This window comes from Cannabis sativa, chromosome 7, assembly GCF_029168945.1.
Source record: "Cannabis sativa cultivar Pink pepper isolate KNU-18-1 chromosome 7, ASM2916894v1, whole genome shotgun sequence".
NCBI classification, from domain to species: Eukaryota; Viridiplantae; Streptophyta; class Magnoliopsida; order Rosales; family Cannabaceae; genus Cannabis; species Cannabis sativa.
Genome location: NC_083607.1, coordinates 46,068,332 through 46,133,893, shown reverse-complemented (window position 1 = coordinate 46,133,893; position 65,562 = coordinate 46,068,332). Strand labels below are relative to the sequence as shown.

Below are 65,562 nucleotides of genomic sequence, written 5' to 3'. Positions count from 1 at the left end.
TTATATCTTATCTTATTTTAAATTTAAAAATAAGATATTTATAATCATGTAATTTTTAAATGATATAAGATATTTTGCTAATTTTTTAAATTTTGTTATTTTATTTATTTAAATTACATTTAAAATTTGAAAAAGATATATATTTATCTTTTTTAATTTTTATTTAATTTTTATTTATAAAATAACATTTAAAATTTAAAAGTAGTTAGCAAATTTTGAAATGATATTTAGGTTGGTTGAAACCTAATTTTTCAAAATTGTAGGTTTAATTTTAAATTTAAATTATTTTTAAACTTTCGAATTTTTGAAATTTTTTTTAAAATTTTCGAAAATTATTTTATTTAATTAATTATTTTCGAAATTAATAATTTAATTTAAAATTAAATAAATCCTACATCCAACTATCCAGCTAACCTTGTTGCAGGAGTATGTGTTTTAGCTTGTTTGTAAGTTTTCAAAACCTATTATTACTTGATTGCAAATAGCCATGGTTACTTTTTGCCAGATCTAATGATCTGATGGCTCCCTTGGTCAAGTTAATAATTTGCAACATGATAGGACCCATCCAAAGTGTGCCTATGTGAGCCTATGTGTTTAATTTTATTATAGATGCATATAGGTTGTTGTTGCTAAAATAAATTATCATAGTTCTTGATAGAATTTATTTAGGCCCATTTAGTTATTGGGCTTATTCAATTAATAACAGTTGTTCTTATTAAGGTTAAATTCCTCTCTTTTGGGCCTTGTGTGAGAGTTGGGAGCCATAGTAGTGGGTACGACATACTGAACCCAGCACCCCCTCACATGAACTACCCCAATTGTGAAGGCCCATTTGCCTGATTTGAATAACCGTACTAGGTTAATTAAACTAGTTTAACCTAATAAAATTGATTAGCAACATAATTAATTTCATTTATTTTGAAATTAATTTAAGAAAATTATAGTTTAAAGAATTCTTTATTCTAAGCTAAACTATATGTATTTTCTTGTATTTAATTAAATATAGAATTATAACCATCTAGATTCTTTCTGGAACTTAATTTAAATTTTTCATTAAATATTCTTATTTAAGTTGATATTTAGTTATCTACAACTAACCAACTTAAATCTGAATATCTTTTGAATTTCAAATTTCAAAATTAAGTTGAGGAATTTTAGGCATTGGTTATTAAGATTCTTTAGATATTTTTTTAAGTTAATATCTTTTCGAATATTAACTTAAAATGGAATATTTTCAAATTAAGTGGTTACAACTTAATTTTTGATATTTAATTAAATTTAAATTTGAAAAATATTTAAGTTCTAGATTTTTTCTAATACAACTTAAATTAGATATTTTTTTCAAATTTTGTGGAAAAGATACTTAGTCAAATAAGATATTTTCTAGATAGTTATTTCTAGACTACTTATTATTTCTAATATTAAATAGGAAAATATTATACATTGTGAAATTAATTATTTATATAATTAATTTTGGTACAATTTATTTTAAGTATATTTTTCCTAGTATTAAACTAGAAATTAATAATTAAGCCTTCTCTACACTTAATTATTTATTTCTTGAATTTAATACATTTAATTAATTTGAAAATTAAATATCTAAGTTGATTTTTATCATCATACTTAAATATTTCTTTTTCATGACATTTAATTAAATAAAAAATTATTTTTAGTTGAAATTTATTTTTTCAACTAAATTTAAATAATTTTCAAAATATATTTTTTCTTTATTTTATTAATCAATTTTCGAAATTGCATTTCTTAAATGCTAGAATTTCGAATTTTATCTTGAAAAATAGATTAAGTTGTAAATTAATTATTTATTTTAATTAATTCTTGGATCAACTTAAATCAATAATTTTTTCATTTATTGATTAATTTAAAATAAATTGAATTAAAGTATATTATTAGAAATTGAATTAATTAGTCAAAGGAAAATCTAGATAGATGATATTTTTGCTTGAAGTATTTTTCTAGTGTATTTAATTAAATAGAAAATTAATATTTAAGTTTATTTTCATCATCATACTTAAATATTTGAAAATTTTCTTATATATTTAATTAAATAGAAAAATTATATTTTTTGTTGTAAATTAATTTTATTAATTAATTTTGGGCCAACATTAAATTAGAATAATTTTTTCAGGATTTATTTTTTATTTTAACATGCAATTTCGAAAATTGTATTCTTAAATACTTTAATTTTTCGAAATGCAATATATATTTATAGAAAATCAATTTGAGTTGTAAATTAATTTAAATTAATTTTGTAACAACTTAAATTGAATATTTTTCTAAATATTTATTGGAAATTATTACTAAGATGGAAATAATTCATGTTATTTTTATATATATCTAAGTAAAATTTATAAATATTAAATTAAAATTTATATTTAGAATTTTTCATTCTAAATTGGAAATTTTAATTAAATAAATATATATTTAAAATAAATAGAATAAATAAAGAGAATCAAAGAAAATACAACTCCTTTTAAATAATGAGCTTTTAATCAAAAGACATTCGATCTCCATTGTGGGTTTTACACCGCGTTTGTTTTAGTGAGTAATCCTCCCTAATGGAGGAACGTTCATTAGCAATTTCGCACCGTTTAACCTCGCATGATAAGTAGTTTGTAAGTGTTTTGTATGGTATGGATCACCCTAATGGTGGCGACCATACTTGACTTGCAAATTATGAAACAATGGTGGAAGCTCATAAGATAGAATTGCCTTGACTCTCGCCTAAACGGGACAACGCTGAATTCCAATCTTGATCGAATAAAAGGTTGCTAGAATGTTTAACATTTTAGACGAGCTGACAACTCTATTCAATAAATGGTAGCTTTGACTCTCGCCTAAACGGGACACTGATATCAGTTTGTTGAAAACCTTGGAAATTATTTAGGATTGTAAGCTTTAGTATTTTCACTTGTCATTCCTACTTGCTATATGTTTATAATTTCTGAATTGTGTATGAATTTATATTGAACCATGTTATTTTCTGTTATTAAGTTGTAGTTTAATTTCGAATCTTCATTGTTGGTCTAACTTGGCTTGTTTATCTAATGAGATAAATCCCTAGTGGATTTTCACCATTAGACATTCGTAATAGTGTTAGATCTCGAAAGATAAATATTGTATATGCGACATCTAGCTGTTCATCAATTGATGACACCTTAGACTAGTATTTTTACGATATGAAACAAGAAGATTGTATAAATAAGATTACTTTGACTTTCGCTAATCGAAGCATCGTTGGATTCTTATTTTAAACGAAATTATCCTAATTCCTCTTAGCTTATTCATTGTGAATTAGCTCAATAACATATCATTCGATGAATGGTCTATAAATCATTTCATGTCATTTTATATGACGCATATGATTATAATCCCAAAATTCTATTCCCAATTGATATAAATCCTCAATCTTAGAAATCTCCTACTTGTATGGGCAAATCAGACTTAGAGTTTGTATTAGTAGTGGTGGTCCAAGAAAGAATTACTCATTATATTTGGTTGAATTTAAGTCTTTGACTTTAATTTTAGAATCCAAACAGAAATTTTCTTATATTTCTAATTCCAGATACTATACAGTTACACTTTCTCAAGTGTTTAATATCCATCTTTTATTTATGGATTCAAACTGTATGGAATATGAGTTAGGTATTCTGTGACCAGGATCCACTTGCACTATTCTTAGAATTCTTTTATAAACCTATGTCATCAAAAGACACTACCACATTTTTTTTAATCTATGGCATTTGTATCTTGTTCATAGTGGATTTGACAAGATCGATCTCTGCAAAGAGTTAATATGCCTACATCCACTGAAAGTAGTTCATCTCATTCGCAGATGAATGTACATTCAGGGGTGGATATGAGTTTTTCGTTGTATTCTTATAACGATAACTCTAGATTATACCTTTTAGCAAGAAATTTGAAATGTTTAAATATTTCATTAATTTCTAGCAATGGTTAAAACCATTAAGGTAAGTGGTTAAAGATCTTGCGAACTGATAGGGGTGGAGAAATAGTTAGTAGATATGCAGTTCAAAGATCATTAAATTGATTTTTGAATTATATCCAAACTTACCTCCCTAGAAATTTCGAGTTGCATATTGATGATTAGTTACTAGTCGTTGCCTAAATCCTTCTATGGTAATACAATTTCAGAATGATGTAATGGTTGGGTACTTAATGTAAATCATTACTAGATTCATGGATGACCTAATCAAAATCTTAAGAAAAGCTAGAACTGTTAACCATGGTTTGTTAGCTATTCTAAGTGATTAGGGGTGGACCATCCCATTGTCAATAGATAAGAAAGTGTTTGTTCAAACAAATACTACTTTTCTAAGATAATGACTAAGTCTGAAAACAAGTAGCAAATAAAGGAGATATTTAATTCTTGATTCCAAAAGTGTTCTATCATCTTATTTAACATATGATGATCCCACTGCCTCTGTTGTCTTGTCACAACCGAAGAGATCAATACCATTTAGTTTTCTTCGACATAATTCACGGTACCTTGTCGTAGTGGGAGAGTTTCTAGGAACTCACCTTCTTATGACTTGGGAGACACTAGTGATTAAAATCCATTGTGAGTTTAAACAAGTAATGGATTGTCAAGATAAGAAACTAAGATGAAAGCCAAAAGAACTATGGTTTAATCCAGTCACATGGAATAACCTAAAGTTTTCTATTACAAGGACATAAAAGGAAATTTTCGTTTATAAGTCCATTCAATGGACTTAACAAAACTTCCTGTTCTAGTATTATAGGTTTGAGTTTATCTAAACATGTGGCTTGTGGTATACCTGGTAATTACTTACTCTAATGCAAGCAACTTACTTTAGTAAGATGCTGAAGCATTTTCTTTCTAATGGCAATCTATAGAAGCTTCAGAACTTCTTAGGTATAGATTTTATTTATCTAAGGAAAAGTCTTAACTATTCCAGAAAAGATAAAGCCATGAAAGAATTTCTTATATCAACAGTGAGAGGTCCTAGATATGCTTTTGTATGCCTTAGACCAGACACCTGCTGTTGAGTGGGAGTAATGAGTAGGTATCAGATTAATCCAGGAGAAGAACATTGGAAGACAATCAAGTAAATCTTAAGATTAAGAAGAGGAACTATATGTTAGTCTATAAGGGTGTGTTTAAAACTCTTAGATTACACCATATCAGATTTTCGAAATTTGCCTATGTGCTAGTAAATATTTCTGATAAGATGGTGGTTACTCTGGGGGTGGAATAGTGATTTTGGAGAAGTGTAAAAACCTATCTGAAGTCTCTAGGTCTACCAGAGAGAGACTGAATGTTAAAGTTGCAGGAAAGGTACTTATTCAGTCTAAGGAAAGCTCTATACATTTTTGGCATCATTCCAAATTGCCTTAAACTACTAGTGTTAATTTCCTGACTAACCAAAAGTAGTTGCCAAAGGTATAGAATCCAGTATCCCAAGAGAGTAGACATATAGAGAGGAATTTCACATTATCAATGATTTTGTGATTAAAGGAAGAGTAATAGTGGAGAAAAGGTTGTGCTTAATTCAACCTTTCAGATCCTATTACGAGGAGTTTACTACTACTACACTTGATTTGTATATCAAGGTGTTGAGATTATTTGAAACACACTTTTTGTTTTATATTAGTGCAAGTGGGAGATTGTTGGGTTTTATGCCCTAAATAAAACTCATTTCAATATAATCAGATTTACTTATTAATATAGATCAGAAATAACATTTAATGTTGCATGGTTCACATGATTTATTTCATGATTATATGTACATAACGTATGGATTCATCTGAAACCCTTTTCACATACTTGATCCTGTTTATTGTGCCGTCAACACATTGGAAAGTAAACATGACTATGTGAATAAAGTTTCCTAGATTTATCAGACACAGGGTTTTACTGATATGATAATCTACAACAAGAGTTTACTTGTATTTGGAGAAATACTATGTTCTTTCAAGAACATTGGTTTAAGTAAAGCTCAGGTTGGATGCATGGAGTATGCATCGGAAGGGACCGATATTGAACTTTGATTTAGATTTATTAAACTTACCGTAAAATCTATTCAAGTCAATATCGCCTAGTTGATCCTAGATCAAATGATCTTAATCCTGTTGTGATTAGGCTCAATCTTGAAAGGCTATTCGTGTTCTTTGATTTGTTAGTTAAGCCTACTTTTAGGTGAGGGTGATACGTACATTTTGGGAACACGGTAGTGCAATTGAGTGGGAGCGCTATCATAAACATGGAATCTATAGCTTCTATCTGGCGAATAGTAAGCAAAGGATGATCTCCTTCGAGCTTGACCAAACGAAAATAAATGGTGGAGATCTCATTTCACATAAGCGGAAATATCATTTATACGGGGTCAAGTGTTTTAAGGATAAAATACATAATAGGGTGTTACGGTAATTTAATCCCTTTACTGTGTAGATCATTCATATAGAGGATAATTGATCAAATTAGGATTATAACAATGGATAACTAATGATGTGTCTATATGGTGGAACATATAGAGCATTCTATATACTGAGAGTGCAATTCTAAGTTCTATGCGTGGATTCAACGAAGAATTAATAAGTTAGTGAATTTTAGTGCTAAATTCTTGATCTACTTATTGGAAGCTCGGTTATATAGACCCATGGTCCCCCCCACTAGTTGAGATAATATTGCTTGTAAGACTCATGTAATTGGTTTTGATTAATCAATTATAATTCACAAGTTAGACTATGTCTATTTGTGAATTTTTCACTAAGTAAGGGCGAAATTGTAAAGAAAGAGTTTTAGGGGCATATTTGTTAATTATGATACTTTGTATGGTTCAATTAATAAATATGATAAATGACAATATTATTTAATAATTATTTATAGTTATTAAATAGTTAGAATTGGCATTTAAATGGTTGAATTAGGAAATTGGCATTTTTGAGAAAATCAGATACAAAAGGTGTTAAAATTGCAAAATTGCAAAAAGTAAGGCCCAATCCACTAAGTGTATGGCCAGCCACCTATGTAGGTATTTTAAGTTGATTTTTTCATTATTTTAATGCCATATAATTCAAATCTAACCCTAGTGGAATGCTAAAAATAGATAGTGAAGGCTTCAGGAAAAACACTTCTTCTGATTCAGAAAAACTGAGCATCTCTCTCCCCCTATCTTTAGCTACCACTTCTTCTTTCTCTTCCTTTGAATTTCGAACTACCTTAGTGTATGAGTAGTGCCCACACACATCAAGTGATACCTCAATCATAGTGAGGAAGATCGTGAAGAAAGATCATCAGCAAAGGAGTTTCAGCATCAAAGATTCAGAGAAAGAGATCCAGGTTCAGATATTGATAATGCTCTGCTACAGAAAGGAATCAAGGGCTAGATATCTGAACGGAAGGAGTCATATTATTCCGCTGCAACCAATGTAAGGTTTCTTAAACTTTATATGTGTTTATTTTATCGTTTTAGAAAGTTCTTATTTAGGATGTTAATAAACATACTTGTGAGTAGATCTAAGATCCTGGTAAAATAATTTCCAACAATCAGTTCGCAAGATCTTTAACCACTTTTCAAACATTTCAAATTTCTTTTGCATAAGGTAAAATCTAGAGTAATCGTTTTAAGAATACAACGAAACTCGTATCCACCCCTGAATGTACATCCATCTACGAATGAGATGAACTTAATTTCAGTGGATATAGGCAACATAACTCTTTGCAGAGAATGATCTTGTCAAAACCACTATGAACAAGATACAAATGGCATAGATTTATAAAATGTGGTTGCAGTCTTTTGATGACTTAGATTTAGTTACATCAAAGAGTTCTTAGAATAGTGCAAGTGGATTCTAGTCACAGAATACTAAACTCATACAGTTTGAATCCATTGAAAGGAAATGGTTATTAAACACCTGTGAAAGTGTAACTGTATAATGAGTAATTCTTTCTTGGACCACCACTACTAATCTAACTCTAAGTTTGATTTTCCCATACAAGTAGGAGATTTCTAAGATTGAGGATTTATATCATTTTAGGATAGAATTTCGAGAATATAACCATATGTGTCATTTAATTTCTTAATAAAAAATAGAATGACATTATATGATTTATAAACCATTCATCCAATGATATGTTATTGAGCTAATTCAAAATGAATAAGCTAAGAGAAATTAGGATAATTTCGTATTTAAATAAGAATCCAACGATGCTCCAATTAGCGAGAGTCAAAGTAATCTTATTTATACAATCTTCTTGTTTCATATTGTAAATACTAGTCTAATGTGTCATCAATTGATGAACAGCTAGATGTTGCATTTACAATATTTATCTTTCGAGATCTAACACTATTATGTTTGTCTAATGGTGAAAATCCATTAGGGATTTATCTCATTAGAACAACAAACCAAGTTAGACCAACAATGAAGATTCAAAATTAAACTACAATTTAATAACAGAAAATAACATGGTTCAATATAAATTCATACACAATTCAAAAATTATTAAACATATAGCAAGTAGGAATGACAAGTGAAAATACTAAAACATACAATCCTAAATAATTTCCAAGGTCTTCAACAAACTGATATCAATGTCCCATTTAGGCGAGAGTCAGTGATACCATCTATTGAATAGAGTTGTCAGCTCATCTAAAATGATAAACATGTTGGGTTTTATGCCCTAAATAAAACTCTATTTCAATGTAATCCATTTTTATTCAATATCAATAAAGAAATAGAAGTATTTTTCATTCATTTGTATGTTTTGGTTCATCTTATCAATTGCTTGTCTATTTGATTTATAAATTCATCCAAACCCTTTTCACATACTTGATCCCGTTTATTGTGTTGTCAACACAATGGAAAGTAAACATGACTATGTGATTAAAGATTCCTAGATTTATCAGAACACTGGGGTTTTACTGATATGACAATCTACAACAGGGTTTACTTGAATTTGGGGAAATGCTATTTTCTTTCCAGAGCATTGGTTAAAGTAAAGCTTGGGTTAGATGCATGGAGTATGCATCGGAAGGGACCGATATTGAACTTTGACATAGATTTATTAAACTTACCGTAATATCTATTCAAGTCTATATCACCTAGTTGATCCTAGATTAAATGAGCTTAATCCTGATATGATTAGGTTCAATCTCAAGAGTGTTATTCGTGTTCTTTGATTTGTTAGTTAAGCCTACTTTTGGGTCAGGGTGATACGTACATTTTGGGAACACGGTAGTGCAATTGAGTGGGAGCGCTAACATAAATATGGAATCTATAGCTTCTATCTGGCAAATAGAAAGTAAAGGATGATTTCCTTCGAGCTTGACCAAACGGAAATAAATGGTGGAGTACTCATTTCACTTAGCTGAAATATCATTTATACGGGGTTAAGTATTTTAAGCATAAAATACATTGTAGGGTGTTACGGTAATCTAATCCCTTTACAGTGTAGATCATCTATATAGAGGATCATTTATCAAATTAGGATTATAATAATGGATAACTAATGACGTATCTATATGGTGGAACATATAGAGTGTTCTATATACTGAGAGTGCAATTCTAAGTTCTATGCGTGGATTCAACGAAGAATTAATAAGTCAGTGAATTTAGGATGTAAATTCTTGATCTGCTTATTGGAAGCTCGAATATATAGACCCATGGTCCACCCACTAGTTGAGACAATATAACTTGTAAGACTCATTTAATTGGTTTTGATTAATCAATTATAATTCTCAAATTAGACTATGTCTATTTGTGAATTTTTCACTAAGCAAGGGCAAAATTGTAAAGAAAGAGTTTTTAGGGTATATTTGTTAATTAAGATACTTTGTTTGGTCTAATTAATAAATATGATAAATGACAATATTATTTAATAATTATTTATAGTTATTAAATAGTTGAAATTGACATTTAAATGGTTGAATTTGAAAATTGGCATTTTTGAGAAAATGAGATGCAGAAATGATAAAACAGCAAAATTGCAAAAGTGAGGCCCAAGTCCACTAAGCCATGGCCGACCACCTTTGTAGGCTTTATCATTTAATATTTTCATTATCTTAATGCCAAATAATTCAAACCTAACCCTATGTGGCATGCTATAAATAGATAGTGATGGCTTCAGGAAAAAGTGACTTTTGCATCTTGTTTCCTTCAGAGAAAAACCTGAGCCTTCACTCTAAAGCTAGCCGAAACTCTCCTTTCTTCTTCTTCATTGAATGTTTCGAACCCACTTAGTGATAGACTAGTGCCCACACACAGCAAGTAGTACCTCAATCATAGTGAGGAAGATCGTGAAGAAAGAAATTCAACAAGAAGGACATTCGGGCTCAGATCTTGATAATACTTTGCGACAGAAAGGATACAAGGGTTAGAGATCTGAGTGGAAGGAGACATATTATTCCGCTGCACCCAATGTAAGGTTTCTCACACTTTATATGTGTTTATTTCTAATCGTTTTAGAAGTTCATATTTAGGGTGTTAATAAACATACTTGTGAGTAGATCTAAGATCCTGGTAAAATAATTTCCAACAAAACATTCTAGCAACCTTTTATTCGATCATGATTGGAATCCAGCGTTGTCCCGTTTAGGCGAGAGTCAAGGCTATTCTATCTTATGAGCTTCCACCATTGTTTCATACTTTTGCAAGTCAAATACAGTCGCCACCATTAGGGTGATCAATACTATATAAAACACTTACAAATAATATTATCTTTCGAGATTCTACGATGTTAAATTGCTAATGAACGTTCCTCCATTAGGGAGGATTACTCACTAAAACAAGAACTATGTAGAACCAACAATGGAGATCGAATGTCCTAATAATAATAAAGCTCATTATTTAAAGAAAGTTGTATTTTCTTCTAATATTTATTTTAATCAATTTATTTTAAATATATATTTATTTAATTAAAATTTCCAATTTAGAAAGAAAAATTCTAAATATAAATTTTAATTTAATATTTATAAATTATACTTAGATGGATAAGAAAATAACGTGAATTATTTCCATCTTAGTAATAATTTCCAATAAATATTTAGAAAATTATTCAATTTAAGTTGTTTCAAAATTAATTTAAATTAATTTACAACTCAAATTTAATTTTCTATAAATATATATTGCATTTCGAAAAATGAAGTGTATAAGAATACTACTTTCGAAAATACTTTAAAATAAAATAAAAATAAATCCTGGAAAAATTATCTTAATTTTATGTTGGCCCAAAATTAATTAATAAAATTAATTTACAACAAAAATATAATTTTCCTATTTAATTAAATATTTAAGAAAAAAAATTTCAAATATTTAAGTATCATGATTAAGAATCAACTTAAATATTAATTTTCTATTTAATTAAATATCACTGGAAAAATACTTCAAGCAAAAAAACAGATCATAACTATCTAGACTTTCATTGACTAATTAATTCAATTTCTAATTATAATATATTTTAGTTCATTTATTTTAATTAATCATTAAATGAAAAAATCATTAATTTAAGTTGGTCCGAAATTAAATTTCAACTTTAATCTATTTTTCAAATAAAATTGGAAATTTCTGCATTAAAGAAATGCAATTTCGAAATTGTGGGAAAAAGATTAATAAAATAAAATAAAATAAAATATATTTTGAAAATTATTCAAATTTAAGTTATTCTGAAATAAGATTCCAAACTTAAAATAATTTCCCACTTTAATTAAATAACATGAAAATAAGAATATTTAAGTATCATGATGAAAATCAACTTATATATTGAAATTTTCAATTTAATTAAATGTATTAAATTCAAGAAATAAATAATTAAGTATAGAGGAAACTTAATTATTAATTCTAGTTTAATACTAGGAAAATATACTAAACTTAGATTGTACCAAAATTAATTATTAAACAATTAATTTCACAATCAATGATATTTTCCTATTTAATATTAGAAATAATAACTAGTATAGAAATAACTATCTAGAATATATATCATTAACTAAGTGTTTTTCTAAAATTAACTTTAAAATATTAAAATGAAAAATAAATTTCATATATTTTAAAAGTTAATTATGTTGCTAATTTAATTTTAATTAGGTTAGACTAATATAATTAACCTAATACAATTATTTAAATAAGGCAAATGGGCCTTCACAATTGGGGTAGTTCATGTGAGGGGGAGCTGGGTTCAGTTTGTCGTACCCACTTCTATTGGCCCCCAACTCTCACACAAGGCCCAAAAGAGAGGAATTTAACCTTAAAATAAACAATTGTTATTCATTGAATAAGCCCAAATCTAATTGGGCCTAAATAAAATTACTTATGTCAAATTTTATTTTAGCAACCTAGTCCATTTACTTACTTAGTAAAACTTAAATGGGCTTCCTATATACATCTAAGCCCAATAGCAAACATATAGGCTCACACAGGTCAAATGATTTGGATGGGCCCTATCATGTTACTAGGTTTACACAGATGAAAGAAGTACAAAATTTACCTGTTAGAAATTATTTATAAGATCTATTGACAATTGGACTATGATTAAAATCAGATCATTGGATCTGTCAACAAGTTAATCATAGCAATTTAGATCAAATAAATAATAGGTTTGTTAAAAAAAAAATTGAATAAACAATATAAATAAATAAACAAACATTGTCCATGTAACAGATGTGAAATAAGATATTAATATAATTAAATTATTATTCTTAAACTAACCAAATAATTTTTTTTTTTTTGATAATTTAGGGTTGTTAAAACAAACCTTAAAATCTCAAAATAAAGAAACTAATTTTAAAATATCTAGGTTTATTTGAATCAAATTAAATTAAATATCAAATAAGATCAATGATTTGAAAGAAAGAATCTTCAATATCACTTTCAAATCTTATAATTTAATAAAATAAACCAATTTTAAAATAGATTTGGTTAGATAATTATTATTTTAAGAATAAAATAATAAATAAATAATAATTACCATAATTATATGTCAAAATATCTCAAATTTCTACAAAAATATCTAAGTTATTTAAATATTTAAGATATGATTTATAAATTTCCAACAAGAAAAATAAATGATATATATAGAAAAATATCATCTTTTAAACTTATAATTTATAAATAATTAAATATTTAATTAAAATAACAAATTTTGAATTTGAAAATATTATGGTTAAAATATCTATAAAAATATCTAGGTTAATTTCAAATTTATTAATTATTTAATTTGTCATATAAGATAATATTAATATCATATTTCAAATAAAATGATAAAGTTATCTTTTAATTTAAAATATGTTAAATATCAAAATATCCAATCTTATAATTAAATAATATATAAATATTAAAGAAGTTAACAAATTTTTAAATCTTACCATAATTGGAAATATTTAAAATTGAAAAATTTCAAAAAGGAAAATATTTAAATTTGAAATATTTCAAATTGGAAAATTTTAAAATTGGAAAAATTGAATTTTGGGAAACAATCCCATGAAAATTCGGATTTTTGGGGAAAAACTCTAAAAAATCGCAATTTGGGGTGGCTGCCCAAGAGGCTACAGCTAGAGGCTGCTAGCAGCCCCACACTCGCGCGAAAGGGAGCGATTGCAGCCCCATCTTCCGAGAAAACTCGGCAGGCTGGAGGGTCCCCAGGCGAGACGCACGGACGTGCTGCAGGGTGAACGATCCAGGTTCACGCGCGCGGATTGGGGCTTGTCCGAGGGTCTGGTGCGCATGAGCACCACCCTCGACACCATTGAACCCCGATTTTTCCAAAATTCATAACTCTTTCAATTTTTATCGGAATTAAGTTCCGTAAAAACGAAAATTGCTTAATTTTTCACAAGGAATCCAAATAAAATATTTTCAAAATTAGAAAAAAAAAATTATCGAAAAATTTTGTACAACATATACATTCATCACATAAGCACATAAACCAACATGAAACCATCCAAATCAATACAAAACATCGTTTTAATTCATATTTCATGAAAGTAAATCATTACCATGGCTCTGGTACCAGTTGTTGGAAATATTTTACCAGTATCTAGATTTACTACCAAGTATGTTTGATTAACATCCTAATATAAATTCTAAAACAATGAAATAAACACATAAGAGTTTAAGAAAAACTTACATTGGGTGCAGCGGAATATAATGACTCCTTCCATTCAGATCTCTAGCCCTTGATTCCTTTCTATAGCAGAGCATCATCAAGATCTGAATCTGGATCTCTTTCTCTCCTTCTTTGATGCTGATTTTCCATAGTCTTACACACTATGATTGAGGTACCACTTGATGTGTGTGGGCACTACTCATTCACTCAAGGATTTTTGAAATTTAAGAGAGGAAAAGAGAGAGAGGGGCGGCTCGGCTTTTTGTGAAAGAAACAATGTGCAAAGTCATGAGTTTCCTGAAGCCAATACTTTCTATTTATAGAATGCCTTCTAGGTTTAGGTTAGAATTGTATGGCATTAAAATAATGGAAAAAATAAATGGTAAAGGGCTTGCATAGTGGGCGGCCATATAAGGAAATTGGGCCTCACTTTGCAACTTTCCCATTTTGTTATTTTTCATTCCCATTTTCTCAAAAATGCCTATTTTCCAATTTAACCTTTTAAATGTCAATTCTAATTATTTAATAACTTAAAATAATTATTAAATAATATTGCCATTTAATATATTTATTAATTTAGACATATAAAGTATCTTAATTAATAAATAAACCTAGAATCTCTTTTCTTTACAATTTCGCCCTTGCTTAGTGAAAATTCATAAACTAGACATAGTCTAACTTTAGAATTATAATTGATTAATCAAAATCAATTAACTGAGTCTTACAAGCAGTATGGTCTCAACTAGTATGGGACCATGGGCATATATAACCGAGCTTCCAATAAGTCGAACCGAATTTACCAAGTAAATTCCCTAACTTATTAATTCATTATTGAATCCACACTTAGAACTTGGAATTGCACTCTCAGTCATATAGAACGCTCTATATGTTCCACGATATAGATACGTCATTAGTTATCCATTGTTATAATTCTAATGTGATCAATGACCCTCTAATAGACGATCTACATTGAATAGGAACTAAGTTACCGTTACACCTTCAATGTATTTTATCCTTAAAACACTTAGCTCCGTATAAATGATATTTCAGCGAAGTGAAATGAGATCTCCACCATTTATCTCTGTTTATCCAAGCTCGAAGGATATCATCGTTTCACTTCTAAATTCCTATAGAAGTTATAGACTCCATATTTATGGTAGCGCTCCCACTCAATTATACTATCATGTTCCCAAAATGTACGTATCACCCTGACCCAAAAGTAGGCTTAAGTAACAAATCAAAGAACATGTATAGTACTCTTGAGATCGAACCTAACCATATCAGGATTAAGATCATTTGATCTAGGATCAACGGGTGATATTGAATTGAATAGATATTACGGTAAATTTTAATATATCTTATCAAAGTTCAATATCAGTCTCTTCCGATGTATACTCCATACATCCGATACTGGTAAACTTTGCCAATGTCTTGGAAAGGACATAACACTTTTCCAAGGTGTAAGAATACCTATCGCTGATTATACCATGTCAGTTTAAATCCAGTGTTCTGACAAATCAGGGAATAAAATTTCGAACTTATAACTAAGTCTAAGATTATATTCCACTGTGCTGACAACACCATAATCATTAACAAATTCACATGTTCTTGACTTAAATAGAATTCATACATTATATATATATAATCATGAAATAAATCATGTGAACCATGCAACATAAAATGTTATTTCTGATCTTTATTAATAAGTAAATCTGATTATATTGAAATAGGTTTTATTTAGGGCACAAAACCCAACAGATACCCATTCAATCTGTAGCACTTATCCATCGTATGACCTAAAATGCCACAATGAGCACAACACATTTTTAGGTTTGTGAGGTTGAACATTACGAGCAAATCCTCGTTCATTGGATCCTGGTTTCTCACATTCAGAGTGTGTTATAGACAAGCCTCTTTGTCTCTCTTCCTAAATCACACTGGAATAGACTTTGTTGATGCTAGGAAGAGGATCTTGCATCAAGATCTGAGATTGAGCACTGCTGAAAGACTCATTTAAGCCAATGAGAAATTCCAGAACTCAATCTTCTTCTTGATAATCCTGGATGATTTTCATAGCACCACAGCTACAAATTGGTTGAGGCTGATACTCTTGGATCAAATCCCACAGAGATTTGAGTCGAGTAAAATAAGCAGTAACATTGTTCGATCCTTGAACAAGTCCCTGTTTGGTACGAATCGCTTCAAAAACTCTAGGAGCATTCTTTTGATTGATTAATCGTTCTTCGATATGTGATCACATAGTAGCAGCATTATCAATGTACATAATGCTTTCACCAATGTCATTAGAGACAGCATGAAGGATCCACGAAATGACCGTACTGTTGCATCGATTCCAAAGATCAAAATCTTTGTCATCCTCATTAGGAGCAGATAACTTTCCTATGATGAATTTAAGCTTGTTTCTGGCGATTAAGGCTACTTTCATAGCTCGTCTCCATGAGCTAAAGTTCTCGCAACCTTCCAAGATCTTTGGAACCAAGCTAACACCAGGATGATCACTGTTAGACAAGAAAAACAGATTACGAGCATCATCAGAGTAGGATTGAGGATTAGTTTGAAGAACAAAGAATCGATTGGAGTTTTTCAGAAGTGCTTCTGGACTGAGCACCCTGACCCCGTGCCATTGAAGACACAATCAAGGCTCTGATACCATATTAGTGCGGAAGAAGAAGAAGAGAAAAGAAAAACAGAGTCTCTGTTATTATTGATGATCAATTACCAAATACAGAGATGAAGCTACATTTATATAGCTCTATAATCAGTAGGAAGAGCTAACTGATTTGTAAATGAATAACAGAAAATGTCAGCTAACTAATCCTAACTAACTCTAACTAACCTAGACACTAACTCAGAACATAGCCTAATTCTAATAAATTTACACAAATTATTTAGAAGTATCTATATATATATTTATATATATATATAAAAGGAGAGATATGAGACGGTAATGTGACACATTAATTTTTTTTAATTAGCCTTAATTGTTCTTTTCTTAATTCTCTCATTTTTTTAATTTTTTATTAACTTCATAAATATTAATGAATATAAAATATATATTTTTATTTATTTTCTCCATAATTATTTTTTTAAAAAAAAAAAAATAATAACTCTTTTTTTTTCTTCATCACGTTTTTTTTAAATTAAGAAACTAAAAAATTATATTTCAAAAAAAATTACAATTTATCTCATTTTTTATTTATATATAATCGTAAATTTATATATATATATATAATAATTAAAAAAAATTACAATTCACATAAAATTCTGTTAACTATAAAGTTTTTAATTTATATAATCGTAAATTTATTTATGTATATATATATATATATCTCTAATTCTGGATGTGCAAATGTTCTCTAAACTAACAAAAAAAAAAGATAATATATTTTTATGTATATTGATCCATATATATAGGCTTTAAACTCTGTGTGAGACTCTCTTGAATTAATTATAGAGGAATTTTCATAAATATGAGAATTTTCAGTGCCATTTAGTTTTTTATGGCAGAAAAAAATAACTCAAAAAATATGGAAAAAAAATAAATAATGGCAAAAATATGAGAAACCAAATAGTATATAAATAGGTTTAATTTAAAAAAAAAAAATCATATTTTTCAAACAAATAAATTAAATTTTCTGATCCTCTTTACTATTTTCTCTTTGATTTTCTCTATCGGAATCGCGCCATCATCTCCGACAATTAATGTCTACAATTCGATCTCAAACGCAAGCATTTCACACTGCAAATCAATCTCACAAACTAGAATATGCATCGATTCCTTAACATATATCAATGATTGACGACACAGCTGCAGCAACAATCATCATCGCCGATTGTCTTCTCCAGCTCCAGTGAGTTTGTCAATTGGTTCTAATCCTCTTCTTTACTGCATGAACCTGAAAATCAATGCATATATAATTGCACAGCATAAAACGAATAATCAAACAGAATTATACACAGAAACACAACTTCGACAACGATTGTGGGCATAATCAAAACATGTATATACACTAAATAATCAAAATTATATATGATGATAATTATATATGAACATATTATATAAGAATATATATCACTAGAAAATAAATGAAACTCTGCAATTTAAAATACAAATATAATAATGAAAAATTTCAATATAAAATAACAAAAAGAAACCTAATAAATCAAAAGAAAAAAAGTAAGGACAACCTTATATAAAATCTAAAATAAATATGACTTCATATTAAACAGTATTAGAAAATCGATTATAAATAATATTAATGAAATAGGATATAAGGAATAATAAATATACTAAACAATAAGAAAAAATAATTAAATTCATAACAGACAAAAAAAAACATATAATAGAAAAAATAACCAGTTAAAAACTTAAATAAAGCAATTAAACATAAAATTTAAATGAAACAGGTTCCAAATACAAAATTATAATCAGATTCTAAAGTACATTTCTTTTAAAAATAAACAAAGTCATAACAGACAAAAAAATATATCAAAAAAAAAAAAAACAGTTAAAAATTTACATAAAATTTAAACAGAACCGGTTCCACATAAAAATTATAATAAGATTCTAATATTACTTTTCCTTTCAAAGTACAAAAAGTAATGAAAGTCATAACTGACAAAACATAACTGGAAAAAAAAAACAGTTAAAAACTTAAATAAAACAATCATGCATAAAATTAAAAAGAAACCAGTTCCAAATAAAAAATTATATTTAGATTCTAATTATACTCTTTCTTTAAAAATGTAAAAAAAGAAAAATATCAAAGACATAAATGACAAGAAAAACATAAAAGAAAAAAAAACAGTTAAAAAACCAGTTCAAAACTAAAAATAAAACAATCGTACATATAATTTAAATAAAACCGGTTCTAAATAAAAAAATTAAAATAAGATTCTAATATTAAATTTTCTTTAAAATTGCAGTTATGAAACAAATCATGTGTGTGATCAAATATGGGGGTCAATGGACAAAAAATACAAATTATGATGACTACACAATGACTGAAATTCTAATTCTAACCAATTCTTCGCTAGCAAACTTGATGGAGTTGATAAAAATATAAATAAATTACAACAGAAACAGCATAGACATATCGTACCAGATATCATCGGGAACAACACTAATAAAGCTACTGAGTGACAATTCCCTCAAGTTCTACATTGAGCTAAGAAAAGAGCAAAGCAAGACAGTGGAGGAACTGGTTCTACAAATACACAATGAACCATTCAACCAGCAATTTGATAATGAAGGACAAGATTCAAATCATAATAATAGTCAAATAACAATCTCTCCAAACATGTTTGCAATGGATGAAGAAGTTGCAGATTTTATAATAGAGTAATCAAATGAAGCAACAAAAAAGAGAAGGGATAATGGAGATCATCACAGATTACATGGTAATTGAGATCGAAGAAGGACAAATATACAGTGACAAGAACATACTGAAAACAACAATCGAATTCTATGCAATGATAAAGAACTTTCAAATCAAAACGAAGAAATCCGAACTAAGGGAATAATACATGGTTACCTGTGTTGATAAAAATTGCAATTGGTTTTTGCGCGCTTGAAAATTGAAACAAACACAAACATTCAAGGTTAGAAAATATGTCAACAACCACACCTGCTCATTGGATGTCATAATGGAAGATAATAGACAAGCAAGTTACAATACTATTGCTTAAATAGTAAAGAAGAAATACGACTCAATAAACAGAAAGCATGCACCGAATGACATAATGGAGGACTTGCTACATGAGTTTGGGGTTTCAGTGGGATATCAAAAGGCTTGTAAAACAAGAGAAAAGGCTCTAGAATTGTCAAGAGAATTGCTACTGAAATAATGCTATAGGATTATTGAAGGAATCTCCCGGGTGGGTAGAAAGAATAAGTACAATTTTGACTATTTTGCTAATATACAAAGTAACAAACATTATATATAATTTGATTAGTCGATTCTTTTTCAATCATTCATTGAATGATAAATCACTATAAGTGACGGAGATACGTGATTTAAATAACAAAAGATCCAATATTTAAAAATTGTATCTAAAATAACTAGAAAACTAGAAACAAGACCGGATATAATTTGTTCATTATGAGCAAATCCAAAATTGAATGAAATTAATTTAGCAGATTTAGTAGATTGTTTGTGTTTCGTGTATATTCCTTTAATTTTCTAATTAAGAAAAAAAAAAAAAGAACATGTTGATTATATCCAAATTTGGGGATAACCAAAATCTTCATTTATTATGAGTAAATCACTAATCAAATTCCATTGTAGAAGACAGGATTTTTTCTGAAGAATTCGACCCTCAAAATTCGGTAACTTCAACTACATTAACAACAACTTTTGAATCTTTTTTCGGATTACACCCATTATCTCAAGTTTTGGATCAAACTAATCCATTGACACAAATAGTTCATGGGAGAAAATCGAGTTATCTGGGGCCTGGAGGGTTGACATACCAACAACTACCAATATACCTTCATATGCTAAAAATAACGAATTCAAGGACAGTTATTGAATTGATTACGGACAAGAAGAACTGGTTCAAGTACATGTTCCTTGCATTGTCAAATTCAATCAGAGGATGGATACATTGCAGACATGTAATTTTGGTAAATGGCACATTCTTGAAAACAGCATATGGAGAGACATTGTTTACAGCCTCAACAGTGGATGCTAATAATCACATATTCATATTGGCATTTGGAATAGGAGACTCAGAGAATGATTCATCATGAGAATGGTTTTTCAACAAACTAAGAGAAACATTCGGAGAAAGAGAAGGTAAGAAACTGGTTCAAACAAAAATTTACAGCTAATAAATCTACTTTAGTGTAAGAGTTTTCCTATTATTGTTAGACTTACTTAACATAAATAATCGGTTTAAAAAATAAAAACAAAAAACCCGGTTAAAACAGACATAAACTGATATTTGACAAATATAGACTTACAGGCATGACAATCATCTCAAACCGGCACAAAAGCATAGAAAAAGCAGTAGCAAAAGTCTACCCAAACATATTCCATGGAGCATGCATATTCTACTTGCTCAACAACATTAAGGTCAATTTTGGAGTACATGGGAAAGATCTTTACAATAAACTTTGTTAAAACCGTAAAAACATACAACATGAAATCATTTGAAGTTTACATGTTAGAACTTGACAATATAGACAAAAGAATAAAATCTTATCTTGAAAGAATAGGATACAAATATTGGAGTAGATGCCACTGCCCGACCGAAAGGTACATAATGATGACATCCAACATAGCTGAGTCGATAAATCCAGCGATTCTTGCTACAAGAAGACTGCTCATCACTACAATGATAGAGAGTCTTCGAAGTTTGGTACACGAATGGGTTTAGACAAACGACAATGAAGCACATGAACATTCACAAAAGTGTCAACACTGACAGAAAAAATACTCAAAGATAACTTTATTCAAGCAAGAAAATATGAGGTAACACACTAAATATAAATATATTTATATACACAAAATATATATTAGAGAGATACAAGAACAGTAAAATGATCGGTTATAAAATCATTTTTTCTGTTTAAAAAACAGGTTGCACCATTGACAACAATACTCCACCAAGTGAATGTGCTAAAGAAAGAGAAATTTCTTGTCAATTTACTGGACAAAACATATGAATGTAACCGGTTCCAGCAAGATGAAATCCCATGTGCTGATGCAATAGTTGTATTCTCAAACTGCGAGTTTATGACTATGTTGTGGACTACTACAAAATAGACGAAATGAAAGCAACATATGACACAACATCAAATTCATTACCAAATGAAAGTGAATGGACACTGCCTGAGTGCTTAAAAATGATAGTTCTACCACCATACACGAAAAAGCAAGTAGAGAGACCTAGGAGAAGAAGAATGAGATCAAAAGGAGAGCCAAAAGCATAAATAAAGTGTGGACGTTGCAAAAAGACAAGCCACAACAGAAAGACATGCACTAATCCAACTCTACCACCAAAACAAAAACAAGCAAAATAGCCAAGGAGCAAGAAAACAAAGAAACAACAACAATAAGAGCATTATTGAAGATAAAGATACAATTTCAATATAAAAATACAATATTAGATTTTGTATGTTCCAATAATGATTTCAATATTTTTTAATATGAACTCTATCTTAAAACAATATTGATTTTGAATAAATAAAAATTTTCAAAACAAACATTTCCCTTACAAAAAAAAATTAAAAAATAATGAAACCGGTTATATTAAACATGTACCAATAAAAATAATTAATAAAAATAAAACCGGTTATATTAAACATGTATCAATAAAAATAATCAATAAAAATGAATCTGGTTCTATATAATACATACAAAGAAAAACAAGTTAATAAACTCAAACAATATACATAAAAATAAAACTTTCACACTAAAAAAAGCATTGATAATGATTTTTTGTTTTTTGTTTTAAAAAATAACCGGTTCATAGAAACTAACACATATAAAAGACCACTAAAATATTAATCGGTTCAGAATAAAAAACAACATTACAAAAAAAAAAATATTAACTAAAATGAAACCGGTTATATAAAATTAAAATAAAAAGTTAAACTTGGGCAAAATTCTAAACCAATACAATGAAATACATGAAAAAATATTTATCTCTTACGAAATATAAACAATTAAATCATACTAGCTTCTACAAGTATGCAAATGAATAAAAGATTCAAACAAGCCACTAAGTAAATATAAAACGACACTCGGTCAAATATTCAAGAAACCTTGGCCAGTCAAGAAAACAAAAAAAAAAAACCGGTTATAATTAATAAAAAGAATATATATAAAAAAATATAAAGAAACTTTTCATGAAAATTGTAAAACCATAAAAATATGTATTACCAAAGAAAAACACAAAACACCGTATATATAAACGTATGTAAGAAATTATCAAAATATGAATATGGTTCCAAACATTGTTGTAAAAAAAACAAAACCAAATTATAAACATAACATAATGTATTGATCCAAAAAAAAAAACACAAAATAAAACTACAAAAACTATATCTGTGCTATTAACAAGTCACTTAGTTCACAAGACTCTTAGTTCTTCCTCTTCGACTTCTTTTCCTTTGACATATCCTCGGTAGAATATCATTTATTGATCTTTTCTTGGTCATAGTTATACAATATTACTGAGATGTAATCCTTATAATTTGCTATCATGTCATCCATGTTTGGAGGAATCTCATGAATCTTCTCCTAAATGAATAAATCAGCATACTTAATTACAAACACGCCACAATCACTGAAAACAAAACAAAAATAATTAAAAAAAATGCAACCTGTTATTTAAGCAGAAAAAAAAAATCAATCACTAAAAATTGAAGAAATCACATGATAAAAAATAACCAGTTATTTACCTTTAGCTTTGAGTGGGAAGGTTGTCCACAAACTCATAAGCAATTAGGGTCTCCTTGGGAACAGCATAAGGGCCTGAGTCCAAGCTAATATCGTTCCTACTATCATAAAAATTTAAGAAATCCAGGAAATAGGGCAGTTTCTCACAATATGCTAGAAGATCTGGTAAAATCTTCTTTTGATTTGTCTTTGTATTCTTCATTGAATTGTAGACAAAGATTTTCCTTCTCAAAATGCTGAAGTGTAGAAAAATCCAATGTTGTTGCAGAGTAACGTGACAGGGACCGACAACATCATCCACATCAACTCAAGGCTAAAAACAAAAGTTATATTGGCCCAGAATATAGTCGGTAACCATATTGTCATACCTTATAACACTAAGATCACGCTTAGCTTTTAATAAAAACATCATAAACTCCCTTCAGTGTTGCTTCGAAATGAGTGCATGTGGTCATCACTCTCTTATTCACATTGGCATCAAATAAAATACTCTTCTTAAGATAATAGAATGCAACATTCAAATGCTACACACAATAAATAAAAATAATAACCAGTTAAAAATTGACAAGCAAAAAACTAAACAATAGGATAAGGGACAGAATGAAAAATAACAGTTTCGTACCAAATCAAATAACTCTTCTCCACAAGTTTGTAAAATGACAAACCGGGATTTGACTTCAATTTGCACGACGCTGAAATCTAAAGGAGGCTCAATAGCACCACATGATTTTTTATTTTTCCTGTTATTACAAAAAAACAATCCAAAATCAAAATCAAAAACCAGCTAAAAAAAGAGAATTCAATAACTAAAAAAAAAACAAAAAAAAGAACAAGATAAAAAAATATTATACATACGAGCACCTTCAATCCACCTAATAAATTCCTGGCAATCTTCAGACTTTGTGTTCATCCCAATCTCTCGTACAAACGGAAACATCTCCTTATGATCGACCTCTTCTTGAACAGATGGCTCCTTGTCCTTCTTCTTCTTCTGATCTTTTTGTTCAGAAGAACCAAACTCATTCACAAACGGAGATCTACAATGCACTCCAGGTTTTTCTTGTCTCTTGACAGCAACCCTAAATTGCAAGGGTACTACATCCAGTACTTCAACATCATCAACAGGATATGATGCAGATTTAAGAATTAAAACCAAATCCCATTGATCATTTTTTATCCTATCTGGGGACGCATATGCCCCAGTCAAGTTGTCAACCAAATTCAAAATGGATTGGTCGACATCAACACGATCATAAGTAAACACAAAGTCCTCATCATTCCCTTCAACAAAACCAGAATGAACATGAATAAAAAAAACATAAAAGTTAAAAATAATCAGTTATAATAATGACATCACTAATAGCAACGAACAAACAAACCACCTTATCTTCCCATACAATCGACAATTGCAGTCCACTAGAGTCATCATCATAATCAGGAACATTAGATTTTGAAAATACCTAAAAAAATAGAAAAACATAATCATAACCGATTTCTAAAAAAGAAAAACACTTAAAAAAACAAAAGAACAAACAAAAAAAAAAATCGATTATAAAACATAAAAAAATAACTGAAAAAATAAAAAACCAAATGGAAAGTAAAATAACCAGTTATAAAACTGAACAGCAACAAAATGAAGAAAAAATACATTTGGGGACAATGGATCCGGCAAGTCACCATCATTGCCACCGACATCCAGATTCTCAGAACAAGAATCCTCAGCCTTATCATCCACATCTTTGGGCACAAACGACCCACCCTTACTCTTCAACAGCTCAATAACTTCATCAAACTTAATACTAAACTCATCTCTCAAGCTTTTAATACTCAACATTATCTTCTTCTGGTCTTCTTGAATACAAACCAAAGCAGACTCTACCTTAGCAAACTGAAAACAAACTAACAAAAAAACATAACAAAATTAAAAAACATCATAAAAACCAACTAAAAATAAAACAAACAAAAAAACTAACAAACTAAAAAGCACAAAACACAAACACAAACACAAAGAAAACATACCTTCCCATCGAAACCTGAAGGTTTCTTTGGTAGATAAACTAGTTCGAACTTAAGGTTTTACAATGCAGATTTCTTAAGCTCACGACCAATAGGATAGAAATCATTCACAGTGGCCTGACAAAATAAAAAAAAAAACAAGTTAAGAAACCAGTTATAAATCAATAAGGAAAGAAAAAGGAAACCAGTTATAAAATTTAAAAGTACCTCAGGAATATTAAAAATCTCCAACACATGTTCAAAATAACCTCCAGTTTTCTTCTTGTTTGTACTCTCTCAGTTCAGTAATCGAAGATATGTATTAGCAATCCTCTTGCAGTACTTAGGACTAAGGCTAGGCAGTATCTCAAACAACCAAATAAGAAAAGCAAATGGAAAACCTTGAAATTTAAAATAATAACACTTATCCTTTTCATCTTTGGCCTTCTCAATCTTATAGAAAATATTGTCACCATCCTTAAAAGTCAAGTTCATGTAATAAAAAGTCCTATCCCACAACAGTTTTCTAAATGCAATATTTCTCAAATTAGACAACTCCCCATCAACAAAACTAAACAACTCATTATCAACTTTCTTCACATTCTCATACCCATATAAATAATGACTTAAAAGAAAAACAACACCCATCTTCATTGCATCAACATCATCATCAAAATTACCACTCAAAATCTACCCCTAACCTCTTCTTGAACAACCTTAATAGTTAAGTGAGGAAACATCTTCTTCTTAAATGACATCTTCTGCTTAAATTCATTCAAAGCAGAAGACCCTTTTGGACTTAACCCAATAATCAAAACAAACTCCTCCAACCCAAAGCGTACAACTCGATCACTAATGAGAAACCACTTCTCAATATCCTCCCTCTCTTGATGAATCTCCCTCACTAAAGCAAGGTGAGACAATGCAATCATCCACTTAATACTACCCATCTTCAAAAAATGAGAAAAAGGCATCGTCATAAATAACGTCTTCTGAGAATCGGTAAGATTTCCATTCAGCTCATCAATAACCCAAGGGTTAGGGGTGTTCATAAAAACCGATAAACCGAAACCGACCTTCAAACCGACCAGACTGTAACCAAATTTTTGGTTCCACATCATCACCGAATTTGGCGGTCAATTTCAGTTTCGGTTTTTGTGACATGGCGATAGGTTTCAGTTTTTGAAATAAAAAAATGGTTAAACCAAAAAACCGCCAAAACTGCCAAAAACCGCAATAAACCGTCCAAAACTGCCCAAAATTGCCAAACCGAAAAACTACCAAAAATCGTACGGTCGGTTTTATACGTTTATAGTTTCTAACGGTCAGTTATGAAATTGTAAAAACTGACCATAACCGACCAATTTTCACCCCTACCAAGGGTTATTCCAAATTTGAAGATTACTTGAAAAACGATGTTTTGTTTCATTTTCAAGTAAACATCCTGCAAAAATAACTAGTTATAAAAAGATTTAGACAAAATGCAAAAAATAAAAAATAAAATAGCAAAAAAATAAAAAAAACATGATTAAAAAATATCTGGTTCCATAAATAAAAAAAATACACATAAAAAGAAAACAATATATATATAAAAAGAAAAATTAAATACTTACCACATTAGAAAAACTTGTGGTTTTCTTAATAGATTCATCAGAAATCGAAGGCCCGATACCCTTCGAAGCCACACATTTAACGCCAGAACGTATTACACGACGTACTGGTTGCTTCGAAACATCAGTATCAGCTAGCCCAGCTTGAAAAAAATAACAAAAATGAAATATATACATAAAAAAAAAAAAAACAAACATACAAAGTAAAAATTAACACAAATTTATAAACATCTAATAACATTTTTCTTTTGGCTTCGGGTTTTCCTAACAATAGGCTCTTTCTTATCTTCGATTGGAACATCAGAACTTGTTCCAGTTACAATGTGATCAATGAAATCATCATCATTTACATCAGCAGTTGCCTTGAAAAAAAAAAAAAAACTGGTCATAAAAAGCTTATAAAAAATAAAATTTTAAAAAATAAAAATGTCACAAACAAAAAAAAAACAGTTCTAATACTAAAACAAGCCTTGAAACACAAAAGATTTGAAAAAAGAACGGTTATAAAAAGCTATAAAAAACTAAATTACAAAAAATAAATATTTGAAAAACTGTTTCTAATAAAAAAAATCAGTTCTAATACTAAAAGAAGAAAAGAACTTAAGAAAAATACTCACCTTCTTTTTCTTGGCTCGAGTTTTTTTAAACTCTGGCTTTTTAGAGTCATCAACTGGAACCTCAAAACCGGTTCCAAAATCACCAAACATAGGAGGAACATTTACAGAAATATCTACCTCAAGCTTTTAACAAAAACAAGATGAAACGAGTTATAAAGCGGTTATAAAAAAGAAAAGATTAAAACAAAAGTATTTTAAAAACAAAGAACAAGAATTAAACAAACAATAAACGTAAAATAAACAAGAAAAATAGTTGTATACCTTATCATTTAAATTTTCAGAACCAATGATTATTTGTTGAACAGCCTGCGGTTGAAAAGCATGATCAATTAAAGCAACAATATCCTGAAAATATTGATCAGAACATAAACAACAACAAAGATACAAAAAATATAAAAAATAAAGAACATAAAAATTTAAATAAATACCTTGCTTTCATCAACCCTCTTTTTTTTTAACATAAACAATAGGATCAACTTTTTTATCCATGATATATGAAAACCTAAACAACAGAAAGGATACAAAGAAAGATAAACAAGTAAATAAGTACACATAAAAGATTAACAATAACCATATATAAGTAATAAAATATAACTGCCAAGCCACATCACAAACACATAAAAAAAAACTGCCACAATGTGGCATAGACAATTAGTGCACCCACTAAAAACACAAATAATTAAAAAAAAGTATTAAAATAAAAAAAATAAATAAAATAATAACAAAAATAACCAGTTCAAAATCAAAAAAAGAGATAAAACAAAATACAAAAATCATAAAAAATTAAAAACAAAAAATTAAATTAACGATCAAAAAGAACAAATACTATTATATTAAAAAAAGTCGGTTTCATTAAAAAAAACATTCAAAAAATCTGAAATAAAAACAGTTCATAAAGGCCAAAACAAAGAACGAAAAAAAAAATCAAACACTTAACAAACAGATTAAACACAAACAAAAAATAAAAAAAAAATCTAAAAAATTCATGAAGCTTTAAACAATTATTAACTACAAAACCCAAACAATGAACACAAACACAAACTTAAGACAAAAATAAACTAAAAAAACAATGATCAACCAACAAATTTCGACATAAATAACACAAAACACACAACAAAGAAACCAAAAATAAGCTAAATACGCCACCGACCATGACAAAACCATCACGAATAATAATAAAAAAAAAAACCTCAAGATAAAACACTCTAATCACTAAACTAAAAAAATTACAACAAATACTTACACGGAAATGAACAAACACCTTAGTTAAACCAGAGAGATTGCTCGAAAAATGAATGAAACAAAGAACAACAACACACGGAAGCAACACCAGCTTGAATCGCACGAAAATGGAACCCAAAAACTCACAAACCAAATAACAAGAAGAAGAACAAAGAAATGATAAACTAGAAACCCTAACAAATCTAAGAGAAAAGAAAACGAATACTAAGAGAAATAAAAGAAATTTATGATTGATTGAAGTAGAGGAAAATAGCAATAATGGTAATGGTAATGAGTACTGAGCTCAGGTGCATGCAAAAAGTAAGCTACATCTACTGTAGCTTACTTTAAAAATAATAGAGTAAAAAAAAAGATAAAAATATGGGATTTGGGCCAATGTTTACAAAAATATGCCAAAAATAAAACCCATAAAAGTGAAAATAAAACTTAAATCGCATACCACAAATGATTTAATTAAAAATACCATAAAAAAGTAAAAACTAAAAAAATTTTACGTATATTGTGTAATTTCTACTTAATTATATGGATGAATGAAGATAGTTATAGTCATTTATTTTGATATAGTGTTTAGTAAAGTATTTTTTTTAATCGTGTATATACTTACTAGATCATGCTTACAATTTGTTTTTTTTTTTTAATTTTCATGATTTATGATATTTTTAACGATGACTTTGTCTAATATAGTGTTTAGTGAAGTACATTTTTTTGTTCTGAACAATGTTTTGTCGAGTATAAAGGAGAACTTACAAAAATACTAGAATTTAGGTCAACTTTTATAAAAATACTGTCACACAGATTTTTTTTCAAAAATATTGTCTTTTTATAAAACAACAGTGGAACACAAAATAGAATAACTAAAAACAACATTGGAACAACTAAAAAAACAACCCTATAACAACAGTGAAAACAAAACACAGTACACATTATAAAACTTACACATTATTTTTGACAAAAAAAAAAACACAGTATTTTTGAAAAAAAATCCGCCCTACAGTAAAAAAGTAAAAAAAATTAGAAATTTCAGTGTGTGGTGTAAATTATCCAATATAAATTACTAATATATATAGATATTTTTTCAGCAAATATCCACCTTCTAAAACTCAAGCTTTCAAAAGAAAAAAATAAAGATTGTTAACAAAGTTTATGGCCTACTTATTATTTTTTATTAATTTTTTTATATGAATATTATGAGCATAAAATTTAAACAACCACACGCGAAGTGCGAGCTGATTTCTAAAATTATAAAACTTCACACCTTCAATCTTACTCCCCATACAACGGTGATTGGAGTTATGCACTTTATAAAAAATAAAAGAGATATAAGTAATGAATTTAAATTTGAATTGTAATATTTTTTTTAATTTTTGATATATAGTCACATATAATATAACATGAATATATATAAATCTAATATCTATACCTAATTATTATTATTTTTTATTATTATTACTGTATATCTATTTTCTATATTTTTTTTTCTATTTTTCTTATATTTTTATGTTTACAAATTAAAATATGTATGACCTTTTAAAATATTTTTGAGAAGTTTGTTTAATTTTTTTTTTCTAATTGCATGATATTATTTTATAATTTAAATTAATTTTTCTTACATTATCATTTATTGATACTCTTTATTCTCTCTATTTGGTATTATTATTTTTTATATATATAAATTTATCAATCGTTATATTTCTTTTCAAGATAGTGACGATTACAAGTGAAATACGGTGATGACAACAACTTTAAATTTAGTGACAAGTGAGATACGGTGATGGCAATAATTTTAAAGTTAACGAGTTTTCTATAGATTTATCAATTGTTATTTTTTTTTCCTAATTCTATTTTTTTTATATAAGTTAATCACACAAAAATAATATTTATCCAATTATCATGTCCTGAATCTAATTTAATTTATGCAAAAGATATATATTTTGAAAATTGACTTTATAGAAATATATGTCTATTAAATTAATTAATAATTATTATGTATTGAGTTCAAAATAATTAGAAAAATTAAGACTCTAAAATATTAGTTTATTTTTATTTTGATATTAAGAGTTAAAAAATAAAAATTTTAATAGCTACTCACTATTAAAAAAATTATATAAAAATATCAGTTGGGAGAGGGGTAAAGGAACAAGCTGATAGGTGGAAGTCAGGTTGGATAGGGCCTTTACGAACTCAATTTGGATGTCTCAGTTCCATTCTGCTAAGCTTTTAATCTTAATTTTGGGCATTCAAACCATTATCCTATTTTCCTTGATCCAGTGCTTCAAACTAGTGGCAGGAAAAATATGATGTTCTGATTTGAAAATGTGTGGCTTAAGGAGGAAATGTGCAGATTGATTGTGCAGGACACTTGAAATTTGCTTCAAGGCCAGTCAATTAATGTGAAGGTTGCTACTGTTGGGAATATTTTATCAAGATCTAGATTTACTAACAAGTATGTTTCATTAACATCCTAAATATAAATTCTCTAAAACAATAAAATAAACACATAAGGGTTTAAGAAAATCTTACATTGGTTGTAGCGGAATATAATGACTCCTTCCGTTCAATATCTCTAGCCCTTGATTCCTTTCTGTAACAGAGCATTATCAAGATCTGAACCCGGATCTCTTTCTCTCATTCGGGTTTGGTTACCACCGTCTTACTCAATGATTGAGTACTTGGCTTGCTGTGTGTGGGCATGTCACTCACTCACTATAGGCCGAAGTAAGAAGAACAATGAAAGAGGTGAGAAAACACTAAGGAAGGAACTCTCTCATCAAGGTTTGGTTGAATAGTCAGGTTAACAAAAGTTGGATGAGTGAGAGTTTCATGTTCCTTTTATACTGTTTCAACTAGGGCTTAGGGTTGAATTATATGGATTAAAAAAGAATAAAATATTGGGCAAAAAATCAACCTTGGCCGTACAAGATAGTGGATCTCTTTCTAGTTAGATTTTTGCCACTTTATTTCAACCACTTATTCTTCTTTTCAATAATACCATATTTTCCAATTGAAACCTATAAATGGCAAAACTATTTATTTAATAATTATAATTAATTACTAATAAAATTGTCATTTATGTAATTTATTAATTAGACCATGCAAAGTCTCTTAATTAACAAATTGACCCCAAAACCTCTTTTCTTCACAATTAAGCCCTTGCTTAGTGAAAATTCATAAATAAGACACAGTCTAATTTTAGAATTATAATTGATTAACTAAAATCAATTAACTGAGTCTGCAAGCAGTATTATCTCAACTAGTGAGGGGACCATGGGCATATATAACCGAGCTTTCAATAAGTAGATCTAGAATTCACCAAGTAAATTCTCAACTTATTAATTCCTCATTGAACCACTATCGAACTTGGAATTGAATACACTCTCAGTTATATAGAACGCTCTATATGTATCACGATATAGATACGTTATGATTATCCTTTATTATAATCCTAATAGTCAAGGATCCTCTATTGATGATCTACACTGAATAGGGATAAATTTACCGTTCTACCGTTCAATATATTTTATCCTTAAAACACTTAGCTACCTATAAATGATACTTCAGTAAACTAATATAATTATTGAAATGAGGCCTTAATCAATTATCTTTATTCAGCCAAGCTCAAAGGAGATCATCGTTTCACTTCTATGTCCAGATAGAAGCTATAGATTCCATATTTATGATTAGCGCTCCCACTCAATTATACTATCATGTTCCCAAAATGTACGTATCACCCAGACCAAAAAGTAGGCTTAACTAACAAATCAAAGAACACAATAACACTCTTGAGATCGAACCTAACCATGTCAGGATTAAGATCCATAGACCTAAGATCAACCATTGATATTGCTTAGAAAGATATAACGGTAAGTTTATGATATCTTATATAAGATCAATATCGGTCCTTTCCAATGTATACTCCATACATCTGATACTGGTAAACTTTGCCAATGCCCTGGAAAGGACATAACACTTATCCAGGTGTAAGCATACCTATCGCTGATTATCATGCCAGTCTAAATCTAGTGAACTGACAAATCATGGAATTAAACTTTTGAACATATAATCATGATTATATTCCACTGTGCTGACGACACTATAAACATGAACAAATACATATTTTTGGACTTAATAGAATTTATACATTAAAGAATAATGAAATAAATCATGTGAACCATGCAACATAAAAGTGATTTCTGATCTTTATTAATTAGTAAATCTGATTATATTAAAATGAGTTTTATTTAGGGCACAAAACCCAACAGCTACTTGTGGGCAGAGGTTAATAGATTAGGAAGAAGAAATTACTAGAAATTTTAAAGCAAGGATTGTAGCTACTCGGGCTGCTATAAAGAAACTTTAGGACAGGCGTGATGAGGTCTCTTGTCATCAGTTTGACGAAGCAAAGAAAAATTCAACGGTAATACTGGATCAACGGGAAACTTTTTGGTGCCAGAGATCGAAGCAATTGTGGCTCAAAGATGGAAATCGAAACACAAAGTATTTGACTCTAAGGCCACGACTAGACGAAAGAATAATACAATTCACTAACTGAAAAATTCTATGGGCCAATGGATTGACTAGGAGCATGGCTTGGGAGAGGTCATGTTGGTTTATTTTTCTAAGATTTTCTCATCATCTCTTGTTCAATGGCAGGAGATTGTTGATTGCATTCCTCCAGTTATTATGACTAATCATAATTTGATCGTGTTGAAAGCATTTTTAGATGAAGAGGTTAAATAAGTGTTGTTTTAGATGCATCCTGACAAATCTTCGGGGCCTGATGGTATGACTCCAACTTTTTATCAAAGGTATTGGTAAATTGTGGGTAAGGATGTTATTTTATTGGTTAGGAATTTTTTCGCCTCTTGTGTAATGCCAAATGGGTTGAATGATACAAACTTGGTCCTTATTCTGAAGAAGAAGAATCCAACGGTCAAGGGGGATCTTCATCCTATTGCTCTTTGTAATGTTCTTTGTAAGGTCATCACGAAAATTTTGGCTGATCGTCTTAAGGGATTCATTTCCAATGTCATATCTGATGCACAAAGTTCTTTTATTTCTGGTAGATTAATTTCAAACAACATTTTAATCTCTTTTGAGGTCCTTCATTACTTAAAACGAAAGAAATAGGGCGAGATAGGTACATGGCTTTCAAACTAGATATGAGTAAAGCATATGATTGTATCGAATGGGAGTTTCTTCAAGCAAATTTGACCAAGATGGGTTTTGATCAGCATTGGGTGAATTTTATTATGGGATGTGTTTCAACTGTTTGGTACTAGGTTGGCCATGGTGTTCAAAGTCTTTGTCGTATTATCCCTACATGTGGTATTCAACAAGGAGATTCTCTCTCTCTCTCTCTCTCTCTCTCTCTCTCTCTCTCTCTCTCTCTCTCTCTCTCTCTCTATATATATATATATATATATATATCTTCTTATATTGTGTGCTGAAGGTTTTTCTGGGTTTATCGGGAAGTATGAAATAAATAAGTGGCTTCATGGTTGTAAGGTGGCTAAAGGAGCTCCTGTTGTTTCTCATATGATCTTTGCGGATGATAGTTATCTTTATTATCGGTCCAATGAAAGAGAGGCAACCGAGATTATAGAGCTCCTGACAAAGTTTGAACAAGCTTCGGGATAACAAGTGAATATTGCAAAATCTTTTATCTTTTTTAGGACTAATAGCTCAAAGATAAACTATGCTCAAGTTCAAGAATTTTGGGGATGCAGGTTACAGGTGATTAAAGTTTGTATTTGGGTCTTCCTAATACTATGGGTAGGAATAAGAATGCTACTTTGTGTTTCCTAAAAGATAAAATGCATAAGCGAGTGGAAAGTTGGGACGGAAAGTGGCTCTCTAAGTTTGGAAGGGAAGTCCTTTTGAAATCTTTCGCTCAATCTCTCCCTAGTAAGGCTATGAGTGTTTTTCTGCTTTCGCTTAAGCTTTGTTCTAAAATGGAGAAAATCATGTGTAAGTATTTGTGGCGAGCAAGTAGTAATGGCCCAGGTATTCATTGGTTGTCGTGGGAGAAGTTGACAGTTCATAAAGATATTGGTGGGATGGGTTTCAGAGTTTACATGATTTTAATCTAGCTATGTTAGGGAAGCAAGGGTTGTAGCTTTTAACTCATTCTGGTTTGATTGTTGGTCGTATATTTCAAACGTAGTATTATCTTTGTGGATCGTTTTTGTTTGCGGAGTTGGGGTCGAATCCTAGTTATGTTTGGAGAAGTATTCTTGCTTCTCAAGAGTTATTGAAAGCTTGTTCTAGGTGGTGCGTTGTTGATGGTTCTTCTATTGACATTTTGGGGCAGACGTGACTTCCGTGTGGGGAGTAGTGTGAGATTACTTCTTTCCATCCTAGTTTGGAGGGGCTAAGGTCAATCAAATTATGGTGGGAGGGGTGTGGGTGTGGGATGATGAAATTCTTGAGGATTTGTCCAATGCTTCTGACCAACGGTTAATTGAGAGTATTGTGTTGAATGATAATCTTGGATCAGATCATCTGTATTGATTTAAAGAGACTTCAGGAGTTTATTAGGTGAAGATTGCTTACAAGCTTCTCCAAGTGCTTCATGGTAGGTGGTCAGAAGATAATAAGTTGGGCCTTTGGAGGGTATTATGGCAACTCAAAATTCCTCCTAAGGTTAAAAGCTTACTCTAGAGGGCATGTTTTGGGTGTTTACCAATACTGACCCAGTTAAAAGGTTGGCATGTTGATGTGGTCCTCATTTGCCTGGTGTACCAAGGTATTAGTGAATCAATCCTCCAAATTTTTGTCGAGTGTTCTTTAGCCAAAGCTTGTTGGCAGCAGGTTGATAGGGCTATTTGCAACCTTTTGACCATAGATTTTTCAGGATGATTTTATAAACTTTGTTGGGTTTTATGCCCTAAATAAAACTCATTTCAATATAATCAGATTTACTTATTAATATAGATCAGAAATAACATTTAATGTTGCATGGTTCACATGATTTATTTCATGATTATATGTACATAATGTATAAATTCATCTGAAACCCTTTTCACATACTTGATCATGTTTATTGTGTCGTCAACACATTGGAAAGTAAACATGACTATGTGAATAAAGTTTCCTAGATTTATCAGACATAGGGTTTTACTGATATGATAATCTACAACAGAGTTTACTTGCATTTGGAGAAGTGCTATGTTCTTTCCAGAGCATTGGTTAAAGTAAAGCTCAGGTTGGATGCATGGAGTATGCATCGGAAGGGACCGATATTGAACTTTGACTTAGATTTAATTAAACTTACCATAAAATCTATTCAAGTCAATATCGCCAAGTTGATCCTAGATCAAATGTTCTTAATCCTGTTATGATTAGGCTCAATCTTGAAAGGTTATTCGTGTTCTTTGATTTGTTAGTTAAACCTACTTTTAGCTCAGGGTGATACGTACATTTTGGGAACACGGTAGTGCAATTGAGTGGGAGCGCTAGCATAAACATGGAATCTATAGCTTCTATCTGGCGAATAGTAAGCAAAGGATGATCTCCTTCGAGCTTGACCAAACGAACATAAATGGTGGAGTACTCATTTCACATAAGCTGAAATATCATTTATACGGGGTCAAGTGTTTTCAGGATAAAATACATAGTAGGGTGTTACGGTAATCTAATCCCTTTACAGTGTAGATCATTCATGTAGAGGATCATTGATCACATTAGGATTATAACAATGGATAACTAATGATGCGTCTATATGGTGGAACATATAGAGCATTCTATATAACTGAGAGTGCAATTCTAAGTTCTATGCGTGGATTCAACGAAGAATTAATAAGTTAGTGAATTTTAGTGCTAAATTCTTGATCTACTTATTGGAAGCTCGGTTATATAGACCCATGGTCCCCGCACTAGTTGAGATAATATTGCTTGTAAGACTCATGTAATTGGTTCTGATTAATCAATTATAATTCTCAAATTAGACTATGCCTATTTGTGAATTTTTCACTAAGTAAGGGCGAAATTGTAAAGAAAGAGTTTTAGGGGCATATTTGTTAATTATGATACTTTGTATGGTTCAGTTAATAAATATGATAAATGACAATATTATTTAATAATTATTTATAGTTATTAAATAGTTAGAATTGGCATTTAAATGGTTGAATTTGAAAATTGGCGTTTTTGAGAAAATCAGATGCAGAATTGAGAAAACTGCAAAATCCAAGTAAGGCCCATTACTGTACATGGCCGGCCACTTGGTTTGAATTTTTAAACTGATATTTTCATTATTTTAATGTCAAATAATTCAAACCTAACCCTAGTGGAATGCTATAAATAGATAGTGAAGGCTTCAAGAAATTTATACTTAAATTTTCTACTTTTTCATTCAGAAAAAACTGAGCCTTCTCTCTCCCTATCTTTTGGCCGAACTCACTCTCTCTCTCTTCCTCATTGAGATTTCGAAATTCTTAGTGTAAGAGTAGTGCCCACACACAGCAAGTGATATCTCAATCATAGTGAGGAAGATCGTGAAGAAAGACTTTCAGCAAGAAGGAGGTTTCAGCATCAAAGATTCAGAGAAAGAGATCCAGGTTCAGATATTGATAATGCTATGCTACAGAAAGGAATCAAGGGCTAGATATCTGAACGGAAGGAGTCATTTAATTCCGCTGCACCCAATGTAAGGTTTACTAAACTTTATATGTGTTTATTTCATCGTTTTAGAAAAGTCATATTTAGGATGTTAATCAACATACTTGTGAGTAGATCTAAGATCCTGGTAAAATAAATTCCAACAACTAGCCTCAGAGCCATGGTAATTGATTTACTTGCAAGAAATTTGGACTTTAAAACGATTGTTTGTTTGTTTTTGGATGGTATCATGTTGTATTGAGTGTTATTTGATGATTGATTGGTGTTTGTGAATTTTCGTTAAAAATAATTGAATATCTGTTTCTGGAATTATTTTTATTGGATAGTATGGAAAACATTAAGCAAGTTACTTTTTTACAGAACTCAATTTCGATTTAGTTTGAATTAGTTATGAGTTTTTGAAGATTCGAAAAAATCGGAGTTGTGCTGAAATTCTCATGCGCGCGCGAAAACTGTCCGTACAGCTCGCAATTTTTTCGTTTTTCTTCGTTTGTTCATGCTTTTTCATGGAATTAACTTCCGATTTTTTTGTGTAGTTCTGTATTTATACTATTACTATTCATAATTCAATTCTAATTATCATTTTGAATTAATTTAATATTTTTTAAATTTAATTCAAGATATTAGTGTAATTTGAATTTAAAAATAGTTAGTATCTATCTTATTTGCTTAATAATCTATCTTATTTTTAAATTTGATTATATCTTATCTTATTTTTAAATTTAAGGTCAGATTTTAAATATTTTAAATATTTTAAATTAATTTTTTTTTAAATAATTTGACCTTATTTAAATTTAAAATATGATAACTATAATCATGTAATTTTAAAAAGATGTAAGATATTTTGCTAACTTTTAAATTTTGTTATTTTATTTATTTAAATTATATTTAAAATCTGAAAAAGATATTCATTTATCTTTTTTTATTTTTTATTTAATTTTTATTTATAAAATAACATTTAATTTTTAAAAGTAGTTAGCAAATTTTGAAATGATATTTAGGTTGGTTGAAACCTAATTTTTCAAAATTGTAGGTTTAATTTTAAATTTAATTTTTTTAAAATTTCAAATTTTTCAAAATTTTTTTAAAATTTTCGAAAATTATTTTTTTATTTAATTAATTATTTTCGAAATTAATTATTTCATTTAAAATTAAATAAATCCTACATCCAACTATCCAGCTAACCTTGTTGCAGGAGTATGTGTTTTAGCTTATGTGTAAGTTTTCAAAACCTATTATTTCTTGATTGCAAATAGCCATGGTTAACTTGTTGACAGATCCAATGATCTGATTTTAACTCATGGCTCCCTTGGTCAAGTTAATAATTTGTAACAGGTATATTTACAATCTTCTTTCATCTGTGTATGACCTAGCAACATGATAGGACCCATCCAAAGTGTGCATGTGTGAGCCTATGTGTTTAATTTCATTATAGATGCATATAGGTTGTTGTTGCTAAATAAAATGTCATAGTTCTTGATAGATTTTATTTAGGCCCATTTAGTTTTTGGGCCTATTCAATTAATAACAAGTGTTCATTTTAAGGTTAAATTCATCTCTTTTGGGCCTTGTGTGAGAGTTGGGAGCCATAGTAGTGGGTACGACATACTGAACCCAGCACCCCCTCACATGAACCACCCCAATTGTGAAGGCCCATTTGCCTGATTTGAATAACTGTACTAGGTTAATTAAACTAGTTTAACCTAATAAAATTGATTAGCAACATAATTAATTTCATTTATTTTGAAATTAATTTAAGAAAATTATAGTTTAAAGAATTTTTTATTCTAAGCTAAACTATATGTATTTTCTTGTATTTAATTAAATATAGAATTATAACCATCTAAATTCTTTCTGAAGCTTAATTTAAATTTTTCATTAAATATTCCTATTTAAGTTGATATTTAGTTATCTACAACTAACCAACTTAAATCTGAATATCTTTTGGATTTAAAATTTCAAAATTAAGTTGAGGAATTTTAGGAATTGGTTATTAAGATTCTTTAGATATTTTATAAGTTAATATCTTTTCGAATATTAACTTAAAATGGAATATTTTAGATATTTTTTAGGTTAATATCTTTTCGAATATTAACTTAAATAGAATATTTTTGAATTAAGTGGTTACAACTTAATTTTTGATATTTAATTAAATTTAAATTTGAAAATATTTAAGTTCTAGATTTTTTCTAATACAACTTAAATTAGACATTTTTTTTTCAAATTTTGTGGAAAAGATACTTAGTCAAATAAAATATTTTCTAGATAGTTATTTCTAGACTACTTATTATTTCTAATATTAAATAGGAAAATATTATACATTGTGAAATTAATTATTTAAATAATTAATTTTGGTACAATTTATTTTAAGTATATTTTTTCCTAGTATTAAACTAGAGATTAATAATTAAGCCTTCTCTACACTTAATTATTTATTTCTTGAATTTAATACATTTAATTAATTTGAAAATTAAATATCTAAGCTGATTTTCATCATGATACTTAAATATTTCTTTTTCATGACACTTAATTAAATAGAAAATTATTTTTAGTTGAAATTTATTTTTTTTTCAACTAAATTTAAATAATTTTCAAAATATATTTTTTCTTTATTTTATTAATCAAATTTCGAAATTGCATTTCTTAAATGCTGGAATTTCGAATTTATTTGAAAAATAGATTAAAGTTGTAAATTATTTATTTTAATTTTGGACCAACTTAAATCAATGATTTTTTCATTTAATGATTAATTAAAATAAATGAAGTAAAATATATTTTTCTTTATTTTATTAATCAATTTTCGAAATTGCATTTCATAATGCAAGATGATTTTGAATTTATCTTGAAAAATAGATTAAGTTGTAAATTAATTATTTATTTTAATTAATTCTTGGATCAACTTAAATCAATGATTTTTTTCATTTATTGATTAATTTAAAATAAATTGAATTAAAGTATAATATTAGAAATTGAATTAATTAGTCAAAGGAAAATCTAGATAGATGATATTTTTGCTTGAAGTATTTTTCTAGTGTATTTAATTAAATAGAAAATTAATATTTAAGTTGATTTTCATCATCATACTTAAATATTTGAAATTTTTCTAATATATTTAATTAAATAGGAAAATTATATTTTTTTATTGTAAATTAATTTTATTAATTAATTTTGGGCCAACATTAAATTAGAATAATTTTTCCAGGATTAATTTTTTATTTTAACATGCATTTTCGAAAGTTGTGTCCTTGAATACTTTAATTTTTCGAAATGCAATATTTATTTATAGAAAATTAAATTTGAGTTGTAAATTAATTTAAATTAATTTTGTAACAACTTAAATTGAATATTTTTCTAAATATTTATTGGAAATTATTACTAAGATGGAAATAATTCATGTTATTTTCATATCCATCTAAGTAAAATTTATAAATATTAAATTAAAATTTATATTTAGAATTTTTCATTCTAAATTGGAAATTTTTAAATAAATATATATTTTAAATAAATAAATTAAATAAAGAGATTCAAAGAAAATACAACTCTCTTTAAATAATGAGCTTTATTATTAAGATATTCGATCTCCATTGTGGGTTTTACACCGCGTTTGTTTTAGTGAGTAATCCTCCCTAATGGAGCAACGTTCATTAGCAATTTCGCACCGTTTAATCTCGAATGATAAGTAGTTTGTAAGTGTTTTGTATGGTATGGATCACCCTAATGGTGGTGACCATACTTGACTTGCAAATTATGAAACAATGGTGGAAGCTCATAAAATGAGAATAACCTTGACTCTCGCCTACGGGGACAACGTTGGATTCTTATTTTGATCGAATAAAAGGTTGCTAGAATGGTTTATATTTTAGATGAGCTAACAACTCTATTCAATGAATGATACTTTGACTCTCGCCTACCGGGACACTGTATCAGTTTGTTGGAAACCTTGGAAATTATTTAGGATTGTATGTTTTAGTATTTTCACTTGTCATTCCTACTTGCTATATGTTTAATAATTTCTGAATTGTGTATGAATTTATATTGAACCATATTAATTTCTGTTATTAAATTGTAGTTTAATTTCGAATCTTCATTGTTGGTCTAACATGTTTGTTTATCTAATGAGATAAATCCCTAGTGGATTTTCACCATTAGACATACATAATAGTGTTAGATCTTGAAAGATAAATATTGTATATGCGACATCTAGTTGTTCATCAATTGATGACACCTTAGACTAGTATTTTTACGATATGAAACAAGAAGATTGTATAAATAAGATTACTTTGACATTCGCTAATCGAAGCATCGTTGGATTCTTATTTATAAACGAAATTATCCTAATTCCTCTTGGCTTATTCATTTCGAATTAGCTTCAAAACATATCATTGGATGAATGGTCTATAAATCATTTCATGTCATTCTATATTTTTTCTTAAGAAATTAAATGACGCATATGATTATAATCCCGAAATTCTATTCCCAATTGATATAAATCCTCAATCTTAGAAATCTCCTACTTGTATGGGCAAATCAGACTTAGAGTTAAATAAGTAGTGGTGGTCCAAGATAGAATTACTCATTATATTTGGTATAAATTTAAAGTCTTTGACTTTAATTTTAGATTCCAAACAGAAATTTTCTTATATTTCCAATTCCAGACAATACAGTTACACTTTCTCAAGTGTTTAATAACCATCTTCTATTAATGGATTAAAACTGTATGGAATATGAGTTAGGTATTCTGTGACCAGGATCCACTTGCAGTATTCGAAGAACTCTTTGATGTAACTATACCTAAGTCATCAAAACGACGCAACCACATTTTTTTTAATGCTCTGCTACAGATATTGATAATGCTCTGCTACAGATAGGAATCAAGGGCTAGATATCTGAACGGAAGGAGTCATTTAATTCCGCCGCACCCAATGTAAGGTTTACTAAACTTTATATGTGTTTATTTCATCGTTTTAGAAAGTTCATATTTAGGATGTTAATCAACATACTTGTGAGTAGATCTAAGATCCTGGTAAAATAAATTCCAACAAACTTGTCATAGGATTTCCGAAGACATTAGTTTTTCATGTTACGATGATTTGTTGATCTCTTTGTATAGCAAGAAATGGGCTTATTTGGCAAAGTAAAATCTCCTGCAAATGGGGCGGTGGCTACTGCGTTGTCATACTTTAATAATGGAAGATTTCTCACAAAAATTCTGCAAACACAATGGATTCCAGTCCTTGTGTTCGTGTGGAGCGTTGGACGGTTCCCAATATTGATATGATTAAAGTTAGTGTAGATGCCCCTGCCACTTCTAAGGCTTTTTATTTCGGGATTGGAGGGTTGGCCTATGATCATCACGGAGCTATCTTTTATCATCGATCCAAACAATTGAATGGTCGCGTCTCTCCTCTTTTGGCAGAGGCAATTGGGTTGAAGGAAGCTTTGAGCTAGATCAAAGAACGGGGCCTAGATCAAGTTGTTGTTGAGTCAGATTGTAAAAGCATCATTGATGCTCTGTATAGTTCAACTTCTTTATTGCCTCCTTTTGGTTTAGTTACTTTTGATTGTCATACTTTAATGTCTGATCTTAACAATATTTCTTGTGTTTTTGTTAAACGATCTATGAACAAGGCAATCAATTGGTTGGCGACTGCCGCTTGTTCTTCCCCAGTTCGTGGGTATGGTGGGGGTTTGTCCCTAATACTTTTCAAGCTATTTTAGTGGATGATTTGTTCGGTCATGAATAAGATGCATCTCTTTTTGTCAAAAATAAAATAGAAAATTAAATCAATAAAATAAAGGGAAATACAATAGTATTGATGATATAATTTATTGAATCAGAATTTGGTCAACTAACAGTGGAGCCTTATTTATGATTGACAATCATCACGTGTAAATAAGGACAATAAATAGTAAAGATGACACATATATTTATAGAGGCTCGACTTCCTTATTTAGCGGGTAATGACCTACTCCCATGTTAGTTGTATTGATTCTAGAGACGATACCATGTAGATCATAAGTGAAAACCTTATAAATTATAGTTATGACTCTCTTTGAATGTTACAATGGTGAGAACAATGTGTTGCAGACCAAGAACTGATAAGTTCTTGTGAAGGATTTAAGAAGATATGACTTAATGTCTAGGTGGCATGGATGAAGTATGATACTTGAGAGAGATAGAGGCTTTCACGTGTACCTTAGGCCTTTTTATACAAGTGGGGTGACTTGGAATGACTTAGGGAATGAGAGAGAGTTAATGCCCTTTATATAGTGTAGAGCTTACAAAAGATCTAATTCAAGTAGGTAAGGATATCCCTTTGAAATAGGGATATTTACACCTTTTTATCTATTATTTAAGTTACAAAAAAGAAAACTAAATCCCTAGAAAATAAGACTAATATCTCGAGGGCAAATCCCTATGTTCGTGGGGGTGTTGGGCCTATCTCGCAACTTTGCTCAACTAGTCAGAGTTGTCTGCAAAAGTTGGCTGGCCAGCCCTATTTTTTAGGGCCTGGCCGACCTATGCACTCCTATGGTCAGCCAGGTATTGTTCCTGCAGCCTCGAGATGTGCCTGCCAGCTTTCTATGTGCCTACCATCTTTTCTATGTGCCTACCATCTTTTCTATGTGCTTGTCAGCCTTTCCATGTGTCTGCCAGTTTTTCCATGTGCCTGTCAACTTTGGTATGTGCATGTAAGCCTTGGTATGTGCCTGCCAGCTTTCTTAGCCTCTCTGTACAACTTTCCTTGCAAAGGTCAGGTCTTTTTGGTTAAACAAACAATTTTCGGTCTAACAGTCACTCTTTAGCATGCTAACTTGTGCTCAAAACCCTAGCTGGCCATACAAGCTTCCTCTGGCCAACCTATACACTTCCCTTGATCGGCTAGACATGGTTGGTTAAGGTCTTGGCGGCCTGCTTAAGTCTTCTTGCTTATTGTTTGATAGTTTTGCTTGATTGCTTCATAACCCTTGACAGTTTACATAATGTATAAGGTAACTTTGTCTTGTTGCTAACGAGCTGCATTCCACGTGTCCTCAATCTTGACTATGTGGACATACCACGTCAAGTGGATATAATTTGAAAAAAAATATATAATTAATTAAGATGATTTAGACATTCAAGTATATATAATATTTCATAACACTGTATAATATAGGGTAAATACAATTTTAGACCCTGTATTTTGTAAAAGTTACTAATTGGACCATCTGTTTTGTTAAATGACAAAATAAACACTGTATTTTCTAAAATTGTACAAATAGGACCCTGAATTGATTTTTTGTCAAAATAAAACTTAATAATAATCTGATCAAGAGATGTTATGATAAAATTTGTTACATTTTCTGCATCAGCTCGCGTTAAAATTGTCTTAAAGTTGGTTATATTAAAAAATAATTTTTTTTTAAAAATTGAGCTTAGGGTCCTATTTTTACTATTTTGGAAAAAAATATAATTTTTTTATCATTTAACAAAACAAAAGGCTCAATTGATAACTTTTACAAAACAAGATGAAAAAACTTATATTTATAAGGGTAAATAGCAGCATAGGTACCTAAAGTTTTAAGTTTGTAAGTGACATAATCCCAATGTTTATTTTTAGCGGCATAAGTACCCAATGTTTGTAAAACTGTAATTTTTCTCTAATTTCATCAGTACACGCTCTATTATTTTCTTAAACAGACATATAAGGTCTAGATTCTTGATCATTGGGTCTAGACAGAAACATGTAATATCAGTTACTTCCAAATATTCCTTTAATAAATTCAAAATGGAATCTGTACGGTCAAAACTGGAGGAAAATTAGAATTTTATAAACATTAAGTACTTGTGCCGCTAAAAATAAACATTTGATTCATACCGCTTATAAACTTAAAACTTTGGGTATGTCGCTATTTACCCTATATATGATAGTGTAATAGTGCTTACACCAAACTAACCTTATAATTACCGTTTAATATTTTCTATATTGTCCTAATAAGAAAATGGATAAATAATAATTATGACATCATAGTCGGCGACAAAGAGGCTCTCCTGCTCTTGCCATCTGTGCCAGCTTTTAGCTTCTTCTATTCAAACTCTTTCTTCTTCTTTAGTATCCAATTCTCTCTCTCTCTTACTCACTGTTCAACACTCTCAATCATCAATTCCCAATAACAAAAAGAACTCTCCACGAAGCTTGAATCTCAAGGAAACCTTCCTTTTTCTCTCTCGCTTTATCTTATCATCCTTTGTTTATATGTGCATATTACATATACTTTGTGTATAAGCCTGTGAAGTGAAGGAGCTAAGCTAGGGCTTCCTTGCTTGCTTGTGTGACTTTGGGATTTGATTGAAGATGGCGGAAGATTCCTGCGTCACGCAACTCATCGACGGAAATGGCGAATTCAACGTGGCAGGGCTTGATGAATTCACCAAGAAAGTGAAGCTCGCTGAGTGTGGTCTCTCCTATGCTGTTGTCGCCATTATGGGTCCTCAGAGCAGTGGTAATTGAATTGAATTGAGTTTTATTTTTATTTTCTTCATTGAGTGTAGTGATGAATATATTTATAAATATATAGAATTTGGTTGCTTATTATTTGACATGGGAAGGGAATTGCTGCACTTGAATGATGTTGCATTTTGTTTCTTTTCTTCTTTTAATCTTGTTGGGTTACATATTCTGGGTGCAGGGAAGAGTACCTTATTGAATCATCTTTTCCACACAAACTTCAGAGAGATGGATGCTTACAGGGGAAGGTTAGTTTTTTCATGACTTTTAGCTTTTTTAATTTTCTTGTATGCGGTTATACTTGTATTTTTCTCAATGCATTGTTGGACTACCAATTTCCATACTGCTGCAGGAGTCAAACAACGAAGGGCATTTGGATAGCGCACTGTGTTGGAATCGAGCCTTGCACGATAGCCATGGATTTGGAGGGCACTGATGGGAGGGAAAGAGGCGAGGTGATTAGTTAACTATTGCTTATAAGAGTATTGCAATGAAAATACTACATCAAATTGTGATTATTGGTTCGAGCTTATGTTTGTACTTTGTCCTGCTTCTGCTTTATGTACATGTATGAATGCGTGTGTATATATATATCTAAATTATGAGTAATAAATGTTGCAATATGCTTAAATCTAGACTCTCTCTCTCTCTCTCTCTCTCTCTCTCTCTCACATGCGCGCACACACACACATCAATAGTTTTCCTTGTCAAACCAATATTGAAAGACATACGATGCATAACATTGAATAAGTAACTCAACAGTAGGGTCAATTCAATTATAATCGAGGCTGAATAACAAATGAGTCCTGCACTTGAACTATTTCTCTATCATTATTTTGTAAGATAAAGGAGTTTATTGAATGAAGAAAATAATTTCTAGTATTAAGTATATTGACCAATGACCTCTTATGTAGTACGCTTGTGTCCTACCATTGGAGATGTGAAAAGAACATTTGCATCGCATAAATCTAGTGCTAGACTTAGAATTAGTCTGATAATCGTTGAACTCTTATGACAGAATTAAAAATGGTTCACATACAATAGGCTTCATGCAGAGAATTAAGGTAAAAATAAGTGTACTAGTGATTTAAAGAAGAAATAGCAACAACTGTGGGTTCTTAAACTTTTATCTTTCTTTATGACTTTTATCTCATAATATTTACATCTGTCTGTAATTGTTCTTGTTTGTAACTATTTGATGTCGTAGCCACTCTTCTGTACGTATATTCTTGATACCACATATGCACATTTGATGCTTTTTCATTTGAGAATGCATGAATGCTGTAACAATAGCCTAATGTTCTGGGAGTTGTTTTTTCTGAAGTCTTAACGGGTGAACTTTCATTTGGCCTCATCTTGTGAACAAATCTGCCAATGCTGATACTCTTTTCTTATATTATCTCACTTTCTCACAGGATGATACAACCTTTGAGAAGCAAAGTGCCCTTTTTGCCTTAGCAGTTTCAGATATTGTACTGATAAACATGTAAGTTTGAATGCGGGTTACATTTTGGTACTTATATTGCATATTTCACTAGTTGGTATACATGTTGTCAGTTGGGTTTGCTTTTGAGTCTTTGGTCAAGCCACGCTCAGCTAGAATTAATAATAGGAATTATCCTAGCCCTTTAGTGGTATCTTAGGTCATGTTAGGATTGTGCTGACTATTTTGTTAACATAACTTTTCTGGCCTAGACAGAAATTCAACTGTATCTTATATGCGTTTCATAATTATCAGAGCTTTGTTGTTAGATTAGATAGGTGTAGTCACCCGCTTTTTCTTTAGAAAAATCTTGATTTGCTTTGCCTTCTGTGCTCGGGCTAAGCCCTTGCCTTGCTTTTCTCCTTTTAGCTCGGCTTAGCTATCTGCCTTTCCGACTAACTCATATGGTAGTGGGGACTACTGACCACCACTTACCCAGGCTGGCTTAGGCGAAGACTTCCATTGTTATGGGAAGCCTTCAGCCTCTGTAAAAAAAAAAAACGCACCTTTTGATGGTCAATAGATATTATCATAATTTTTGTTTGTATGGTGGAAAATTAAATTTTATAAGATGGTTTAGCATTATATTGCTTCTTGAGACCTTATAGTTATAGTTGACCTAACTATTTCTTTTGCTCATGTATTATTTAGCTGGGATGTACTTGCTATAAGACCTTCTTGAAATTTGGATGGTTGCTTAAAGGATTTGATCATCACTTTGATTGTGATTATTGTTGCAAATTTGTTGCTTTAGTAATGTCAACCAGTTTTTCTGTTTTTTTTCCTTCCTATTAAATTTGATCAATGATGTTTATACTCTAATTTAGATTGTGTTCATGTTTGTAACTAGGTCCATTTTTTTTTTTGTTATTTTCATACAAAGCTGGAAGGAATTAAAATCTTCTCATTTTTTGTGCATTTTCTAAAAAGTTCTAATCAACTTTTTTATATCCTTTAGTGGGATTGGCCTTTCTTAAATAAAGTAGCATATTTATAGCCTTTAGTTTAGCGTCTGAGACTTCCAGTGTTCTAAAATATGTATGAAACTTCATTAGTCAGTTCCAATGCTTTTTTAGAACTGGTTGTATGAGGATTTGAATGAACATGCCCTTAAGGTACTCAATAAATTAGTCATTGTTTAAATATTAATCTGAGTTCTGAGATTAAAATTCACATCCAGGTGGTGCCATGATATCGGTCGGGAGCATGCTGCAAACAAACCTTTACTTAAAACAGTTTTCCAGGTATTTGACATTGTGCTTTCGCTGCATGTTTTTTTACGGAGCAAAGATGTATTAACAAAATATGATATAGATCATCTGAGTTAACATAAAATACTGGCATTACATACTGTATCTTGCCTCATATAAACAAAACTAACAAATACATTGCACAACCATGACATCTTACAGCCACAGCTGCTAATCGCACAGAAGCATAGAAAAGGATAAGTTATTTAATCTTCCCCATATGAAACCCACATTCTCATTGTAGTGCTTTCGCTGTATGTTACTAGTTACCACACAATTACGCCGACAATTTGTTGTACTATTATAGTTTTAATCTGTGATAGGTCATGATGCGATTATTTAGCCCCCGCAAAACGACACTGCTATTTGTTATACGTGACAAAACAAAGGTGTGTTTTTCTTTTGTTTTATATATCTTATATAATATCTACTGTGAAATTGAGGGTATATTTTGGTCCAATATTAGTTAACCTCTTTCTGGTTTAATATTTTTTGGGTATAGACTCCACTTGAACGATTGGAGCCTGTTTTAAGGGAAGATATCCAAAAGGTAATTTTATCTTTTGTTTGCGATGACTATTCTCTCCTGTCTTCCAATTCTCTGGTCTCTTTCTTCTGCATTTCTCATGGACCAATTTGTGTAGATATGGGACTCTGTTCGCAAGCCTCAGGCCCATAAAGATACGCCTCTTAGCGAGTTTTTTAATGTAAGTTCTCACTCTGATTGGTGATATTGGTTTCCCTGACACGTGATAAGCTTGATGCACATCTCCTACGAATATTCTTTTCCATTTACTTGCAGGTAGAAGTAGTTGCTTTGTCTAGCTATGAAGAGAAGGAGGAGAAATTTAAAGAGGAGGTAATTCCAAGAATTATAAGTGCTTTATTAGGTCGTGGAACTTGTATAGATTAGTTATCTGATTACATGTTTGTGACAGTCTTGGAGGCTGAATAAACTTTTGTTCATTTTTTTTTATCTAAGGCTGTTTGGGCTATTCTTTTTGCACAATGGGTATATTTGGCAGTTATCATCTTTGTGAATTTGTTATGTCAAGGAATCTTTGTTTCTTTGGTTTTCTTGTCTAAGGGTGTTCTTTTGAACTCTTGCATAATCAGACTTTGTTCTTTGTTCTTCGTTCTTCTAGTTCTTTCTATTCTTTGATCAATAACTGTAATTCACATTTTTTCCCTATCTAATTTAATTTAGAAAGCTATTGTCTATTAAAGATAATGTAATGTATTTTCTTACCTTTATTTTTCCTCTTGGAAAGCTCAATACGTGTAATGTTTGTCTGACAAAGGCCTTATTGATTTTCCTAGTTGTATGTTGTGGGAATTATGATGGTGAGAATGTAAAATCACTTCTTTTTTGGTACTATTGAATGAGACCTGGATAATATTCTGGATTTTTTCTTTTTTAGTGTGGAAAGAGTAGAAAAGTGTTGTTGGGCTTGTGCTATGTTTTTTTTTTCTCTTCCTTGGCAATTTTTCAATAGGTTACGCTGGAGGAGTTAATTTTATAGGGTTTTTTTTTAGTAAATTTCTTATAGGAGATTAAAAGTACTTGCCAAGAGATTAATATTGATGTCAGTTTCAATCTCTAAAGTACACTTTTGAATGCTTAATTTATTTGGGCCAAAGTAATAGGTGGTAGGGTTCATCACTACCACCATGCATTATTCTTATTATTAATAAACTTCTGTCATCTAAAATTCTTAAGCTCACTTATAGAATATGTTGTATGAAGCTGAGTATGTCCCACTGAAGAATTTATGTATGTTGATGTTTATGAAGAAAGTTGGCTTCAACAGAAATGTTTCATTATTTTATATTAACTTCCACCTTTTTATGGTGATATTGACCACTATTCATTGTATACAGGTTGCTCAACTGAGGCAGCGCTTTTTTAATTCTGTCTCACCAGGAGGGCTAGCTGGTGATAGACGTGGTGTTGTCCCTGCCACAGGCTTCTCTTTTAGTGCACAGCATATATGGAAAATTATTAAAGAAAATAAGGACCTCGATCTTCCAGCTCACAAGGTTCTTTTATCTCTATTCGTACTCAATTTCAAATAAACTAGAACTTTAATATGCATGCCATATTCCATTCAGAGATAATATTTATATATTTTATAGGTTATGGTTGCCACTGTTCGTTGTGAAGAGATCGCCAATGAAAAGTTCAGGCAATTGACCTCGGATGAGGTATTCATTTATGAATATTCACTCTCTTAAACACTTGCCATATGATTGAGATAATTGTTCAATAATTCAGTGGACATTTTTGTAGGGTTGGTTGGCATTGGAAGAAGCAGTACAAACAGGTACTGTACCAGGTTTTGGGAAGAAGCTATCCTCAATATTGGAAACCTATCTCTCTGCGTAAGTCCTTTCCACTCTCTTCATATTGTTTTATGTATTTTCCACATTCTGAACACGGAAAGAACTTAGTGTGCCTACACATGCTAAATGCATTGCCTTTTCCTTTCCCACAGATATGACATCGAGGTAAACTACTTTGATGAAGGTGTCAGAAATGCTAAACGCCAACAATTAGAGTCCAAAGCATTGGAGGTAGGAATGTATATTTGTTGCAGTGATCACTAATTTTTTTAGTCATTCAAAATCTCTAGAGGTTAATTGTTCTGGAAAATTATGTTAACATGCCCTCCAAAAAGAAATTGAATGGGGAAAATAAAAAAGGAGGAAAGAGATCTTTACATGGGCAGGAAATAAAAAGTTCCTATTAGCATTGATTATTCTCAAAAGTTTATTTAATTTAAACAAGAATGGTGATATGTTTAAGAAGTTCATGAATTCCGTTCTCAAAAGTTTATATAATTTAAATAAGAATGGTGATATGTTTAAGTTCATGAATCCCATTTAAAGATGAAATTGGCATAAAAAGATTGACAGTGGATATACTTGTTTCATTAAATGCTTAAAGATGAGATTGGCATAAATAGATTGACAGTGGATATACTTGTTTCATTAAATGCTCCTATTTGTCCTAACTACAATTCTCTCATGGTATTTTCAGTTCCTATACCCTGCATATGCAACCATGTTAGGAAACCTACGCTCCAAAGCACTTGAAGATTTTAAAACTAAGCTGGGGCATTTATTGACCAAAGGAGAAGCATTTGCGTCTTCTGTTCATGCATGTGCTGAGTCTTGCTTGATTGAGTTTGACCAAGGGTGTGCAGGTAATGTCAGAAAAGATATTGATTTTGGCAATCATGTCATTGTCATCAGAGGAACTGCACATGTACTTTGACTTTCTTGCGATCACGCTTTTTGCGCCTTTCCACTGTTCAGTAGTTTCGGACCATTGGTATATTTGTGCAGATAAACCATGTTAGAAACTCATATATTGTCTTAATGGTATCTACTATAATTTATCATCAATGCACTTAGTAGTTATAGGTATTTGACATGATGTTTTTCATAGAATTTTCTTTGAGTAGAAATATTCTATCAGCAGTCAAGATACAAATAATGAAATCCTTCAAAGAAATGTTTATTAATTTGCTGAAACAGTACAAAATCAAGCATTCGAGAGGCTTGTCTCTCCTATTCCAATCTTTCAAGAGGACCGGTCTCTCCGCAAGAATCTACTCTTATCTAATTCCATTCCCAGCTGCCCTTACAAAAAGACCCCTTCCCTATTTATAGACAATAGTTAGAATTTTTTAATGCCAACTAGGATCCACTAAGAAGAAGACAAGGCAGCCCCGAACTTAACCAAAACTGCCAGCAAGATAAAAAGAATAAAATAACAAAAAGACTACAAAAACACAAAGTACTATATTTACTTGGGCAGTCTCCTATTATATATAAAATGTATAGGAGGCTTATCAGTTTTGTGATATGTTGTTGTTATTATTATTATTATTATTTTTGTAAGTGTATGGATATAATTTCTTCATAATTTATATTATACTGGATTGATTCTTGATGTTTACAATCTATTTTTGCTACTGTATTAGCTCATTGTAAATTTATATATCACATTTTTGCCTTAATTTATTAGCCTATCCTCCTTGCAGAGGCTGCCATACAACAAGCTGATTGGGATGCTTCAAAAATTAGGGAAAAACTTATACGGGATATTGATGCTCATGCATCATCTGTTTGCAGTGAAAAATTGTCAGAATTAATTGCCAACTATGAGGTATTACTCTCCTCGGCGTACAAAATACTAAGATTATGGCTTACTGATATATTGTTTGTAAATGCCTAATTGCCGATACAACTTTTCATGCAGAAAAAACTTTCAGCTGCCTTAAGTGAACCTATAGACTCCCTATTTGAAGCAGGTGGGAAGAATACCTGGGCATCAATACGAAGACTGCTTAAACAAGAGACTGAAGTTGCAGTATCAGAGTTCTCTTCTGACATCACTGGTTTTGAGCTGGACGAGGAAACAATTAGAACCATGTTGCAAAATTTGAGAGATTATGCAAGAAATTTGGTTGAGAAAAAAGCAAGGGAAGAAGCAGGAAAAGTTTTGATTCGGATGAAAGACAGGTAAAAAATCTTTCAAATGTTTATACTTTTTCTTTTCTTGCAAAATTTTGGTTATCTATTTGCTGGAAAACATTTTTTCAGGTTCTCAACGGTCTTCAATCATGACAATGATTCAATGCCAAGGGTCTGGACTGGTAATGAAGATATTAAAGCTATCACCAAGGAAGCACGTTCTGCGGTAAATTTACTTATATTTGAATAAAGTTTCATCATATACATGCTGCTTTGTCTAAAACGATTTGATTGTCTTTTGTTCATAATTTCTTTCAGTCTCTGAAGCTTTTATCAGTTATGGCTGCTATTCGCTTAGATGAGAAGCCAGATAAGATTGAAAATATACTCTTTTTATCACTCATGGATGGAGCTGTTACTGTTTCTACATCAAGAAGTAGGGAGATAGGAAATCCGACAGATTCTCTTGCCTCAAGCACTTGGGAGGAGGTATGTTCGGCGGCCATTTTTGGATTTTCTATATGGACTTTAATTTGTTCTTATTTGTTGTAAATTATTATTCAAATTAGGTTCCTCCCAAGGACACACTTATTACACCAGTACAGTGCAAGTCATTGTGGAGACAGTTCATGAGTGAGACTGAGTACTCTGTGACGCAAGCTATGTCGGCACAGGTGAAGCTTTGAAATATTCCCATCTTAAAATATCATTAAAGTGTAATTCACTTTAGTAATTTATGGTAGAGATATATTGTTGTGATAATGGGATCCTTGTGCTTGATTAATAGAAATGTTTGAACTGAAACGAAGAGTTTCTAATTGAGTTCGCAAAAGTCATGTAATTCTGTTTTGACTTGCATAGGGTTTTGACACATTTGTGCCAACCTTCAAATCACTACCGCCAAAAGGGAAATTGTGCATAATAGGTTTTTCGTTTTTTTCCCCTCTGGTTGAAAACAAATAAAATATTTTAGATTCTCAATATAGGAATTTTTCAATTAGTATCTAATTCAAAGTGATTGACCCACATCAATGGGACATCTGTTTAATATGCTGTGTGACAATTTGTTTTTTAGACAAAATTCTCAGTGCCAGATTGTATCTGATGTTCAAATTCTGATATCTTTTGTGTTGGACAGATTTTAATTTTCAGCCTTCACGTCATTTATTTCAGTTTCCTTGGCATTTGTTTGTTAGAGAAGGTCACTCATAATTTTTCTGTCATATGACCGTGTTCTTCTTTTATTACAGGAAGCGCACAAACGGAGCAACAACTGGTTGCCTCCTCCGTGGGCAATTGCGGCAATGGTTATTCTTGGATTTAATGAGTTTATGCTTCTTTTAAAGTAACTATGGCCACTCAGACTTAGCTACTGATCCTATTTCCGAAATTTACATTTTCACCATTGTTATTTTTTTTTTGTTGTTGACTTTAATTTGTTGAATGATACAGGAATCCTCTATACCTCATGATTTTGTTTGTTGCATATTTACTTTCGAAAGCCTTGTGGGTACAGATGGACATTTCTGGACAGTTTCGTCATGGCGCTGTGAGTGTTAATACAATTCTTTGCTTACTTTTCTGTCTCCCAATGTGATTTTTATAGGGGAGTCAAATGTTATATTTGTGCCTGCTAGATTGAATGTGCAATAGTGTTGCAAAAGAACTTATACATCTCTATATATCAAGCATCTAATTGACATTTCGGATTCACTTCACTGTACTGCCTCCTGGCATAGATTTAACAACAAAAATAAGTTGGGGAAAGTTAATAACGTTTATACCATGTTGTCTTGCTTTCTGGCATTTTATCACGGAAGGAAAAAATGCTCAATATCACAAGTGTGATTACCTTAATAATAACTATGGCTGCCTCATCCATGATTGAATCAAACACATACTAAATTTGTTTCTTCTTGGCAGCTGGCTGGATTACTATCAATTTCATCAAGGTTTCTTCCCACTATTATGAACCTTCTAAGACGACTAGCAGAAGAAGCACAGGGCGGTCCAACACCCCAAGCATCAGGACAGTCTGGACCTATAATATCCCAGGGATTCAGACAGCAAACACATGGATCGAATCCATTATCGAGCTCCATTCCCGAATCCTCTATATCATCTAATATTTCATCGTCTGATAGTAGTGTTGAATACTCGAGCCCTAACTTGAGCCACAGGAGACCCACAAAAATTGAAGAACCAGAACTTTCTTAATGCAAGCTTTCTACAGTAGTTTTGTCTATCAGTTTTAGTGCCTTCTGTTGTCCTTATTCTTGGTCGATGGAAAAAGGGAGAGGGAGATAGTTGCAATACACAGTGAAAACTGTCGTCTGCTTATATTTCAGGTGAAAGTTCGTTGGAGCAAAATTTGACAATGAAAAATTCTGTATACTAACATCATTATATATAAAGAATTGTTCAAATAAAAAAAAATGAAAATATTATGTATTATCTTATGGTAAAGTTGTATTATATTATTTTATGAATTTTAGTTGTATTATGGTAAAGTTAGGATTCAGTGGCTCGAGGACTAAGTCCAGGATTGGAAACTCGGTTGGGGTGGGGGTCCAAAGTTTGGGTTCCAAGTTCAGGCTTGGGGTAGAGTCCAGGTGGATTAGGTCTAGGTTTGATTCTCTGGTTAGGTTGGGGCTAGGTCCTGGGTCTACGCTATGAGTCAGGTTTAGGGTTGGAAATATTTATTTTACCAGGATCTTAGATCTACTCACAAGTATGTTGTTTAAACACCCTAAATATGAAATTTCTAAAACGATAAATTACACATATAAAGTTAAGAAAATCTTACATTGATGCAGCTGAATTAATGTCTCCTTCCACTCAGATCTCTAACCCTTGTATCCTTTCTGTAGCAGAGTATAATTAAGATTTGAGTCCGAATGTCCTTCTTCTTTAAGTTTGATCCTTCACAGTCTTCCAATCTATGATTTAGTTACTGCTTGCTGTGTGTGGGCACTCACTCTTTCACTAGGGTCACGAAATTGATGAAGAGAAAAGAGAAGGATGATTTCGGCCAAGTATAGAAAGTAGGGAAGGCTCAGTTTTTCTGAAGAGAGAAATTTCTGTCAGAAGATGTTATGAAAACTTGTGTTTTGACTGAGCCATCACTTTCTATTTATAGGCAACTACTAGGTTTAGGTTAGGAATTATTTGGCATTAAAATAATGAAAATATTAATTTGAAATCCCACAAATAGTGGTCGGCCATGGTGTGTTAGTGGGCCCCACTTGATTTTGCAGTTTTAACAAATTTTATTTCTATTTTCTCAAAAACGTCGATTTTCCAATTCTAACCTTTTAAATGCCAAAACTAATTATTTAATAATGAAAATAAATTATTAAATAATATTGTCATTTAATTTAATTATTAACTAGACATATAAAGTCCATTAATAAATAAATAAACCTAGAATCTCTTTTCTTTGCAATTTCAGCCCTGCTTAGTGAAAATTCATAAAATTAGACATAGTCTAACTTTAGAATTATAATTGATCAATCACGAATCAATTAATGAGTCTTACAAGCAGAATGTTCTCAACTAGAATGGGGACCATGGATCTATATGTTGAGTTTCCAATAAGTGAACCAAATTTACCAAGTAAATTCCTACTTATTAATTCTTCGTTGAATCCACTCTTAGAACTTAGAATTGCACTCGCAGACTTATATAGAGCATATTATATGTTCCACGATATCAATATGCTATCTCATTTAACCATTGTTATAATCTTATTGTGATTTAAAGATCCTTTATATAGATGATCTACATCGAGATGGGATTTATTTACTGTTCTCACCCCTCAATGTATTTTGCCCCTTAAAACACTTAGCTACCTGTAAATAGTGTTTAGTGATCTAATAATTAGTCAGTTAAACAAGAGCTCATCCATTTACTTCTATTTGCTAAGTTCGAAGGGAATCATCACTTGACTTCTATACACCAAATAGGTTATAGATTCCATATTTATGTTCAGCACTCCCACTCAATCATACTATCATGTTCCCAAAATATACGTATCACCCTGACCTAAAAGTAGGCTTAACTAATAAATCAAAGAACATGAATAGCACTCCTGAGTTGAGCCTAAGCATATCAGGATTTAGATTCTTTTAATCTTAAGATCAACAACTGATATTGACTTGGAAAGATATATATAACGGTAAGTTTGTAATATCTTAACTTAGTTGCAATATCGGTCCAGTCCAATGTATACTCCATACATTCGAAACCAGTATACTTTACGAATGTCCTGGAAAGAACATAACACTTACTCCAAGTGTAAGTACACATCATCGCTGATTATCACATTAGTGTAAATCCAAAACACTGATGAAACAGGGACCTATTCTTTTGATTCATATGATCACAATCACATTCCACTGTGTTGACGATACTGTAATTGTGAATAAACATATGATCTGGATTTAACTGATTCTGTGTGTAAATGTAATAAACATATTAAACCATTAGCATGTAGAATTCATGCAAACATCAATCACTTCAAATTTCTTATATTGATAACTAATTAGATTGTAAAGAGTTTTATTTAGGGTATAAAACCCAACAAACTCCCACTTGCACTAACATAAAACAAACTGTGCAAATAGGTCAATCTGATGTCTTGATCTTCAGATCAAGTGTAGTATATTTGAATCCACCCAAATTTCTGGAAACTAGTTCATAAATTCACTTATGAAACATCCTTTACTATATGCTTTACTCATCAAGGGATACTGAAATCTTTACTGTTTTAAAAGTACATCTGAATTAACAGAAGACATATCTCTCATATTTTAAAATATGGAATTGAGATAATACAGTGTAGACCTTTCTTCAGTGATATAACTTTCTTGGATTTTTGAATTCACAAAGTTATAGTTCTTCTAGAGCTTGAATTATTATAGAATAATTCCTCCACCCCCAAAGTAAGCACCATCTCAAAGATCTTGAAATGAGTTGGTGAGATACAAGGACAACTGATACACAGTTCCTTAATATCTAACATATAGATCACTTTCATAAATCTTTCTTGAATATATTCTAATGTTCCCTATTTGATTACATCTCAGATAGCTCCCACTCAATAGCAGATGTCTGGTTAAATAATACTTTTAACCTCTGATTGTTTGGAGAGTTACCTAGTTGTGACTTTTGTATTAGTCTAAAACTTTAAGTTAAGACTAAGTCATCAACATAGCAGACTAGTATTTGAAGTGAAAAATACATGCCAAAGATAAAGTAATCAAAAATAAGATACCATAAAATTTTATGAGGATTAAGAATTCTTGGTTCAAGTCATTCGAATTGACTGAACTAGAGTTCTTTATCTTATTCTCATAATTCTGATAAGTTATACCGATCCATGTGTATGGTTAGATTTGCTTTTCAGTAGAGTTCTTAAGTACCTATCATAAGTGTCAACCTGATGAAGATGGGTATAGAATTTTAAAATTCTCCCACTCAATTAAGGTAGTGTGAAACTTTAACAAAGAACTTTATAGGTATCAAAACTTTTACTTACTATAGTAAAACGAAATGGAACATACAATCAAGATCAAGGATTTACATTGATAATAGCTAACTCATTATATTACTTCCATGTTGAAAGAAAATATGTGTTACATAGGGAATTGTGGAATATACTCCACCCCTAAGTATATACATATAGGGTACTATGGATAACCTCCACCCCTAAGTATATAGAGATTATGATCCACCCCTAAAGGTTGTAAAGATCATGATTCTCTAAGTGTGATAGAGTTTATGTGGAGTTGAATACTATCCAGAGTTCATTAGATATAAAAGATCGTTGAACTGCATAGTTTTCTTAACTTTTCTCCACCCCTATCAGATCAAAAGATTCTTTTATTAAACAAATTCTTAATAATTTTATTAGAATGAACAATTATTAATAAACATAGAATTAATTTCTAGTGTTTATTTAATATAACTCTATGAAGAGTTGTAAATATTATAGAATTTGATTCAATAATAAAAACACTTACACATACAAGCATATAAATATAATGTGGTAATAATTGATGAAGATAAATTAAATGAAGCTCAATCTCATAAATTGCAATTGTGGAATTTCGAAAATTAAAGGAAACTTTATTAATTAATAAAAAAAATATTGCAACAATATGAGAAAAATAGGGATAAATATCCCTAACTAAAATTTGAAATCTAAATTGTCTTTAAACTAAAACAATTAATTCAAAAATAAATTGAAGAGCTTCATCTTCATCTGGACGATTTCACCCTTGGTCCAGCTTTCCGATCCAACTCATCTGAGTTCAAGTAGCTTGACCTATAAGAAGAAGAAAACAAATAAACCAAGTTAGTCTAGAATCATAAATCCAATTGGATAATAATTCACTAAAACTTTTAAAGTTTATAAATAGAAATACCTTGTTTCTTTGCAAGTAGTTTAGGACATTGGGGTTTCCAATGACCTTTCTCATTGCAGTAGAAACACTTTCCTTTAAGTGTAGCATCACCAGAAGGAGCAGCCTTTTTATGCTTCATGGCTTTTGTTCGTTTCTTGGTGTTCTTCCACTTCTTCTTCGATTTGGGTTTCGAAGCGGAGGCAACATTTGCTTCAGGTTTTATCGTCCCATTACCATTCCCAGGATTGTGAGGTTTACTCCCTTTCTTCTTGGGTCCTCCAATCAAATTTTCATAAGTTTGAAGGTCATTGACTAACTCATGAAAGTCAATTTCCTTCTTATTCATGACATAATTTGAAGTGTATGGTAGAAATGCTGGAGTTAGGCTATTCAAGATAAGGCTTACTTTAGTAGCACTGTCCATTTTAACACCATGATCCTGGGCTTCTTGGAAATAACTTGCCATGAGGAGAACATGGTCACGCACGTTTTGATGAGGTTCCATCCGTGCATTAATGTACTTCTTAGTCGCGTCAAAGCGTGACTGAAGTGATGCCTTACCGATAGCTCATTTAACTTCGTCATAACTTCAGCAGCCTTCTCAGTTTTAGAAAACCGAGTTTTGAGGGTGTCAACCATGCCGGAAAGCATAAAGTATATAGCTTTGTCATTTGCTTTCTGCCAACGCTCATACTTTTCTTTCACAGTTTTGGATGCATTGTCCCCAGGCACTTCAGGTGACAGCTCAGTTAAAACAAACAAGGCACTTTCTCCTATGAGAGCAATATTAATGTTCTCATTCCATTTAGGAAAGTTAGATCCATTCAGCTTATTTTCAGTCAACAGTGATAACATGGGATTCATTATGACAATACAGGATACTACAAAATAATAGAAATCAATAATGGTTTAACACAAAATCAATTCAGAAATTATAAGCACATAGCAAGTAGGAATGATATGAGAAAATACTAAAAAAAATTCAATCCTAAATAATTTCCAAGGTTTTTCAACAAACTGATATCAGTGTCCCGTTTAGGCGAGAGTCAAAGCTACCATCTATTGAATAGAGTTGTCAGCTCATCTAAAATGTTAAACATTCTAGCAACCTTTTATTCGATCAAGATTGGAATCCAGCGTTGTCCCGTTTAGGCGAGAGTCAAGGCTATTCTATCTTATGAGCTACTACCATTGTTTCGTAATTTGCAAGTCAAATATGGTCGCTACCATTAGGGTGATCTATACCATATAAAACACTTACAAAATACTTATCTTTCGAGATTAAACGGTGCGAAATTGCTAATGAACGTTCCTCCATTAAGGAGGATTACTCACTAAAACAAACGCGATGTAAAACCAACAATGGAGATCGAATATCTTAATAATAATAAAGCTCATTCTTTAAAATGTATTTTCTTTATTATTCTAATAAATATATTCATTAAATTCGAATTTAGAATTAAAAATTCAAAAATAAGAATTTAATATAATATTTATAAAATTATACTTAGATGGTGATTTGAAATAAAATTAATTATTTCCATCTTAGTAATAATCTTAAATATAAATATTAAGGAAATTAATTTAAGTTGTATTAATTTAAATTAATTAGCAACTTAAAAATTTCCTTGAGAATATATTTATTGTATTCGAAAAATAAAGTATAAAACTATACACATTTTCGAAAATTAATAAAAACTTAGGAAAATACTTCAAGCAAAAATATCACCTATCTAGATTTTCTTTTGACTAATTAATTCAATTTCTAATAATATATATTTTAAATTTCATTTATTTTAAATTAATCAATAGATGAAAAAATCATTTATTCAAGTTGGTCCAAGAATTAATTAAAATAAATAATTAATTTACAACTCAATCTATTTTTCAAGATAAATTCAAAAATATTGCATAATTAAAATGCAATTTTTCGAAATTGATTAAAAAATAAAGAAAAATATATATATTTTGAAAATTATTTAAATTTAAGTTGAGAAATTAAATTTCAACCGAAAAATAATTTTCTATTTAATTAAGTGTCATGAAAAATAAATAAATATTTAAGTATCATGATGAAAATCAACTTAGATATTTAATTTTTCAAGTTAATTAAATGTATTAAATTCAAGAAATAAATAATTAAGTGTAGAGAAGGCTTAATTATTAATTTCTAGTTTAATACTAGAAAAAATATACTTTAATAAAATTGTACCAAAATTAATTATTTAAATAATTAATTTCACTATGTATGATATTTTCCTATTTAAATATTAGAAATAATAAGTAGTCTAGAAATAACTATCTAGAAAATATCTTATTTGACTAATTATCTTTTCAAAAAATTTTTGAAAAATATCTAATTTAAGTTGTATAGAAAAAATCTAAAACTTAAATAATTTCAAATTTAGATTTAATTAAATATCAAAAATTAAGTTGTAACCACTTAATTTGAAAATATTCCATTTTAAATTAATATTCGAAAAGATATTAACTTAAAAAATATCTAAAATATGCCATTTTAAGTTAATATTCGAAAAGATATTAACTTAAAAAAAAATACCTTAAGTGTAAAGCCCGCTTAGTTAATTTGGAAATTATCAGTTGTTTGTGATTAATTATGGAATTATTTATAGCTATTTAAATAATTTATTATACTGTTATTTATGTTATTCAGTAGCTTGCATATTTTGCATTTTCGGTGTCCGGTATTTTGGAACTCGGCGTTTGGCTCAGTAGAAATCACAACTTAGTATGTTAGTAATTTGGGGACGGGTTTTTGACATTGGGAATGTCGGGAATGGCCGGGAATTTAGAATTTCCCAAAAATACCCCTTTAGTATGATTTTCATGATTTTATGGTGGAGGGGCAAAATGGTCTTTTTGCCCCATTAGTGTTTTGTCTTATGTGAGTTTATTATTTGAAAAATAAATAATTATTTAAGTGTATACTTGGCTAAAATGAATAGTGTATGTGTTATATTTCATTTTCTCTTTTTATCAAAAAAATCTCTAAGTAAAGAAAAGAAAGAAAATTTCAAAGAAAAGCCTTCAAAACCTCTCTCTTTCCTTCTCATTTTCGGCTGGGTTTTGGGATTCAAAGGCTGGGTTTTTCAAGCTTGATTCAACCTATATTTGTGAATTCTTGTTTGTGGTATGTAATCTCTAACTTTTTCTCTTTAATTTCTTGAAAAAAATGATGAAAATGGTGATGCATGCTTGAGGTTTTGATGTTGTTGCTGCTGGTTATTGTTGTTGTTATTTCTGTGTGTAAAGTGTTGAATTCAGTAGGTTTGATGAGATTGAATTGCATGCTTAAGTTCTTGTTCTAGTTGGTTAGATGTTTATGTGAAAAGGTTATGAATTTTTGAAAGAAATGGTTCAAATTGTTGCTGTGAAGTTGCTGGATATTCTTAGTTGTTTTCAGAGGCTTAATTATGCATGATTTAGTAGATTCTAGCTTGTTTGAATGCATGATTGTGGGAATTGCTCAAGTTTGAGTTTAGAACTCAAAGCTTGAGCTTTAATGGTGATTTTTGCATCTGTGAATTCTGGGTTAGTTTGATGCCTAGGATTTGTTCTTTGGGGTATTTAGAGCAGGTCTGGAAGGTTTGGATTGATTTGGGTATGAATTGATCAAGTTAGGAACTTTTGAAAAATTCCTGCGAGGAACCGAAATTCCGGTTGTGCAACGGAATTCGGATGGGTGTCCGATAATTCCCGAACGGAATTCGGTTGGGCAACCTGGCCTTAGGTTGGGGAATTTTCTGAAACCCTAGTTTTCCTCGTTTTTATGTTTTTAGGGGTATTGCCATGCTTTTTATCGATAGGGAAACTTTTAGTTCCAAGTTTTAGTCCCCGGGAAGTGATTTAGCGTGTCACTTATATCGTTGTGATTTTTATGGTTTAGGAGCCGATGTCCGCGCTCGGCTTCGGTTCCGGTCGGGTTGACCGGCACACACGAAATCGAATCCGTAAGATTAGTATAACGGTATGCATATGTAGATTACATGTTTAGCGTGCATGTAGGAAGCCTGCTAGATTACATTAGTTATGTATATAGGCTTCGAACCATCCAACCCTGTCACGTCGGTACGAGTGGAGTATGACCGACGGCGGAGTATGACCGGCTCGACCGATGAGGCCGACATTTGGTTGGTGGTTCGGCTATTGACCTATCCCGTCGGTACGGTGGAGTATGACCGGCGGCGGAGTATGACCGGTTCGACCGATCAGGTGGATATTTGTCAATAGTACCGTCCCTGTGAACGTTCAAAACTCAGTACCATGTTGGACATGGCAGTAGTGGCTCAGTACCATGTTGGACATGGCAGTAGCGGGACTCAGTATCGTGTTGGACACGGCAGTTAGAATTATGTATGATATTATTATGCTTTTCTTGCTGAGTCTGTCGACTCACAGTTTATGTTCATGTGTAGGTAAAGGCAAGGCTATAGCTGATGGACCGTGAGCGAGCTTATGAGATTGTACATGTCGGGGCGGTTAGGCCTGGAGCGTACGATCCTCGGGACAGCAAGGCTGAATTTTTGTAACTGGTCGTTAGACGACTTTTATTTTGATGTAACAGTTAAACAGTTAAACTTTTTGTAAATATTTTTATAATCGGGATCCCGAGCCTTTTGTAATATTATTTTACAAGTTTAATCAAAAAGCAAAATTTTAATTAATCACGTTTTTCCATAAACCTCGTTGATTAGCAACGAGCTGCACAGCGTTTAAAAATCACGTAATACGCCTAAGTTAGTTAGGGTGTTACAATTTGGTATCAGAGCCGCCAGGTTGTCTTCCGAAGATCGTCACGACATGTACAATCATCATCAGCAGTTAGCTCGGTTCACGGTTCAGTAAGCCTTTATTGCTTTAGTAGTTTATTTTATTCAGTTATGAAAAAAGAAAAGCCTGTTAGGAAGCATGTTAGTAGCCTGATAGTAGAATAGGCGCATGTTTCTTTTTTTTTAATTTCCAAATTAAGCGGCATTAGTAAGCTCTCCTTGAATACGACCTGATATGCCAACTCTTGGTTTCGCAGGCGGTTCTAACTAGATGGACGCCAGGCGGACTACCAGGAGTCAGGGCAACTCCGTAGGGTCGAATCAAGGTCAGGGAGCTCAGTTTCCCCCACTGCTAGGGGCGAGGCGAGAGGTCCCCGAGGCGGGGCTCGTGGCCGGGTGATGAGAACCCGCCACGGGCTGCCCGAGCTCCCCGGCCGATCGTGGAGCCCCGAATCGGGGAGTTGCGGTTTGCGGAAATGCAAGCCCGGATCGAAGAACAAGACCTCGAGATTCGGAGGTTGAGACGAGCGGGGTGCTCCTGCCGGTTCCGGTGCCCATAGTTCCAAAGTGGCACCCGCCCCGCCGCCTGTGCCGAGATAGTGGTGGCGGCCCATAGATTGGAACCATTGTCTGAGCGGTTCCGGAAGGAAGCACCTCCGGTATTCCTAGGAGGTCCGGACGTGATGAAAGCCGAGCAATGGCTGACGGTGATCACCAAAATTCTGAATTTCATGGGTGTCACCGGTAACGACAGAGTGGTGTGCGCCACGTTTCAATTCCAGGAGGACGCCCTGGTATGGTGGGACATGGTGTCTCAGATCCATGACGTCACCACCATGACCTGGGAAAGGTTCCAGGAACTCTTCAACGCAAAGTACTACAATGAGGCGGTCAGAAGCGCCAAGAGGAAAGAGTTCGTTCACTTGACCCAGCGGGAGAACATGAGCGTCACTGAGTATACTACTCAGTTTGATCGGTTGGCGAGGTTAGCCTCGGGAATTGTGCCGACCGACTTCAGTAAGAAGGAGAAGTATCTGGACGGGTTGAACCCC

At 30.9% G+C, this 65,562-nt stretch overlaps 1 protein-coding gene across 1 annotated transcript; it reads left to right on the top strand.

The window, feature by feature from the left end:
- Nucleotides 1-45,588: 45,588 nt before the first annotated feature.
- LOC115697195 (protein ROOT HAIR DEFECTIVE 3 homolog 2) lies at nt 45,589-55,824 on the top strand. Its single transcript, XM_030624109.2, has 22 exons — nt 45,589-46,093; nt 46,280-46,346; nt 46,451-46,553; nt 47,514-47,584; nt 48,762-48,825; nt 49,155-49,220; nt 49,334-49,381; nt 49,476-49,538; nt 49,634-49,690; nt 50,713-50,871; nt 50,968-51,036; nt 51,122-51,213; nt 51,327-51,405; nt 51,872-52,037; nt 52,881-53,005; nt 53,099-53,361; nt 53,443-53,539; nt 53,632-53,802; nt 53,883-53,987; nt 54,564-54,658; nt 54,766-54,862; nt 55,237-55,824. The coding sequence occupies exons 1-22, from the start codon at nt 45,946-45,948 to the stop codon at nt 55,528-55,530; spliced, it is 2,499 nt and encodes an 832-aa protein (XP_030479969.1). The 5' UTR covers nt 45,589-45,945; the 3' UTR covers nt 55,531-55,824.
- The last annotated feature ends 9,738 nt before the right edge of the window (nt 55,825-65,562 follow it).

Bases quoted from the DNA above. Each gene is read 5' to 3' on its own strand.
- LOC115697195 (XM_030624109.2), top strand. From the start codon at position 45,946: ATGGCGGAAGATTCCTGCGTCACGCAACTCATCGACGGAAATGGCGAA. The intron at 46,347-46,450 runs GTTAGTTTTTTC...ATACTGCTGCAG, and splicing joins ATGGATGCTTACAGGGGAAG to GAGTCAAACAACGAAGGGCA. The intron at 54,659-54,765 runs GTAACTATGGCC...TGAATGATACAG, and splicing joins GAGTTTATGCTTCTTTTAAA to GAATCCTCTATACCTCATGA.